The sequence below is a fragment of the Xenopus laevis genome, chromosome 9_10L, assembly GCF_017654675.1.
Source record: "Xenopus laevis strain J_2021 chromosome 9_10L, Xenopus_laevis_v10.1, whole genome shotgun sequence".
NCBI classification, from domain to species: domain Eukaryota; kingdom Metazoa; phylum Chordata; class Amphibia; order Anura; family Pipidae; genus Xenopus; species Xenopus laevis.
In genome coordinates, this window is record NC_054387.1 from 40,642,764 (window position 1) to 40,714,852 (window position 72,089).

The 72,089-nt window shown below is 42.7% G+C and overlaps 1 protein-coding gene across 1 annotated transcript; it reads left to right on the plus strand.

Annotated features, from left to right (window-relative positions):
• The first annotated feature begins 26,136 nt into the window (after positions 1-26,136).
• On the plus strand, positions 26,137-57,877 carry LOC121397955. Its single transcript, XM_041576272.1, has 2 exons — positions 26,137-27,241; positions 57,738-57,877. Exons 1-2 carry the CDS (start codon positions 26,761-26,763, stop codon positions 57,875-57,877), a joined length of 621 nt encoding a protein of 206 aa, XP_041432206.1. The 5' UTR covers positions 26,137-26,760.
• The last annotated feature ends 14,212 nt before the right edge of the window (positions 57,878-72,089 follow it).

Genomic DNA, 72,089 nt, shown 5'->3' on the forward strand with positions numbered 1-72,089 from the left:
AGGAGCTGTCGCCAGCCAGTGGGCTTGTAGTGTCCTCAGGTTACCATTGCACTCACATACTGTCTGTACTGAGAGGGAGGTGAGAAATCAGTTTAGGCTCAATGTGGCATGATCTGTCTATTACACAGCTGTATGTATTCTTTATCCCTTCACCTGTTATGCACTTTAGGGGTTTGTAGACATTTTAGTGGCCATTTAAACGCCATACAGGTTAGTCTGACACAACACCCTATAGACGGCCCTCTGACACTATCCCTTATCTACTAAAAATGATGACATACAAAACCACTCCATTCGCCATTGCTTTTAGACATAAAGCAGTGGAGTACTTTGCACCGGGGGTCCCAAATCAATCCCAGCACTTTAAACTTTGCCTCCTGCCTGCTTATTTGCTGTAGATGGCAGGAAGGGATGGGACCTAAGTCACCTGACGGTTGGGACCAGCACCCCCCTAGATCTCTTGCATGATTCTGTGTTTCTTCAACATGTATATTACCCTTTAGCTGCCTTTGTTTTATCATCAAGAGTATTCTGATTTGCCTGTAAGTTGGATGCCAAGAATTGCAAAAGGATTAATATTGTAGGATTCCATTCTGTTACCTACCTCCAGCGCCACAGTGGCAATTTCATGTATAATATCCCCAGAACGTGAAGCAAGATGTAGGCAATGGCAATTTCAAGTATCAGGCAATAATTTTAGTGCCCCTTTTAACTTTTGGAATAATGTATTTTTTAATGCAGTGCAGTTGCACTCCCTCCACCCCTGGTAGTTAAGCCTTGTAAGGGGAGTCATATAAGGCGAATAAAAGGTGAGAATGTAAGAGGGAACCATATAAGGGAGAGGAATCAAATAAGAAGGGGAATCATATAAGGGAAATCCCGCTCCTTCTGCTCTTGCCTGATCAGTTGCTCGAAAATACATTATTCTATTACGGGAAAATTATTTTGCTGGTGTTCCCTTTAATTATGAACCAGTCTATGTCATATGGAGCTCAGTGGCCTGTGGCTGGGTGGAAATTCTGGCCCCTGAGAGAGAGAGAGAGAGAGAGAGAGAGAGAGAAAGCCGGCGACTGAAGGTTAAGCCTGCCAGAGCTCCATACACACAAGCACCAAGGACTCCTGCCTGAGAGAATGCACAAGCGCACACGGATCCATGCCCCCAGCAACTGTAACCTAAAGGCACGCCAGTGTCCGCTAAGCTGTACCATCTGCTTTGCTCACAAACAGACGCTGTGGCCACTGACAAGGACATGACAACCTCAAGCTCTACTAGGGCGCCCACCAACTTCCACTTTTGACCGCCTCAGTGCGGGAAAGTGCTGCTAATATGGTGAGCAATGAGCGCACTTACTTACCTCCCTAATGCGACCTCGGTCACACTAACCAAACTGTTGCAGTCAATGCCGTACCCCACAGCCACCATAGCAACCAACACTTGCAGCGGACACATCTTCCTGCTGATGCAATGAGCCTACTGATTGGTCTTTCTGTTAGGGGTCACCAGTCGATTACACCATATCCTGACATTCTTACACAGCAAACTACGGTCTGCGGTTTATTTTAAACACTTTGCCAACTACTCTCTCCTGGTACATTCAGTAAAGTAACTAGGATTTGCAATAGCGCGAACTGCCGGCAGACCCCGAGGGCGGGGTTGCGGGCCCCTGGTGTGGTTGCACTCACTGCACCCCCGGTGGTCCCGCCACTGGCTATGGTGAATTTTTATTTTTAAAGAAAATTAAAATTTGCAAAAAAAAAAACCCATGGACCCCTGACCACTATGGGCCCCTAGGCTATAGCTTAGGCTAGCCTATGCGTTAATCCGCCCCTGCCTGCTTCAGTTAAAGTACCCGGGGCATCTGTCTGCCATCCCTTTGAGTCTCGTTGGAAGAGATCCTGCAGGAGCACTGCTATGTTCTAGTGGATTACTTGGAAGGTAAGAGTTCTTTATTATTCAATTTTTGCACCTAGTAATCTACAGTAGAAGCAAATCACTTTTTTTTGACAGAGCTCGGAAAGTGGCGCTGCCCTAACTACTATGAAGAAAATGTGTATAAAATGCAGCTGCCGTTTTCCACCAAGCTGCTCGCTAGTGCCATTCCCTCCGAGGAGAAGCAGGAACGCACGCCGTCGGGAAGAGAAGTTGCAGCAAGACCAGGCTAGAGAGACTGCTGTATGTGCAGGTAACTGAGACAACAGGTACTGTATACTTTAAACTAAAGACACATCTTATAAAATACACAACTTTTTGAAATTGATGTCTATATTGCCCTCTCTGTCTGTGGCATGATGATCTGCACCACCTCTTGTTTATAAAACTTTCTCTTCTGCTCTTCTCATTCATTTCCTCTCCCTCCTGTGCTTGCTTTTTAGATTTTTTGGTTCTCCAAATTTTTTGACTGTTGAGATGTTTTTGTCAGTGTTTTTGTTTAATAACCCAAGCAAAATGGGGCATTCTTTCCCCATTAACTGAATTAGGAGATCCATTAGAGATGATAAAGGTTGCAAATTGTCAGACTATCACTGCCAGCATCATATTAACAGTTTGTTTAAAGGTCAATTACCCCTTTGTGCAAACATTGCACAGCAAAAAATTGTATTTCCCCTAAGAAACATCATTGACATTGATACATTTCTTATCTCTGGGTTTCATTACAGGCAGCTGTTAGAATTCATACAATAGTTACTAATAGAGATGCTGCCGAGAAATGTATCAACTAAATGTTGCCAAATTGTAACAGTTTAGAATCTGCACCTGAATTACTGAGCTGCCAGACTCAAACACCAGAGACAGGAGCTTTAAACTTAGATTTTGGAAAAAATGGTAAAATAAATAAATAATGGAAAATAATTTTAAAAAAGTCTTTATTTCTGGGGTACAGTCTGAAAACAATTGAACTGAAAAAAAGTGTTTGGAAAGGTGAACAACCCCTTTAAGCAGTTAGCAATACACACAGTCTATTCTGTGAAAGGGCCGTGTATTAAAAACTGCATTTATAGGCTTCCCTTCTGCACTTAACGACTGGGTATTCAGATCAGAGGAATCGTCTCACAATGCACAGGACTGATCACCATTAATGTCAAGTGCTGGTAATCCTTTAACTAGGATGGTGGGTAAGAAAAGAATTTCATTTGAATGGGTCCAGATCCTTCTTTCTAATCCCTTCATTCCTTGACAGGAGCTTCGGGAATATGGTCAGGTTGAGCAGTTCCACAAGTCTCTGGTGGAGTTGAACATGGACTCTGCAGAGGAGCTCCAGTCTTACATACACAAGCTAGGCATGGCCATTAAGCATGGAAAGCAGCGAGTACTGGGGGATGCATTGTACAGCAAACCTCAGGTTGGTGCATGTATCCTGGGATAAAGGGCAGGATGGAGAAAGAGCTGCTACAGATGAGACCATTTGGCGTGTTGACGCCAGCGCGCAAGGGCGCGAAATTCAAACCTATTTAAAGTGGCAGTTTCTATTTTTCAGTTCCCGTGATAGGATTTCTTCCTGGTGCTTGGCTGTTGCTATTTCTGATCCTGAAAACCTGTTTTGATTACCTGTTGTGACCCCTGCCTGTTCTTGACGATTCTACTTTCTGTATCCTGACCCCTTGCCTGATATCCGACGCCGATTCTGCCTTAACCCTCTGATTGACTTCCTGGTTTGACCCTTGCCTGCCTGACTATGTTTGTTCTCTGCCTGCCCCGACCCAGCCTGATCTGACTACTCTTTGCCTAACGATTTGTACCACGACCTTCGGCCTAAAGACTCTAGCTAACAGTCGTGCCCCTCTGCCTATCCAGAACCTCTAGCCATGCACCTTTCGTTTAAGTCCTGGTGGCATCCAAGTAGCTGAGGGCTCCTCCCGAGGCCAAAGGTGGTCACAGTACGGGTGAAGCACGAGCCGAGACCAGGGTGCTTGGCATTTGTTCTGGTGTTGGGTGCCGACCGTGACAACAGGGGCCAGAGAACATCTATAGGGAGCTCTATTAAAGGGGCAATTTTTAAAGATAATATACATTTTTAGCAACCCCATATATTAATTATAATTGCCTATAAAATTAGGGTTTTTTTCATTTATCTTCTATGTCTCCTTTAAAATATGCATATATTTTGCTCAAGGCTACTAAAACAGCCTGAAACCAGTTGTGGATGGCACGGCTGACCTTTGACTTTAATGTTGTGTGATTATTCCTATACGTGCACACACTTTTAAGAGGATTTATTTTTTTAAACCCTGATTTGTTTGGCCTTTAATAGTTTTTCAATTTTATTAACCACCTTTTCCAAACCCCTCTTGCTAGTGATTCGTAATGCGGCAAAAGCACTCCCCACCTCCCTCTTGGCAGCTGCTGGCACAGATATATATTTAGGGGCAATATGATGGATTTTTGGCTCCTGCTGGCAAAAGTTCATATTTGGGGTCAATATGATGGATTTTTTGGCTGCTGTTGGCATCGGTACAGATTGGGGTTAACAATATGATGGATGTTTTGGCTTATGCTGGCACAGGTACCGATTGGGGCTTGAGGGAAATCTGAGATATTGACAGCTGTTGGCACAGGTACAAATGGGGGCAATATGATGACTGCTGGCACAGGTACAGGGGGCAATATGAATGGTAAAGTAGTAAATGGTAATGCAGGATGGGGGGGCACTGATTGAAGCCCATGCCTAGGATGCCAAAATACCTTGACCCAGCCCTTATAGGCAGAACATATCTTGTTTAAAGTATAACTAAAGCGTAAGAAAGGCGTAGGCTAAAACTGCTATATGTTCTGTTTTAACCTTTTTTTTTCCTAACCGAGGTGACCACAGCCTTTTAGCAGTGAAGCTCTGGATGCCCCTAGTAGCTCCCATCTTCTTTTCTGCTGCAAATTCACATCACATGCGCTGGGCTGCTGATTTTAGGGGCCAACTTGCAATATACTGTATATAAATATCCCTTTAGCGGTAGCTTTTATTACATATTCTATCTGCCAACTCTAAGCTTAGCTTTCCGACAGCAGCCCAGAGCCCACTGAGCATGTGCAAATGTCACTGACACTCAAGATGGCCCAATAAAATCCAAGATGGCGAGCTGCTGTGGACAACTTGGAAGGCCTTCATTATTATTGTCACAGAACTGCTGCACCTTTTTGCTGGTACAGTGGTCTCACTATATAAAGTACAGCATTTCTTGCCATATTCATTTAGGGCTTTGTGCTTTCCTGCCTACCAGCACTGACCTAGGTCTTCATCAGTTTGGGACTGTCCATTGCAGTTATAATAAGAATAATGAAAGCAGGCAAATGGTTGTTATGGGTTACTAGAATAAATTTGCTCCTATACTACAAAACCTTTCCTTTAATTGTAGAATTTCTGACAGTTGACATGAAATGGAACGGGGCAGCTCAGCATCCGCTCCTTCCCTCCTCCTTTAAGGAGGAGCTTGTCCCACCTGAATATGGCGGCGCCCATGCCAGCTGTTCCAGACCCGGTTCACAGCCCAGTATCCCAAAGAGCGGCTATATTGCTTTTGGATAATGGATCTTTCGACTGCGGGCGGGTTGGACTCCAGCCGGCGTTACAGATTGGCTCGGTGGTGGCTCGGAGCCGTGGAGGTCCCCGCAGCTTAAGTCGGATAGGCAATGATATCCCTATAGCCTGGAGCCTCTCTGCTGCCTTCTGCGGACTCCGTTCGACCTTAACGTGCTGGTGAATTTAGAACTATAGGAGCTACTGTGTGATCACGTGTTCCAGAAGCTAGGCGTCAGCACAGAGGTATGACTGTATAGCAGGCAGTGCCGGGCGCCCAAGGGAACCGTGCGCAACCGAGGACGCGCGCGCGTAACCCTGCGCAACCGAGGACGCACGTGCGTAACCGTGCGCAACCGAGGACGCGCGTGCGTAACCGTGCGCAACCGAGGACGCAAGTGCGTAACCGTGCGCAACCGAGGGCGCGCGTGCGTAACTGTGCGCAACCGAGGGCGCACGTGCGTAACTGTGCGCAACCGAGGACGCGCGTGCGCAACTATGGACGCGCGCAACTTTGCACAGCCGAGGAAGCTTGCTTCATGAAAAACTAGGTGCTATAATTCCTTGTTTTCAACTAGTTTTTGCATTGTTGGGGCAAAAGAACAGATAACTATAGGGTGCATATCCAAAGTGGTTTATCAGAGAATAAAGGTGTATTTGTGTGTGTTACTAGCATATATGCAGGGACGTGTGGATTTTCCTATAGTTTTCACAGAGGCGCCATTCACTCCCCTTCACGTGAGGCAGTTGGTATCCGATGGTGTTACCTTGGGCCCAAACTGTGGCTTTTGGAATCGATGGCTTGTACAGTTTCTATCACAAGAACAAGGAGCTGTCGCCAGCCAGTGGGCTTGTAGTGTCCTCAGGTTACCATTGCACTCACATACTGTCTGTACTGAGAGGGAGGTGAGAAATCAGTTTAGGCTCAATGTGGCATGATCTGTCTATTACACAGCTGTATGTATTCTTTATCCCTTCACCTGTTATGCACTTTAGGGGTTTGTAGACATTTTAGTGGCCATTTAAACGCCATACAGGTTAGTCTGACACAACACCCTATAGACGGCCCTCTGACACTATCCCTTATCTACTAAAAATGATGACATACAAAACCACTCCATTCGCCATTGCTTTTAGACATAAAGCAGTGGAGTACTTTGCACGGGGGGTCCCAAATCAATCCCAGCACTTTAAACTTTGCCTCCTGCCTGCTTATTTGCTGTAGATGGCAGGAAGGGATGGGACCTAAGTCACCTGACGGTTGGGACCAGCACCCCCCTAGATCTCTTGCATGATTCTGTGTTTCTTCAACATGTATATTACCCTTTAGCTGCCTTTGTTTTATCATCAAGAGTATTCTGATTTGCCTGTAAGTTGGATGCCAAGAATTGCAAAAGGATTAATATTGTAGGATTCCATTCTGTTACCTACCTCCAGCGCCACAGTGGCAATTTCATGTATAATATCCCCAGAACGTGAAGCAAGATGTAGGCAATGGCAATTTCAAGTATCAGGCAATAATTTTAGTGCCCCTTTTAACTTTTGGAATAATGTATTTTTTAATGCAGTGCAGTTGCACTCCCTCCACCCCTGGTAGTTAAGCCTTGTAAGGGGAGTCATATAAGGCGAATAAAAGGTGAGAATGTAAGAGGGAACCATATAAGGGAGAGGAATCAAATAAGAAGGGGAATCATATAAGGGAAATCCCGCTCCTTCTGCTCTTGCCTGATCAGTTGCTCGAAAATACATTATTCTATTATGGGAAAATTATTTTGCTGGTGTTCCCTTTAATTATGAACCAGTCTATGTCATATGGAGCTCAGTGGCCTGTGGCTGGGTGGAAATTCTGGCCCCTGAGAGAGAGAGAGAGAGAGAGAGAGAGAGAGAGAGAGAGAGAGAGAGAGAAAGCCGGCGACTGAAGGTTAAGCCTGCCAGAGCTCCATACACACAAGCACCAAGGACTCCTGCCTGAGAGAATGCACAAGCGCACACGGATCCATGCCCCCAGCAACTGTAACCTAAAGGCACGCCAGTGTCCGCTAAGCTGTACCATCTGCTTTGCTCACAAACAGACGCTGTGGCCACTGACAAGGACATGACAACCTCAAGCTCTACTAGGGCGCCCACCAACTTCCACTTTTGACCGCCTCAGTGCGGGAAAGTGCTGCTAATATGGTGAGCAATGAGCGCACTTACTTACCTCCCTAATGCGACCTCGGTCACACTAACCAAACTGTTGCAGTCAATGCCGTACCCCACAGCCACCATAGCAACCAACACTTGCAGCGGACACATCTTCCTGCTGATGCAATGAGCCTACTGATTGGTCTTTCTGTTAGGGGTCACCAGTCGATTACACCATATCCTGACATTCTTACACAGCAAACTACGGTCTGCGGTTTATTTTAAACACTTTGCCAACTACTCTCTCCTGGTACATTCAGTAAAGTAACTAGGATTTGCAATAGCGCGAACTGCCGGCAGACCCCGAGGGCGGGGTTGCGGGCCCCTGGTGTGGTTGCACTCACTGCACCCCCGGTGGTCCCGCCACTGGCTATGGTGAATTTTTATTTTTAAAGAAAATTAAAATTTGCACAAAAAAAAACCCATGGACCCCTGACCACTATGGGCCCCTAGGCTATAGCTTAGGCTAGCCTATGCGTTAATCCGCCCCTGCCTGCTTCAGTTAAAGTACCCGGGGCATCTGTCTGCCATCCCTTTGAGTCTCGTTGGAAGAGATCCTGCAGGAGCACTGCTATGTTCTAGTGGATTACTTGGAAGGTAAGAGTTCTTTATTATTCAATTTTTGCACCTAGTAATCTACAGTAGAAGCAAATCACTTTTTTTTGACAGAGCTCGGAAAGTGGCGCTGCCCTAACTACTATGAAGAAAATGTGTATAAAATGCAGCTGCCGTTTTCCACCAAGCTGCTCGCTAGTGCCATTCCCTCCGAGGAGAAGCAGGAACGCACGCCGTCGGGAAGAGAAGTTGCAGCAAGACCAGGCTAGAGAGACTGCTGTATGTGCAGGTAACTGAGACAACAGGTACTGTATACTTTAAACTAAAGACACATCTTATAAAATACACAACTTTTTGAAATTGATGTCTATATTGCCCTCTCTGTCTGTGGCATGATGATCTGCACCACCTCTTGTTCATAAAACTTTCTCTTCTGCTCTTCTCATTCATTTCCTCTCCCTCCTGTGCTTGCTTTTTAGATTTTTTGGTTCTCCAAATTTTTTGACTTTTGACTGTTGAGATGTTTTTGTCAGTGTTTTTGTTTAATAACCCAAGCAAAATGGGGCATTCTTTCCCCATTAACTGAATTAGGAGATCCATTAGAGATGATAAAGGTTGCAAATTGTCAGACTATCACTGCCAGCATCATATTAACAGTTTGTTTAAAGGTCAATTACCCCTTTGTGCAAACATTGCACAGCAAAAAATTGTATTTCCCCTAAGAAACATCATTGACATTGATACATTTCTTATCTCTGGGTTTCATTACAGGCAGCTGTTAGAATTCATACAATAGTTACTAATAGAGATGCTGCCGAGAAATGTATCAACTAAATGTTGCCAAATTGTAACAGTTTAGAATCTGCACCTGAATTACTGAGCTGCCAGACTCAAACACCAGAGACAGGAGCTTTAAACTTAGATTTTGGAAAAAATGGTAAAATAAATAAATAATGGAAAATAATTTTAAAAAAGTCTTTATTTCTGGGGTACAGTCTGAAAACAATTGAACTGAAAAAAAGTGTTTGGAAAGGTGAACAACCCCTTTAAGCAGTTAGCAATACACACAGTCTATTCTGTGAAAGGGCCGTGTATTAAAAACTGCATTTATAGGCTTCCCTTCTTCACTTAACGACTGGGTATTCAGATCAGAGGAATCGTCTCACAATGCACAGGACTGATCACCATTAATGTCAAGTGCTGGTAATCCTTTAACTAGGATGGTGGGTAAGAAAAGAATTTCATTTGAATGGGTCCAGATCCTTCTTTCTAATCCCTTCATTCCTTGACAGGAGCTTCGGGAATATGGTCAGGTTGAGCAGTTCCACAAGTCTCTGGTGGAGTTGAACATGGACTCTGCAGAGGAGCTCCAGTCTTACATACACAAGCTAGGCATGGCCATTAAGCATGGAAAGCAGCGAGTACTGGGGGATGCATTGTACAGCAAACCTCAGGTTGGTGCATGTATCCTGGGATAAAGGGCAGGATGGAGAAAGAGCTGCTACAGATGAGACCATTTGGCGTGTTGACGCCAGCGCGCAAGGGCGCGAAATTCAAACCTATTTAAAGTGGCAGTTTCTATTTTTCAGTTCCCGTGATAGGATTTCTTCCTGGTGCTTGGCTGTTGCTATTTCTGATCCTGAAAACCTGTTTTGATTACCTGTTGTGACCCCTGCCTGTTCTTGACGATTCTACTTTCTGTATCCTGACCCCTTGCCTGATATCCGACGCCGATTCTGCCTTAACCCTCTGATTGACTTCCTGGTTTGACCCTTGCCTGCCTGACTATGTTTGTTCTCTGCCTGCCCCGACCCAGCCTGATCTGACTACTCTTTGCCTAACGATTTGTACCACGACCTTCGGCCTAAAGACTCTAGCTAACAGTCGTGCCCCTCTGCCTATCCAGAACCTCTAGCCATGCACCTTTCGTTTAAGTCCTGGTGGCATCCAAGTAGCTGAGGGCTCCTCCCGAGGCCAAAGGTGGTCACAGTACGGGTGAAGCACGAGCCGAGACCAGGGTGCTTGGCATTTGTTCTGGTGTTGGGTGCCGACCGTGACAACAGGGGCCAGAGAACATCTATAGGGAGCTCTATTAAAGGGGCAATTTTAAAAGATAATATACATTTTTAGCAACCCCATATATTAATTATAATTGCCTATAAAATTAGGGTTTTTTTCATTTATCTTCTGTCTCCTTTAAAATATGCATATATTTTGCTCAAGGCTACTAAAACAGCCTGAAACCAGTTGTGGATGGCACGGCTGACCTTTGACTTTAATGTTGTGTGATTATTCCTATACGTGCACACACTTTTAAGAGGATTTATTTTTTTAAACCCTGATTTGTTTGGCCTTTAATAGTTTTTCAATTTTATTAACCACCTTTTCCAAACCCCTCTTGCTAGTGATTCGTAATGCGGCAAAAGCACTCCCCACCTCCCTCTTGGCAGCTGCTGGCACAGATATATATTTAGGGGCAATATGATGGATTTTTGGCTCCTGCTGGCAAAAGTTCATATTTGGGGTCAATATGATGGATTTTTTGGCTGCTGTTGGCATCGGTACAGATTGGGGTTAACAATATGATGGATGTTTTGGCTTATGCTGGCACAGGTACAGATTGGGGCTTGAGGGAAATCTGAGATATTGACAGCTGTTGGCACAGGTACAAATGGGGGCAATATGATGACTGCTGGCACAGGTACAGGGGGCAATATGAATGGTAAAGTAGTAAATGGTAATGCAGGATGGGGGGGCACTGATTGAAGCCCATGCCTAGGATGCCAAATACCTTGACCCAGCCCTTATAGGCAGAACATATCTTGTTTAAAGTATAACTAAAGCGTAAGAAAGACGTAGGCTAAAACTGCTATATGTTCTGTTTTAACCTTTTTTTTCCTAACCGAGGTGACCACAGCCTTTTAGCAGTGAAGCTCTGGGTGCCCCTAGTAGCTCCCATCTTCTTTTCTGCTGCAAATTCACATCACATGCGCTGGGCTGCTGAGTTTAGGGGCCAACTTGCAATATACTGTATATAAATATCCCTTTAGCGGTAGCTTTTATTACATATTCTATCTGCCAACTCTAAGCTTAGCTTTCCGACAGCAGCCCAGAGCCCACTGAGCATGTGCAAATGTCACTGACACTCAAGATGGCCCAATAAAATCCAAGATGGCGAGCTGCTGTGGACAACTTGGAAGGCCTTCATTATTATTGTCACAGAACTGCTGCACCTTTTTGCTGGTACAGTGGTCTCACTATATAAAGTACAGCATTTCTTGCCATATTCATTTAGGGCTTTGTGCTTTCCTGCTTACCAGCACTGACCTAGGTCTTCATCAGTTTGGGACTGTCCATTGCAGTTATAATAAGAATAATGAAAGCAGGCAAATGGTTGTTATGGGTTACTAGAATAAATTTGCTCCTATACTACAAAACCTTTCCTTTAATTGTAGAATTTCTGACAGTTGACATGAAATGGAACGGGGCAGCTCAGCATCCGCTCCTTCCCTCCTCCTTTAAGGAGGAGCTTGTCCCACCTGAATATGGCGGCGCCCATGCCAGCTGTTCCAGACCCGGTTCACAGCCCAGTATCCCAAAGAGCGGCTATATTGCTTTTGGATAATGGATCTTTCGACTGCGGGCGGGTTGGACTCGGGCCGGCGTTACAGATTGGCTCGGTGGTGGCTCGGAGCCGTGGAGGTCCCCGCAGCTTAAGTCGGATAGGCAATGATATCCCTATAGCCTGGAAACTCTCTGCTGCCTTCTGCGGACTCCATTCGACCTTAACGTGCTGGTGAATTTAGAACTATAGGAGCTACTGTGTGATCACGTGTTCCAGAAGCTAGGCGTCAGCACAGAGGTATGACTGTATAGCAGGCAGTGCCGGGCGCCCAAGGGAACCGTGCGCAACCGAGGACGCGTGTGCGCAACCGAGGACGCACGTGCGTTACTGTGCGCAACCGAGGGCGCACGTGCGCAACTATGGACGCGCGCAACTTTGCACAGCCGAGGAAGTTTGCTTCATGAAAAACTAGGTGCTATAATTCCTTGTTTTCAACTAGTTTTTGCATTGTTGGGGCAAAAGAACAGATAACTATATGGGTGCATATCCAAAGTGGTTTATCAGAGAATAAAGGTGTATTTGTGTGTGTTACTAGCATATATGCAGTGACGTGTGGATTTTCCTATAGTTTTCACAGAGGCGCCATTCACTCCCTTCACGTGAGGCAGTTGGTATCCGATGGTGTTACCTTGGGCCCAAACTGTGTCTTTTGGAATCGATGGCTTGTACAGTTTCTATCACAAGAACAAGGAGCTGTCGCCAGCCAGTGGGCTTGTAGTGTCCTCAGGTTACCATTGCACTCACATACTGTCTGTACTGAGAGGGAGGTGAGAAATCAGTTTAGGCTCAATGTGGCATGATCTGTCTATTACACAGCTGTATGTATTCTTTATCCCTTCACCTGTTATGCACTTTAGGGGTTTGTAGACATTTTAGTGGCCATTTAAACGCCATACAGGTTAGTCTGACACAACACCCTATAGACGGCCCTCTGACACTATCCCTTATCTACTAAAAATGATGACATACAAAACCACTCCATTCGCCATTGCTTTTAGACATAAAGCAGTGGAGTACTTTGCACCAGGGGGGGTCCCAAATCAATCCCAGCACTTTACACTTTGCCTCCTGCCTGCTTATTTGCAGTAGATGGCAGGAAGGGATGGGACCTAAGTCACCTGACGGTTGGGACCAGCACCCCCCTAGATCTCTTGCATGATTCTGTGTTTCTTCAACATGTATATTACCCTTTAGCTGCCTTTGTTTTATCATCAAGAGTATTCTGATTTGCCTGTAAGTTGGATGCCAAGAATTGCAAAAGGATTAATATTGTAGGATTTCATTCTGTTACCTACCTCCAGCGCCACAGTGGCAATTTCATGTATAATATCCCCAGAACGTGAAGCAAGATGTAGGCAATGGCAATTTCAAGTATCAGGCAATAATTTTAGTGCCCCTTTTAACTTTTGGAATAATGTATTTTTTAATGCAGTGCAGTTGCACTCCCTCCACCCCTGGTAGTTAAGCCTTGTAAGGGGAGTCATGTAAGGCGAATAAAAGGTGAGAATGTAAGGGGGAACCATATAAGGGAGAGGAATCAAATAAGAAGGGGAATCATATAAGGGAAATCCCGCTCCTTCTGCTCTTGCCTGATCAGTTGCTCAAAATACATTATTCTATTACGGGAAAATTATTTTGCTGGTGTTCCCTTTAATTATGAACCAGTCTATGTCATATGGAGCTCAGTGGCCTGTGGCTGGGTGGAAATTCTGGCCCCTGAGAGACAGAGAGAGAGAGAAAGCCGGCGACTGAAGGTTAAGCCTGCCAAAGCTCCATACACACAAGCACCAAGGACTCCTGCCTGAGAGAATGCACAAGCGCACACGGATCCATGCCCCCAGCAACTGTAACCTAAAGGCACGCCAGTGTCCGCTAAGCTGTACCATCTGCTTTGCTCACAAACAGACGCTGTGGCCACTGACAAGGACATGACAACCTCAAGCTCTACTAGGGCGCCGACCAACTTCCACTTTTGACCGCCTCAGTGCGGGAAAGTGCTGCTAATGTGGTGAGCAATGCGCGCACTTATCTACCTCCCTAATGCGACCTCGGTCACACTAACCAAACTGTTGCAGTCAATGCCGTACCCCACAGCCACCATAGCAACCAACACTTGCAGCGGACACATCTTCCTGCTGATGCAATGAGCCTACTGATTGGTCTTTCTATTAGGGGTCACCAGCCGATTACACCATATCCTGACATTCTTACACAGCAAACTACGGTCTGCGGTTTATTGTTTTTTAAACACTTTGCCAACTACTCTCTCCTGGTACATTCAGTTAAGTAACTAGGATTTGCAATAGTGCGAACCGCCGGTAGGCCCCGAGGGCGGGGTTGCGGTCCCTGGTGTGGTTGCACTTTCTGCACCCCCGGTGGTCCCGCCATTGGCTACGTTGAATTTAAAAAAAACCCATGGGCCCCTGACCACTATGGGCCCCTAGGCTATAGCTTAGGCTAGCCTATGCATTAATCCGCCCCTGCCTGCTTCAGTTAAAGTACCCGGGGCATCTGTCTGCCATCCCTTTGAGTCTCGTTGGAGGAGATCCTGCACGAGCACTGCTATGTTCTAGAGGATTACTTGGAAGGTAAAAGTTCTTTATTATTCAATTTTATCATTTAGACTCCCAATAGATTTGTTAACCCAGAGATACAAATGAATATACCGTGGAACCTCAATTTTACATCCCATTGATTTTAAGTTTTCCCTTATTTTACATTGTTGTTTTGTGGTCCCTCCTATAGTAGTTAAAAAGAAGTCACAGGGCTTGCACCTAGTAATCTTCAGTTAAAGCAAATCACTTTTACTTGTCACCTACTTAAGAGCAAACATTTTATTGGTTACAAAACCTGGTACGAATTTTTATGACATAACCTTCTAAGTCTCAGCAATAGAAATCCAGCAGCCATCTGTAACTTTGTGCCTACATTTGACAGAGCTCGGGAAGTGGCGCTGCGCTAACTACTATGAAGAAAATGTGTATAAAATGCAGCTGCCGTTTTCCACCAAGCTGCTCGCTAGTGCCATTCTCTCCGAGGAGAAGCAGGAACGTACGCCATCGGGAAGAGAAGTTGCAGCAAGACCAGGCTAGAGAGACTGCTGTATGTGCAGGTAACTGAGACAACAGGTACTGTATACTTTAAACTAAAGACACATCTTATAAAATACACAACTTTTTGAAATTGATGTCTATATTGCCCTCTCTGTCTGTGGCATGATGATCTGCACCACCTCTTGTTTATAAAACTTTCTCTTCTGCTCTTCTCATTCATTTCCTCTCCCTCCTGTGCTTGCTCTCTAAAATGTTTTTTTTTCACTCAGCTTCTTTTCAGATGCTAATGCAGCTAATCAACCTTTTTATGCCAACCCCACAACTACAGGGCACTGCTATCATATGAACTTAGCACTAAATGTCATGAGCTCCCACCCCAGTAGGATTAAGCTGTGCTGTGCTTGGTTAGGTTGGCAAATTTTCAATTGTGAATCTCCCACCTATTAGCTCGTCTGAACACTACCATGTTGAAGTGATGGATGTTGTGACTTTAAGTCCCTGTTTTTTTTGTTTGTTTGTTTTTTAAAAAAAATCTATCACTTCAACATGGAGCAAGGTGGTGGAGGACTTGAATGACTCTGCCAGCCTTAGGGATGAGGTGCTTTTTGCAAGTCAAATGCAGCTATATGTATATAAATATATTTTTTGTCTGGTGAGATGTTCAGTGTTTTGGTTTAATGACCCAAGCAAAATGGGGTATTTTTCTCTTCAACTGAATTAGGAGAGCCATTTGAGATGATAAAGATTGCCAGTGTAGTTGTTTCCCTTTTTGGAAAAAAGAAATTAACACAAATTAATTAAAAATTTAGCCTTTTCTTTCTAGGCCTGGTTGCTAGAAAATGTAATCCTAGGAACCTTCTGAAATTAGAGACAGATGCTACACAAAAAGATAAATCATTCAAAAACCACAAAAAGCTAAACATTGAAGTCCAGTTGCAAATTGTCAGAGTATCACTGCCAGCATCATATTAACAGTTAGTTTAAAGGTCAACTACCCCTTTAAGCAAACATTGCACAGTGGGAAATTGTATTTCCTCTAAGAAACATCAGACTGTTTTACATTGACAGTTCAATTCAAAGGGGTTGTTCACGTTCAAACATGTAATTGTTTTCAAATAGTTCACCTGAAATACCAGCCTTTTGCAATTACTTTCTATTTTCTATGTGTGATGCTTTTTTTAATATTGAAGTGTAAACTGTCATTTTTCACCTTCTAAAGTAGCTTTGGGAGGGGGGGTCGCCGACCCTGTAAACTGTTATAAATTGAAACATTAAGTTGAGACATTTCTTATCTTTGTCCCTGCTGAGCAGAATCGCTGGGTTTCATTACAGGCAGCTGTTACAATTGATACAATAGTTGCTATAAATGTATTAACTGAATGTTAAAAAATTGTAACAGTTTAGAATTTGCACCTGAATTACTGAGCTGCCAGACTCAAACACCAGAGACAGGAAACTTTGATTAAAAAAAAAAACGGTAAAAAATAATAAACGGAAAGTAGTTTCAAAAAGTCTTTTTTTGGGAATATGGTCAGGTTGAGCAGTTCCACAAGTCTCTGATGGAGTTGAACATGGACTCTGCAGAGGAGCTCCAGTCTTACATACACAAGCTAGGCATGGCCATTAAGCAGGGAAAGCAGCAAGTACTGGGGGAAGCGTTGGACAGCAAACCTCAGTTTGGTGCATGCTCAGGAGCATTTGGTGTGAAATGGAATTCTTCAGTGCCAGTTGATGGGATTATGGGTATCTTGGAAGGGAACAAAGTCAAAGTAAACTTTATTGTCATCTCAGCAATATACGAATACACAGTGACGCGAGACAACGTGGCTCCAGCTAGTACATATCAGAAAAAGGCACTTAAAATACACAATAAATATGTAAACATTTGAAATGTGCAATATATTGGCAGAAATTGGATATATACATGTGTAAACCTTTAGAATTGTGCAAATAAATTAACAGTTCACAAAGTTAAATTCACAGTTCAGGTGTGTCTGGAATGTAGTGGGAGGGCAAGCAGTGAGTTGAGGAGTCTAATCGCTTGTGGAAAAAAGCTTTCGCGCAGCCTGGTTGTTCGGGCTTTAATGCTGCGAAAGCGTCTGCCGAATGGGAGCAGCGTGAACAGTCCGTGTGAGGGGTGTGTGGAGTCCAGTGCAATGCAGGAGGCCTTTCTTGCACAGCGCTTGTGGAAGATGTCCTGCAGTGATGGAAGAGCCGCTCCACAATGGAGGGGATCTCCGAGCTGGAAACTGCCTATAATGAGGACCAGGTGGAGACAGAGAAAGCAGCTTCTGCTGTCCAGGTACAATATCTTTGTGTTTTGGTAGTGAGTAATCTGCCATTCTCCAGCTGGCTTCCTGTAACTCCGTTTATCCAGGGACTGCTTATTATTATTTACAGTGGTCAGGAGTAGAGTACATACATGGATGGATACCATGTGGTGCAAGGGCCTGAATGTGTGTCTCGCCTTTTTCTATAACAGATGTTTCTTTCTCTGCCAGAATATGTTTAACGTGGCAGAATACCACCAGATGTATTTGGGCACAGAGAGAATCCATGTCCCAGAAATCCTGTTTCAGCTTTACTGATAGGAGAAGACCAGGCTGGCCTGGCTGAAACGATGCAGTATATATTGGATCGGTACGTGTTGCTTCCTTGTAAGATGAGGTGCTAGAGCGGCAAGAGGAAAATCACTTTCTAATCACAAAATCTCACCTAAAATTAGGTGCAGTGTCTAGTACCAGTGACCAATATCCAATGCACCTTTCTATCAGACCAGTCAGGGAAAGGCAACGTCTGTGTGTGTGGGCTGCTTTTTACTCCCAGTCTGGCTTTGGTTCCTGAAAGGGGGTAATGTTATGTATCCTGGGATAAAGGGCAAGATGGAGAAAGAGTTGCTGCAAATGAGACCATTTGGCTCCAGTTTTCAGGTACAATAGTCAGATTTCATTGATGTCTAGGAGTAAGAATGGTACTGTTGCATGCACAAAATATGGATTTATGAAATTTGGGGTGACTGCATGTTGCTGCCCTGGAGCTTTAGCAGGGTGATTGAGTGATCAATATCTGTAACCTTGATATTAGCTCAGGGCAGCTGTAGGGGTCACTTCTATTTACCATATTCCCAGATGGTACTCACAGCAATACAATGTGCACAAAAAAATATATATATGTATAAACTGGGTTTATTATAAACCCAGTAAATGGTTCAGGGGCCTTCTTTAAGTGCTCTTATCAAACCAGATAGTTATTTAAAGGGGAGATTATCTCAAACACTCCCACTAAAGCATGTAACCAGTAAACCAAATATATAAATATAGGGTGACCCTGAATCCAAGGGGTCTGGAAACCATTGCCTTACATTAATTATAGGATAGAATAGGCATAGCTAAAGATATAGTTTTTCATCACTTTCATGCCGGGCCTTTAGTCGTTGCTCCAAACTCACTAAAGGGCTAAAACCACCACATTTAAATAGAAAAATACGGAGTATAGTGCTTTGTCCTCACAAGCAATGTACTTGTACTGTAGTATTTCCAGTAACCATTGTACAGTCTTGAAATGGTTCTTCCCAATAACCGTTGTTTTTTGGTCTCCAGGTTTCCCTGGCTTCTCATCCTGTTCTGGGCACCTGGCATGGTGCATCAGGTTGGGCCTTGCAGAATGTGAACTGTGAGGAGGGATGGGTCAGCCGCAAGGAATATGAGGAGATGGGGGGAGAGTACTTGAAGGAGCACTTGGCTTCCAACAGCTTTTGTGCAATTCAGCTGCCCAAGGCTGCTTCCATGAGCGCACCTCCCCTTAACCAAGAGACAGAGATCAATCTACTCGCCACTGCAGGCCCTGTGCAGTCTTGAAATTGTGTACTATGTCATATCCAGGTCCACTGCTAGCTCTAGAGAGGTCAGCAGATAGGATGGGGCTGGCCCAGGTACTGCTGAGGGTTATGTGCCTTGAAACCACAGGCACTATATCTGGTGAGTGACCTCAAAGAGGCTAGTGGTAAATATTCAGATAGGTCTATTTGGCCTTGTGAGATAGGGTTCACTTCATAAATCTATAGAGGTTCTCATCATGACTTTGCATGTAGTGACTAGCACAGATCGAACTAGCCTATAAGCTGTCCTGGACTAGCCAGTTCTGCTAAGGGGACCTGTTTAGTATGAGTATCCGAACATCTGTTTGTATTTTGCAGAGACTTAACTAGAGGGGGTCGGGCCCTGGCGTGGGACGTGCAGCCGGGCCCCGCCCCCTCTGTACGGCCAGAAATGGCTGCATTTCCCTAAGGAGAGAGAGGCGTGTGAGCTGCCGGGGGCCCTGAGGGGGTGCGGGTCCTGGCCCAATCGCACCCCCTGCTCCCCCGGTAGTTACGCTGGTATTTTGTATCCCAGAGTGGCTGGGATGATCCCCCAGTTGTACCTCCTGTAATACTTCTAAATGAAGATCTATTTTACTTTGTATCTTTTGTATTTTTGTTAATAAACAAAGACCATATATCTTCTCCTTTGTGTGTAAATAGGAAACTATCAATTCCAAGGCATCTATAAAAAATCTACAAATATTCACAGTGGTGAAACTTCTGTTAGGTTGCTGGGGTTAGTGTCTAATAGCAAAAATATTTATTGACCGCAGCTACATATTTTATTGTCTATGTTTTCTAGATTGACAGTTAAACCGCTGCTGCCTCATTTCTAAGACCGACCAATTGCAAATTGCCTTAACACTGTCTGTGTCCTGCCAAGAGTTTAATTTTCCCTTTAACAGGAAATAATGATTGTTTAATCCCATTCTTAAGATGGATATACAGTAGTTTCCCTTTAAATGTGCCATGCCATTTTACAGGAAGCTGGACTCCAAAAACTTTCGGTTCAGGATAGAGAGATTCTTGATGCCCCTGTCACGGAAGAGGAAATTTCGAGAACTATCAAACATTTGAAAAATAACAAAACACCGGGACCAGATGGTCTCTCTGCGGAGTATTATAAATTACTAGTCGCTGAACTCTCTCCTATTTTAACTGATCTCTATAATAAAGTCTTGCAAGGCTCACCATTATGGCACGAGGCCAATGTTGCCAGAATAATATTAATTCCAAAAGAAGGTAGAGATCCAACTGACTGTACCTCCTACCGTCCAATATCACTATTGAACCAAGATATTAAAATCCTGACCAAAATAATGGCGGACAGATTACAGCTCATTCTTCCCAATATACTCACCGAACACCAGGTAGGCTTCCTCAAACATAGGCAATCGGTACAGGCTATCCGCAAGATTCTGACAGCATTATATCACTGCAATTCGGAGAAAAGGAAACAGGGAATATTGTTAAGCTTAGATGCTGATAAAGCTTTCGACAGGATTTCACATATACATATTAGACGACTGCTAAAATATCAACATATTGGTATCCAAATGTTTAATCTCTTCAAGACTTTATATTCTACTCCTAGCACATTTATCACAGTGAACAGCCAGAACTCAGAACAATTTATGATCGGAAGGGGAACGAGACAAGGTTGTCCACTCTCTCCGTTACTATTTAACTTAGCCATAGACCCCTTACTTCGACACTTCTTGAAAAACCCCAACTTTTCAGGTATCCCAATTGACCAAACGCGGCTGAAAGTCACGGCATTTGCTGATGACATATTGCTTTTTGTACAAAACCCCCAAACAGAAATCCCAACCATTTTGTCAATCATAAGTAGATTCGGACTGATTGCTGGCTTCCAAATTAATGCAGGAAAATCTGAGGCGTTACACCTTCATGATACCACGCCACAAAATTGTTCCACCAATTTTCCTTTCAAGAAAGCCCACCATCATATAACATATTTAGGCATAAAAATACCAAAACATCACAAAGATCTCTATGGTTTGAATGTTCGCTCAATTATTGATAGGATTCAACAGGAAACACAACAATGGAAACACCTCAATTTAACTTTTTTAGGCAGAATCCACTTTATAAAAATTATCCTTTTTCCGAAACTGATATACCCAATACAAATGCTGCCATATCGTATTAAACCTACTGACCTTAAACGAATAAATCATATATTTCGTACCTTTATTTGGCAGAACAAACGCCCCCGACTCGGTACTTACAAATTGCAACAGCCAAGGCACTAAGGCGGTGTTAACCTGCCTAATGTTAAGGAGTACAATGAAGCGGCATTACTCAGATACGCTGGTGACTGGCTAACAAATAGAAACTGGTTTGCTAACACTGACTTAGATCAATCTTACCTGGACGGCCTTACTTTAAATTATTTTCTACACTCCCCGCTTTCGGCGATCCCTCGAAAGCTGAAAGAAAACCCGTTATTTTCGGACACACATAAAATCTGGCAATTGCTTAGACTGAAACATCACCTACCTCAACATCACTCCCCGTATCTAACATGGTTAGGTAATACAAACTTTCCCATAGGACTGTCGAAACCGATCTTGTATAACTGGCGGGAAGGTGGAATAGCCACAATTCATAACCTTATCAAACGAAATCGAGACTTGCTTTCTTTACAGGAATTGAAAGAGAAGTTCCCCTTCACTCGTCTACACATATTTCTCAGCATGCAGATACTTCATTTCGCGAGAACCGCAATCCATAATATGAAACACACAGACAGTGATAATCCGATAGATAACTTATGGAAAGACAAATCGACCGTGCGCTCTACTGCACAAATATATCATATCATTCGAACGACCATAAACCTAGATACCAGGGACTCCCATTTATTTAAGTGGACCACTATCACACCACATATCCCCATTGTGGACATTTTAAAAGCATATACACGTACTACTCAGATGTTACCGACCAGCAGATACCAGGAAATGACCCTACAACTTCTCCACAACTCATACCTAACACCTGACAAACGCTTTAAGATGGGAACGCTTCCCTCAGATAGATGCACTCGATGCTCAGCCCCTAAAGCGGATCTTCTCCACATGCTCTGGTCATGCCCTCAAGTTCAAACCTTCTGGCTGGAAGTAATCTCCTATTGGAGGCAAATGACAAACAAAGTGATTCAACCAACGTTGGAATGGGCTCTATTTAGTATTACTCAACATTACCCGACTTTGAATAAGGGGGAGAAACATTTGGCGGCTAGGCTGGCAGCAGCGTTTTGGAAAACAATTCTACACCAATGGCTATCGATAGAAATCCCATCGACCACACTCATGAAACAGAAATTACACCATATCTTTCATATGGACTGGCTGGAGGCCACACTGAGGAAAGACTTACAAGCAGAACAATTTTTCTCCATCTGGACCACATACATAAATAGCCTTCCTTTACCACTCAGATATTTAACCACTTACACCTTTATAAACACTACATGGTATGACATGGAAATCTTAAAGGGTAACTCCTTACTACAAGAAGCTAACGACTACATTCAAAACTCACTTCAGGGCGCCAGACCATCCACAAGTTCACCCCCCAGGAGTCACCGTACTAATAGGCTTTTGTCATCGAATTTAAGGTAAATAAGCCTGACCTGTTTACTTGAATCTGGATATTTATGCTCGTTCTCAGAAACTTGATAGTCGAATGTTGCAAAATAACAGGACTGTAATATTATGCTAGCTTTGTTTATGTTTATGTTTATTCTTCCTTCTCTTTCACTTTACTTTATTAAATAGCATGCATTCTTCGTTTACAATGATGATCACCAACTAGATACTTATGATCCAATATTTGTAAGACATGCTTAAAAACTCTTAATAAAAACATGTTTAAAAAAAAAAAAAAAAAAAAAAATGTGCCATGCCAGGGGTATGAATAATCCGGATTTTCACTATACTGCACTCGTTTTTTCACCTATAATGCAATAACCAGAGCTGCCCAGCAGAGGAAGCATCTTGCTCACTAATAAGAACGTACATATAGAAGAATTGTGCTTAAAAAAAGTAGTGTTTCAGACTGTTTTATTGAATATTTATGCAGAAAAAACTAATTATCTCTCCCTTTCACTTCCCTTCCACTTCCTGCTCCCTGAATTCCCAGGCTGTGCAGGGGAGCCGACAGCTCTCAGCTCACTGTACTGTAGGACAGAAACAATTTTTTCTTCTATGTCCCTCCATGTCAGTACACATGGTGCATTGCTCCTCCCAGACCTGGGGGTAGGACCTATAACATACCAATCAAAATTAATCATGACCTATAAGACCACATGACTTCCTCCTCAGCACATTTATTTTTTTTTGGTCCTACTGGACAGGGAGGTAGGATCTCCCTCCTCACTCTTTTTTTATTTTTGGTGAATTTTGAGAGAAATCAAACACAGTTTTTGTTTTTTCTTTTGTATTTTTTGTTTATTTTTTACCTCTATGTGGACACAGAGGGATGATTCCCAGGTAATGGAGAAGATTTTACCTGATGCCTCAAGACACATAATCTGTAAATTATCACTTATTGGGAAGAAGTGCAGGTGTGGGCATATCCATGGTCCTAGCCCTGTGCTAAAATAGCCCCCCTGCTATATGCCCAGCGAGGCACAAGATTCAATCTAGTGCTTTTTGGGAACAGACATAGGTGTGGGCTTCCCACATGGTTACCTGTGAGCTTTTGGGGCTCCCCTTTTCTTTTGAGTTACATGAGGCTTTACAGAACTTCTGCAAAAGGGCAATGGGTCTGCATAGGGGCTAGTTATAACAGCCTGAAGCTGGTGAGTATGATTCTCCACTGAGTTTTAAAATGTTCAGTGCACTGGGAAGTCTGCATGCTAATTAGCTAATTATGTCCCTCAGCTGAGAGCTATCAGGGCTTTGGTTGGAATTTCCATCCAGCTAATTCGTCACTATATGGTAAGGTGCAGGTGAGCCTTTTGGCCCCATTGCTATTGCTGTTTAATATTTTAAGCTTTGTATGGGTGAACCTGCATCTTCTGTGCAGACACAGAAGTTATATTGGCTCATGTTATTAAAGCACCTCCAGGATTGGCTAGAGGTTGCACTGCTCAAGCAGTATGGCACCTCCTTCCTTTCTTATGACTCTGCTCTTAACAGGCATTGGGCCTCTTGCCAGGGAACTGGGTTTGTGTGGCCTCTGGCTTTCATTATGGCCTTGGCTTGGGTTAGAGCCCTTGTTTTGGTCCATGGCTAATGGGTCTGCTGGCCTTTTTCCATGGCCCTCGGCTCATGGTTCTGATGGCCTTTTACAAGGGCCCTTGTTCTGCTGGCCTGTTGCATAAGCCTTTGGCTCATGTGGTCTTTTACCCTTGGCACATTTGTTAGGTTGGCCTTTTACCAGGGTTATTGTGGCTGCGGGCCTGTTTCCATGGCCCTTAACTTAGGTGCTTGCTTTCCTTTTACCAGGGTTCTTGGGCTGTTGGCCTTTTTCCGTGGCCCTTGGCTAAGGTGGCCGCTAGTTTTTATTATAGTCCTTGGGGGCTTTTGGCTGCCAGCCTTTGCTGTGACCTACAGCTAGGCGGCGGCGGCTGATCTTGCTGTGGCCCTTGGTGGGCATGTGTGTTTGCCTTGGCAGGACAACAGCCATTGGTTTTGTCTTGTTTACAATCCTTGCAGGCATGGTTCTGGTTACACCAGCAGTAGGCATGATTGGTTATTTGGTTGGATCTATCATGGGTTGTACCATCAGCTGGTGTTTGCTCTGAGTTTCATAGCCCATAGCTAATTTTGTTGCTGATTGGTATTCAGCAGCTGCGGTTGGTCATATGTTGTCGTCTTATAACTAATCTTTGCTTCTGCCTTACATGCATTGTTTTTGGTCTGGTATGCCAATGCTTATTATCAATAAGGCTGGCTTGTGGACCAGGGTTTTGCAAGTTCAACAACTGGCCAGTGGTGTAACTACCGGGGGAGCAGGAGGTGCAATTGCACCAGGGTCCGCTCCCCCTCAGGGCCCACCAGAGATCATCCCACAACGCGGCGGTAAGGAGACCTCGTGTCTAGAGGGGGGGGGCCTTGCACAGTACACCTGTATACACCTGCACAGTCCTGCATATACTGTCCTCTCTGAATATACTGTTTTTATATTATATAAACATTATTATTTATATTTAGCCCTCAGTGAAAAAACAGCGTTCAATGGACATTGATTACAGGTAATGCTAAATGCACATAAAAAATAAAACAAGTTAGGGACCGCCATTCGGGGTTTACCTTGACGTGGTATAGTGGCTTATCAATTTTATGATCATAACTTTGTAACAAAATAACCCCTATTTGGGTACATATGCAATAGCATTTATTATACTTATATATATACTTTAAAGCCTTTAGAGTGCTCCCACAACCCCCCTGTTTTGATATTGTGTATATATATATATATATATATATATATATATATATATATATATATATATATATACATACACACACACACACACACACACACACACACACACACACACACACACACACACACACACACTAATATACGCACAGATATTTTGTTCCTGGTATAGATGACTGCTTTTCAAGGGATACAGGGGATACTTTACTCAAGGGCCCCAAGAGTCATAAGTCAAGAGTCCTTCTATTAGTTTTGGAGTATTTATACATGGATATGCCACCGCACCATACTTCTGAGTTTTTTGGGGGGGCCCATTTGCAAATTGTCGCACCAGGGCCCCTAGGTGTCTAGTTACGCCACTGCAACTGGCTTGTGCTCCGTTGTTGCATGTGTGGAAATTGACTTTTGTGTCAGGTACCAGTGCAGTTGGTGACCTTGTCTCCAAGGGTGGCATTCACAATAGCTGGTTTAGGTACTATTGCTTGTGTATTAGAGTTCCACTCTAGTATTGTGCAGTATTGTGCAGCTTTTGTGGGTGTTTTCTAGAACTGTAATTGGCTTGGGTCCCAATTTTCTGATCTGATCTAATTGATCCTGGTGGTTTCTAGGGTGTTTTAGTTCTGAGATGGCCGTTGCCATCATTCTGGTTATGTCCTAGGGAACCTTTTGTTTTAACAGTTGCAGGATTTTTGTTCATCCCCAGGTGGGGTTTTATGTCCAATATTGCCATTCCCATATTGCAGGTTACCCCTCTAATCACTGAGGGAACTTTTTTAAGCAGAATATGGCTATTCTTAATCTGCGATGCTTGATCCTCAAGTGCCGGTCTCTGTAATTTAGTGGTTGATTTTGTAGCTCTTGTTGTCAATCGCTTACCATGTCCTAGGACATGTTGTTCATGTTCTTGCCTTTTATCTACCTTTTTCAGGAGATATACATTTTATCCGCTCCCCTGTTGGATGGATGTGATGCTGGCCTTATTTCACAAACCAGCCTAAAGGAGAATCTTCAGACAGTTATGATTATGCAACACCTTCTCACTATTGCAATCATCCACCTTCCTATCCTAGTACCAACCAGGACACAATGGACTTTGCCAAGTTCTTTGCAACGTGTGAGCTAGTCACTAAAGGACACTATCAAATACTTAGACCTTTCACTGTAGTGAGGAGATAGAACTCCTAATCAAATATCTTTGAACAAAGTCTGCAGAGCACACCAAAAGGATCAGGGTGATCAACATAAACCACCCAGAGATCTGGCACAGACTTAATGAGTGGAGTGGCTCAGCAGAGAAAATGCACTTTTTATAAGAATCAATGACATTCCTAAAATATCTCATAAAGGTTACCAACAACTTAGGGAAATAAGTGACCTGTTAATGGTACTACAAATAGCCAAAGCAGAAGGGGACCTACCAGGTCTTGCATTCCTTGAGATAGCCAGAGGTGTTAACTCATCATGCAAAAGCTGCCTTACAACTTTAAAGAGCGGTGGATGACACGGGTCTAATTCAAAGAGGTACATAATGTCCTATTTCCTCCCTTCGACGTGATTATGGATCTTGTATACCAACAAGCCAAGATAAGGAATGGCCCCAGTTTTGATCTCACTTGGCCACATGCAACCCCTTCAGTACCTAATACTCGCAAAGTAGCAGTAACCATACACAAAACTAATGCTTCCTCTTTAGATTCTTTTCACAGATCTGCAGAACCTTCTCATGAAAAGACAAAGAACAAAGACTCTGGAAAGAAGTGTCCCCTATGCGGAAAGGCTCATCCTCTTCTGAAATGCAGTGCCTTCAGAGAAAAGTCCATAGAGGCCTGCAAAGCATTCCTAAAGGAAAACATCTGCTACAAGTGCTGTTCATCGACATCTCACCTTGCCAAGGACTGTAAGGTCTGTGTAAAATGCACAGAATGTGACCGTACACAGCACAGCACACCCTGGGTTACTTGCGTGGGTTTTGCCTCACACCAAGAACGCCAGCAAGCATGGAGAGGAGGAAAGGGACACTGCTACAGCTACATCAAAGGTAAGTTCTCAATGCACAGAAATCTGCAAAGGTGCTATAGGCAGCAGGTCCTGCTCCAAAATCTGCCTAGTCAGAGTATACTCAACAGGCCAGTTATACCCAACAGGCCAAAGGGATAAAGTCATTAAGCTTTTTGCAATGCTGGATGATCAGAGCAACAGATATTTAGCCTGCCCAGCATTCTTTGATGCATTTAATGTCAATGGCCCAAGCACTCCTTAAATGCATAATATACTTGACTCCAGAACTTGACCCTAAGGCTAAAATAATGCTACTCCTTGGAAGTAGGGATGTAGCGAACGTCGGAAAAAAAGTTCGCGAACATATTCGCGAACTTGCGCAAAAACGCGAGCGGTTCGCGAACGGTTCGCGAACCCCATAGACTTCAATGGGAAGGCGAACTTTAACATCTAGAAAAGACATTTCTGGCCAGAAAAATGATTTTAAAGTTGTTTAAAGGGTGCAACGACCTGGACAGTGGCATGCCAGAGGGGGATCAAGGGCAAAAATGTATCTGAAAAATCTGCCTGTGTGTGCTTGGAAGAGATAGTGTAGGGGGAGAGCTGTTAGTGATTTCAGGGACAGATGATAGTAAGTTTGCTGGCTAGTAATCTGCTTGATACTGCTCTGTATTGGAGGGACAGAAGTCTGCAGGGATTTGAGGGACATTTTAGCTTAGGTAGCTTTGCTGGCTAGTAATCTACTGTTCTCTTTAAACAACTGCCATACGTTGACCTTGTAGGCATTGTTTGCCCAGTTTTTTTGGACGCAGCCACTGAAGCACAGTTGCCAGAAAAAATATGCCATATAAATGCTGAAAATAGTCATTTTTCGCCATACGTTGACCTTGTAGACATTGTTTGCCCAGTTTTTTTGGACGCAGCCACTGAAGCACAGTTGCCAGAAAAATTATGCCATATAAATGCTGAAAATATAAATTTTTTTGGTTGCAGCCACTGAAGCACAGAGGCCAGAAAAATTATGCCATATAAATGCAGAAAATATGCATTTTTTTGGTCGCAGCCACTGAAGCACAGTTGACAGAAAAATTATGCCATATAAATGCTGAAAATATAAACTTTTTTGGTTGCAGCCACTGAAGCACAGAGGCCAGAAAAATTATGCCATATAAATGCAGAAAACATGCATTTTTTTGGTCGCAGCCACTGAAGCACAGTTGACAGAAAAATTATGCCATATAAATGCTGAAAATATAAATTTTTTTGGTTGCAGCCACTGAAGCACAGAGGCCAGAAAAATTATGCCATATAAATGCAGAAAATATGCATTTTTTTGGTCGCAGCCACTGAAGCACAGTTGCCAGAAAAAATATGCCATATAAATGCTGAAAATAGTCATTTTTTGCCATATACGTTGAGTCAACGTATGGCAAAAAATGACTATTTTCAGCATTTATATGGCATATTTTTTCTGGCCTCTGTGCTTCAGTGGCTGCGGCCAAAAAAACTGGGCAAACAATGCCTACAAGGTCAACGTCGTTGACCTTGTAGGCATTGTTTGCCCAGTTTTTTTGGCCGCAGCCACTGAAGCACAGAGGCCAGAAAAAATATGCCATATAAATGCTGAAAATAGTCATTTTTTTGGTCGCAGCCACTGAAGCACAGTTGCCAGAAAAATTATGCCATATAAATGCTGAAAATATAAATTTTTTTGGTTGCAGCCACTGAAGCACAGAGGCCAGAAAAATTATGCCATATAAATGCAGAAAATATGCATTTTTTTGGTTGCAGCCACTGAAGCACAGAGGCCAGAAAAATTATGCCATATAAATGCAGAAAATATGCATTTTTTTGGATGCAGCCACTGAAGCACAGTTGCCAGAAAAAATATGCCATATAAATGCTGAAAATAGTCATTTTTTGCCATACGTTGACCTTGTAGACATTGTTTGCCCAGTTTTTTTGGTTGCAGCCACTGAAGCACAGAGGCCAGAAAAAATTAAACCAGTAGGGTTTGCACCCTAGTTTGTAACGGTGGCGGAGGGAGGAGGAGGACGCTAAAGGACAGCTGTGTGTGGAGTCATGAGGCTTGAAGAGAAGGACAGCTGCATAGAAGTCAGAACAAGTCTTCCGGCGTGCAGTAACCCTCCGAGATCCACCCCTCATTCATTTTAATAAAGGTCAGGTAATCGACACTTTTGTGACCTAGGCGAGTTCTCTTCTCAGTTACAATCCCTCCTGCTGCACTGAAGGTCCTTTCTGAGAGCACACTTGAGGCTGGGCAAGACAAGAGGTTCATGGCAAATTGTGACAGCTCTGGCCACAGATCAAGCCTGCGCACCCAGTAGTCCAGGGGTTCATCGCTCCTCAGAGTGTCGATATCTGCAGTTAATGCCAGGTAGTCCGCTACCTGCCGGTCGAGGCGTTCTTTGAGGGTGGATCCAGAAGGGTTGTGGCGCTGCCTTGGACAGAAAAACATTTGCATGTCTGACGTTACAGACTGGCCAAAGGGCTTTGTCCTTGCAGGTGTGCTCGTGGCAGGATTACTGGCACCTCTGCCCCTGGAATGTTGATGAGTTCCTGAAGTGACATCACCCTTAAAAGCATTGTACAACATGTTTTGCAGGCTGGTTTGTAAATGCCGCATCTTTTCGGACTTGTGGTATGTTGGTAACATTTCTGACACTTTATGCTTGTACCGAGGGTCTAGTAGCGTTGCGACCCAGTACAGGTCCTTCTCCTTAAGCCTCTTGATACGGGGGTCCTTCAACAGGCATGACAGCATGAAAGACCCCATTCTCACAAGGTTGGATGCAGAGCTATCCATCTCCGCTTCCTCATTATCAAGGACTGCATCATCCACGGTCTCCTCCCCCCAGCCACGTACAAGACCAGGGGTCCCCAAAAGGTCACCACTAGCCCCCTGGGAAGCCTGCTCCTGTTGGTCCTCCTCCTCCTCCTCCACAAAGCCACCTTCCTCCTCTGACTCCACTTCTGGCACCTCTCCCTGCGTTGCAGCAGGTGCCTGGGTTCGTTCTGGTGATTCCGACCAGAAATCGTGCGCTTCCAGCTCCTCGTCACGCTGGTCTACAGCCTCATCTGTCACTCGTCGCACGGCACGCTCCAGGAAGAAAGCGAAGGGTATTAGGTCGCTGATGGTGCCTTCGGTGCGACTGACCATATTTGTCACCTCTTCAAAAGGTCGCATGAGCCTGCAGGCATCGCGCATAAGCACCCAGTAACGGGGGAAAAAAATCCCCAGCTGTGCAGATCCAGTCCTACCACCCAGTTCAAAAAGGTACTCGTTGACGGCCCTTTGTTGTTGCAGCAGACGTTCCAACATAAGGAGCGTTGAATTCCAGCGAGTCTGGCTGTCAGAAATCAAACGCCTGACTGGCATGTTGTAGCGCTGCTGAATGTCAGCAAGGCGTGCCATGGCTGTGTAGGAACGTCTGAAATGGGCCGACACCTTTCTGGACTGGGTGAGAACGTCCTGGAATCCTGGGTACTTGGAGACAAAACGTTGGACTATTAAATTTAACACATGTGCCATGCAGGGCACATGTGTTAAATTGCCTAGTCTCAACGCTGCCAACAGATTGCTTCCATTGTCACACACCACTTTTCCGATCTGCAGTTGGTGTGGGGTCAGCCACCGATCGGCCTGTGACTGCAGAGATGACAGGAGTACAGATCCGGTATGGTTTTTGCTTTCCAGGCACGTCATCCCCAAGACAGCGTGACAACGGCGTACCTGGCACGTCGAATAGCCTAGGGGGAGCTGGGGGTGCACAGGTGTGGAGGAGGAGAAGGAGGACCCAGCAGCAGAGTAAGAAGAAGAAGACGAGGTAGAGAGCGATGGAGGAGTAGAGGTGGTGGCAGAACCGCGTGCAATCCGTGGCGGTGACACCAACTCCACTGTTGTTGTTGAGCTACCCATTCCCTGCTTCCCAGCCATTACCAAGTTCACCCAGTGGGCAGTGTAGGTGACATACCTGCCCTGACCATGCTTGGAGGACCATGCGTCAGTAGTCATATGGACCTTTGGCCCAACACTAAGTGACAGAGATGCGGTAACTTGGCTCTGCACATGTTGGTACAGGTGTGGTATTCCCTTTTTAGAAAAAAAATTGCGGCTGGGTACCTTCCACTGCGGTGTCCCAATTGCTACAAATTTGCGGAAGGCCTCAGAGTCCACCAGCTGGTATGGTAAAAGCTGGCGGGCTAAGAGTGCAGACAAGCCAGCTGTCAGACGCCGGGCAAGGGGGTGACAGTCAGACATTGGCTTCTTACGCTCAAACATGGCCTTCACAGAAACTTGGCTGGTGGCAGATGACTGGGAATGGGAACAGGTGGTCAAGGTGGAAGGCGGAGTGGAGGGTGGTTCAGACGGGTCAAGGAGAGCAGAGGTAGAGCAGTAAGATGCTGGACCAGAAGGAGTGTGGCTTTTAGTTTGCCTGTTGCCTTTGAGGTGTTGCTCCCAAAGTGCTTTGTGCTTGCCGCTCATGTGCCTTCGCATAGAAGTTGTACCTATGTGGCTGTTGGGCTTACCAAGGCTCAGTTTCTGACTGCACTCATTGCAAATTACAATGCTTTTGTCAGAGGCACACACATTAAAAAAATCCCACACTGCTGACTTTTTGGAAGTGTGCGATCTGGCGGTAACAGTAGAAGTTGGCGGAGTTGGCGGTATTGGCGGCAATGGCGGGTGCGTTGGCCGGCTGAACACAGGTGCCGATACATGTTGTTGCCCTGCTGATCCCTGCGGGCTGTCCTCCCTGCTTCTTCTAAGTCTTATTCTCCTACTGCCTCTCTGACTCTCCGTCTCTCCATCTGAACTACCCTCCTCTTGCTCTCTTCTACTAGGCACCCACAAAACATCAATCTCCTCATCATCATTCTCCTCAGATGCATCAATTTCTTCTGACACATCACAGAAGGAAGCAGCAGCGGGGACCTCCTCCTCATCACTCATTATGTCCATCTCTATCGTGTTCTCTGCCAGAATTAAATCTGGTGTAAGGTCCTCATCTCCTTCATCTTCTTCTGGCAATAATGGTTGCGCATTACTCAGTTCAAGAAACTCATTGGAAAATAACTCCTCTGACCCCAGTGAAGAAGGGGCACCGGTGGTGGAGGAAGTGTTACGTGGGGTGGCCATAGCAGTGGAGGATGAGGAGGATGTTGTGGTAAAGTTAGAAACGGTAGAGGATGGGGTGTGCTGTGTAAGCCAGTCAACTACCTCTTCAGCATTTTGGGAGTTCAGGGTCATTGGCTTTTTAAAACTGGGCAATTTGCTAGGGCCACAGGATTGCATAGCAGCACGGCCCCTAGCACGGCCTCTGCGTGGCGGCCTGCCTTTGCCTGGCATTATTTTTAAAAAAACAACAACAACAACAAAAACTCAGTTGGTTTTTCTGGAAACGATAATACACACAGCTAGATGGCGGGTTGAAGAAAACACTGTGCAAATAATGCCTACAAGGCCAACGTATACACTACTACAGCGGTGGATACGGATTACGTAAAATATATGAATGCTGCTTGAAAAAAGTGACTCCGGTGTTTTTTCTGGAGACGGTAATATTATGGATATTTAGACAGAATGGGAACAAGGTCACACAGCTCGATGGCGGGTTGAAGAAAACAGTGTGCAAATAATGCCTACAAGGCCAACGTATACACTACTACAGCGGTGGATACGGATTACGTAAAATATATGAATGCTGCTTGAAAAAAGTGACTCCGGTGTTTTTTCTGGAGACGGTAATATTATGGATATTTAGACAGAATGGGAACAAGGTCACACAGCTCGATGGCGGGTTGAAGAAAACAGTGTGCAAATAATGCCTACAAGGCCAACGTATACACTACTACAGCGGTGGATACGGATTACGTAAAATATATGAATGCTGCTTGAAAAAAGTGACTCCGGTGTTTTTTCTGGAGACGGTAATATTATGGATATTTAGACAGAATGGGAACAAGGTCACACAGCTCGATGGCGGGTTGAAGAAAACAGTGTGCAAATAATGCCTACAAGGTCAACGTATACACTACTACAGCGGTGGATACGGATTACGTAAAATATATGAATGCTGCTTGAAAAAAAGTAACTCAAGTGGTTTTTCTAGAGACGATAATATTATCAATATTTAGACAAAATGTGAACAAGGTCACACAGCTCGATGGCGGGTTGAAGAAAACAGTGTGCAAATAATGCCTACAAGGTCAACGTATACACTACTACAGCGGTGGATACGGATTACGTAAAATATATGAATGCTGCTTGAAAAAAAGTAACTCAAGTGGTTTTTCTAGAGACGATAATATTATCAATATTTAGACAAAATGTGAACAAGCTCACACAGCTCGATGGCGGGTTGAAGAAAACACTGTGCAAATAATGCCTACAAGGCCAACGTATACACTACTACAGCGGTGGATACGGATTACGTAAAATATATGAATGCTGCTTGAAAAAAGTGACTCCGGTGTTTTTTCTGGAGACGGTAATATTATGGATATTTAGACAGAATGGGAACAAGGTCACACAGCTCGATGGCGGGTTGAAGAAAACAGTGTGCAAATAATGCCTACAAGGCCAACGTATACACTACTACAGCGGTGGATACGGATTACGTAAAATATATTATGGCTGCTTGAAAAAAGTGACTCCGGTGTTTTTTCTGGAGACGGTAATATTATGGATATTTAGACAGAATGTGAACAAGGTCACACAGCTCGATGGCGGGTTGAAGAAAACAGTGTGCAAATAATGCCTACAGGGCAAATAATGCCTAAAAGGTCAACTTATACACTACTACAGCGGTAGTAAAATAAAAAAAAGTAAAATAAAAAAAAATGAATATTAAAAAAAAAAATTAAAGTTGGTGCTGCTGAACTACTAGGAGCAGCAGATTAGCACACCAGTCCCACTCCCCAACACTGCTAGACTAATAGCACTGGGCTCTTATAGTAGTAGTAGTAGTAGTAGTAGTAAAACAACAAAAAAATAAATAAAAGCAGTCCTTACAAGGACTACTGTTATTGCAGCAGTCAGCAGATGAGATCAGAAGCAGGACAGCTGCCCACTGCAGCTACATACAGAGCACTGCAGTAGAAGGTAGATTACTAGCCAGCAAAGCTACCTAAGCTTAAATGTCCCTCAAACCCCTGCAGACTTCTGTCCCTCCAATAACAGAGCAGTATCAAAACGATTACTAGCCAGCAAACTTTCAACTGTCCCTGAAATCACTAACAGGCAGCAGCTCTCTCCCTACACTATCTCTTCAGCACACACAGGCAGAGTGAAAAAACGCTGCAGGGCTTCGGTTTTTATAGGGAAGGGGAGTGGTCCAGGGGAGAGCTTCCTGATTGGCTGCCATGTACCTGCTGGTCTGGGGTGAGAGGGCAAAAAAAAGCGCCAACAATGGCGAACCCAAAATGGCGAACGTCGCGCGACGTTCGCGAACTTCCGGCGAGCGCGAACACCCGATGTTCGCGCGAACAAGTTCGCCGGCGAACAGTTCGCGACATCTCTACTTGGAAGGGATATCCTATGGGTCGACAAAGCAAGGGACCAAATAAATGGCCCTCACAACCCACCCTATGCCCAGAAACTAGACCTCGGATGGCTCATAGTAGGAGATGCTTGACTTGGAAGTATACATAAACCAGCCTGTGTAAACAGCATACTAACAGGAATGGGCGAATTTGACACGTTTTGTTTTGCCAAAAATTCGCTGCTGGCGAAATGTTACAGATGCCCATTAGTCTATGGGCATCAAAAAAAGTTTGACGAGCGTCTTTTTTTTTTTGCCCGCATGACGCAATACAAGTCTATGGGCATCATTTCTGCAGCAAAACAAGGCGAAAAAATTCGCCCATCCCTAGTCTTCTAATGTGTGTATGAGTCCTATAATATGTGTATGTGTCCTAGAGGGTAATTATGTTTCTTATAATGTGTGTATGTATCATAGAAGGTGTGTATGTGTCCTATAATGTGTGTTATGTGTCCCTTAATGTGTGTATGTGTCCTATAATGTGTGTATATGCTCTATAATGTGTGTGTCCAAGTAGGTGTATATGCATCCTATAATGTCTATATGTGTCGACCTAGAGGGTGTGTGTGTGTCTCTTAATGTGTGTATGTGTCTCTTAATGTGTGTATTTGTCATATAACGTGTGTATGTGTCATATAACATGTGTATGCACCCTATAATATGTGTGTGTCCTTTAAATGAGAAACAAACCTGTAACATAAACACCTACGCCTCTAACCCTTATAGACCCCCCCAGCCTAGGTGGTACCCGGGGCAAATGCTCCTAACTTTTTACTTACCCCTCGGTGAATATTCTGTCCTCTGCTGTTCATGGCAGCCATCTTCTTTACTTTGTAAACTTCGGAAGCCGACATTTGTTTTCGGCACATGCGCAGTTGGAGTGATTTTCCGGTCCAGAACAACTGTGCATGCACCGAAAGTCTGGTAAATTTCCCGGAAAATTACTCCAACTGTGCATGTGCCGAAAGCGAAGGTCGGCTACCAAATTTTAGAGAGGAAAAGAAGATGGCTGCCGTGAACTGCGGGGGACAGAAACTGCACCATGGAGTAGGTAAAAATTTAAGAGCATTTGCCCTGGGTACCACCTAAGCTAGGAGGGAGGGGGGTCTACAAAGAGTAGGGGCATAGGGTTTTTTTTTATATTACAGGTTTGTTTCTCCTTTAATGTGTATGTCCTATAAGGTGTATATGTGTCCTAGAGGGTGTGTATATGTCCTATGTGTCAATGTGTCCTATAATGTGTGTGTGTCCTATAAAGTGTGTATGTGTCCTAGAGGGTGTGTATATGTCCAATGTGTGAATGTGTCCTAGAAGGTGTGTATGTGTCCTATAATGTGTGTATGTGTCCTATAATGTGTGTATGTATCCTATAATGTGTGTATGTGTCCTATAAAGTGTGTATGTGTCCTATAAAGTGTGTATGTGTCCTATAATGTGTGTATGTGTCCGAAAATGTGTGTATGTGTCCTATAATGTGTGTGTCCTAGAGGTTGTGTATGGGTCCTATAATGACTGTATGTGTCCTAGACAGTGTGTATCCTTTAATGTGTGTCTCCTATAATGTGTGTATGTGTCTTATAATGTGTGTATGTGTCTGATAATGTGTATGTGTCCTAGAGGTTGTGTATGGGTCCTATAATGACTGTATGTGTCCTAGACAGTGTGTATCCTTTAATGTGTGTCTCCTATAATGTGTGTATGTGTCTGATAATGTGTGTATGTGTCTAATAATGTGTGTATGTGTCTGATAATGTGTGTATGGATCTGAGGGTGTGTATGGGTCCTTTCATGTGTGTATGTCCTAGAGGGTGAATATGTGTCCTATATTGTGTGCATGTGTCCTAGAGGGTATGTATGTGTCCTATATTATGTGTGTCCTAGATGGTATGTGTGTCCTATATTATGTGTATGTGTCCTAGAGGTTATGTATGGGTCCTATAATGTCTGTATGTGTCCTAGACAGTGTGTATCCTTTAATGTGTGTATGTGTCTGATAATGTGTGTATGTGTCTGATAATGTGTGTATGTGTCCGATAATATGTGTATGTGTCCGAGGGTGTGTATGGGTCCTTTCATGTGTGTATGTGTCCTAGAGCGTGTGTCCCCCAGAGTGTGTGTCCCAGAGTGTGTGTATGTGTCCTATAACGTGTGTGTGTCCTTTAATGAGTTTATGTATCTTAGATGGTGTGCATGTGTCCTTTAATGTATATGTGTCCTATATTGTGTGCATGTGTCCTAGAGGGTATGTATGTGTCCTATATTATGTGTGTCCTAGACGGTATGTTTGTCCTATATTATGTGTATGTGTTCTAGAGGGTATGTATGGGTCCTATATTATGTGTGTCCTAGATGGTATGTGTGTCCTATATTATGTGTATGTGTTCTAGAGGGTATGTATGGGTCCTATAGTGATTATGTGCCCTATAGTGTGAAAGTAATCTAGAGGGTGTGTATGTATCCTATAATGTGAGTATGTATCCTAGAGGGTGTGTATGTCCTATAATGTTTCTTTGTGACCTATAATGTGTGTTCTAATGTGTTCTATAATGTGTGTATGCGTCCTATAATGTGTTTCTGTCCTATCATTTGTGTATAGGTCCTTTAATGTTTGTATGTGTCCCAGAGGGCGTCAATGGGTCCTATTATGTGTCTATTTTTCCTAGAGGGTGTGCGTGGACTATAATTTGTGTGTGTCCTAGAGGGTGTGTATGCATCATATGTGTGTGTGTCCTATGTGTGTATGTGTCCTATAATGTGTCCTATAAAACACATACATATATTATAGGACACATACACACACTCTCTAGGACACGTTCACACCCTCTAGGACACGTTCACACCCTCTAGGACACATACACACATTAGAGAACACATACTCACATTATAGGACACACACACATATTATAGGACACACACATTATAGGACACACATAGGTGGGGGCAGGCCCTGGTGCGGGCCGTGCAGCCGGCCCCGCCCCCACCATCGTCGGTGCGACTGCAGCAGAATCCAGTGGGCGCGTGACTGCCGGGGGGCCCTGGCCCAATTGCACCCCCTGCTCCCCCGGTAGTTACGCCACTGGACACACACACATTATAGGACACACACACACATTTTAGGACACACATACATTATAAGACACATATACACCCATTATGAGACACATATACAAATTATGAGACACATACACCCATTATAGGACACATACCCACATTATAGGACAAACACACAGCCTCTAGGACACACACACACCCTCTAGGACACAGACACTCCCTCTAGGACACACACACACCCCCTCTAGGACACATACACACCCTCTAGGACACACAAACACACAACCCCTCTAGGACACGTACACACATTATAGGACAATTACCCTCTTGGACACAAACACTATTTCTAGGACACATACACACATGATAGGGCACATAAACACATGATGTGGCACATACCCACATGAGGGGGCACATACCCACATGAGGGGGCACATACCCACATGAGGGGGCACATACCCACATGAGGGGGCACATACCCACATGAGGGGGCACATACCCACATGAGGGGGCACATACCCACATGAGGGGGCACATACCCACATGAGGGGGCACATACCCACATGAGGGGGCACATACCCACATGAGGGGGCACATACCCACATGAGGGGGCACATACCCACATGAGGGGGCACATACCCACATGAGGGGGCACATACCCACATGAGGGGGCACATACCCACATGAGGGGGCACATACCCACATGAGGGGGCACATACCCACATGAGGGGGCACATACCCACATGAGGGGGCACATACCCACATGAGGGGGCACATACCCACATGAGGGGGCACATACCCACATGATGGGACACATACCCACATGATGGGACACATACCCACATGATGGGACACATACCCACATGATGGGACACATACCCACATTGTAGGACTCATGCAGACATTATAGGACACATACATGCCCTCTAGGACACATACACGCCCTCTAGGACACATACACACCCTCTAGGATACATACCCACATTATAGGACACATACCCACATTATAGGACACATACCCACATTATAGGACACATACCCACATTATAGGACACATACCCACATTATAGGACACATACACACCCTCTAGGACACACAAACACACAACCACTCTAGGACACATACACACATTATAGGACAATTACCCTCTCAGACACAAACACTATTTCTAGGACACATACACACATTATAGGGCACATAAACACATTATGGGACACATACACACATTATGGGACACATACACACATTATGGGACACATACACACATGATTTTAACCTATACACTAATTTATTAACCCTTTGCCTGCCAAGCATGTATGGCGTACATGCTGGCAGGCAAATGCTCAGGCTGCCAAGAACGTACATGGTACGTTCTTTAGCAGCTGAGCTCTCTCTCTACTTCGGCGGCTTTTGCCTCCTCCGCAGAGAGTGGGGAGAGAAGACAACCCCCTAGGCAATGAGGCTGGGGGGCTGTCAAGTCGGATCTGTGACTCAATTGTTGCAGATCCGACTTCAAAGTAGCAGACGCATCGCATGGAGCTTCTGCTACTACACTCACCTTCCTGCCTGCCTGCAGAGCCACCCACGTACTTCCTGCTGCGCAACAACTCTGCAGACACTCTGCCAGGACATCTCCAGCGATGACAGCGATCCTCCTGCTCCAAAAACGGTAAGTGCACTTTTTTTTACACTTTTACCTGCACCTACACATACTTACAGTACATTTATACACTTACACACACATTTTTAGTAAAGATTGGTATTTTTTATTTTAGCGCACTTGGTCCCTTTTGTACAGTTATTTACACTTATTTACATGTATTTGCAAACTCAGACAACTTTTTTTTTTGTATCAATAATTTTTATTGAGGAAATCGTGCATAGCAACAAAGTCAGTAGCATTGTTACAGTTACTTCACAAATACAGATAGTGTTGAAAACGTTTCTGTAGCAAACATCAAAGCGATTAAGTCCAATGATAACAACAAGCATAGTATATGACATGAAAACTGAACATGTGTCAAGGCTAAATAATACTAAAAGTAGACAGTACACTTTTCCCTTTTTTACATAGAATTCAAGAGAAAAAAAGGAAAACTACAAAGGACAGGACAGAAGAAAGAAAAGAAAAAGAGAGAGAGAAAAAAAAAAAAAAAAAAAGGGGGGGGGGAAGGAGGGGGGGTTTAAGGTCCACTGCCTTATCAACCTAGGCAATATAAACAAGGACTAATTAGTCAGTATCCGCCCACCCAGAGTCTTTGCAACCTATTCTCAATAGACTAGTGCTGATCGATTAAACCCAGTCGGATAGCGGTAGGTGATCCAGGGGTCCCAAACCTTCGCAAATTGGTCCTGCTTGTCTAATACTATACACGTTAACTTTTCCATAATAAATACTCCATCTATCCTAGTTTTCACATCAGAAAAAGCCAAGGTCGGCGTCAGCCAAGCTTTTGCTATCACCTGCTTCGTTGCAGACAACTTTTATTAGTGCACAAGTATGTAAACACAAACAGGTGTTTTTTTTTATTTTTTACGTATTCATTGTACTGTTATCTTTTGTTTTGTTTTTTTGCCTAAAAACATGTTATTTTGGCAGTGTGACTATTGGATAATCGATTTTGGCCACTAATTACGCTGTCAGAACAATTATTTTGTTATTGCATTGATTTACGCTATTTTTGTGGTTTTATTGCAATTTTTGTCCCTGCATTATTGTTCCTTATGTATATTTAGGTATAGTTTTGCTGTTTGGTGCTTTGGTATAGAAAGCTAGATTTTACTTAGTTTGATCCGCCAAAATATGTGCTTTCCAAAAATATATGGGTTTCTGGGGGTCTTTTTACAGTTTGGGGGGTCTTATGGCACATAACGCACAGTTAGGGTTCTCTTTTCTGCAGCTTAGTTGGCTAGCGTGAAAATTCATAGGCATGTTTTTCATTTGGGGTCCATACACAACACATACTTTGTTAAATCTATGCATATTGGGCATCAAACTATTCATTAGACCTCTGACATCCATATTTAGAGAGATTTTTCTTTGTACGTAAAACATTGTATGTGATAAATGCGGCAAACTGCAACATTTTTAGGCTATTTTCAGAAATGTTGTAAAAACCTATATGTTTAGAAAAGCTTTGCAATTTGGTAGTTTCGTGTAGAAAGACGTCGTTATCTTTGTTGGAATCGGCAGAATGTGTACTTTCCAAAAATATATGGTTTTCTGGGGTGAACGTACTTTTTTCTACCTTTGCTGCCCCCAAAACAATGTAAATGTGTTGATTTTGCAGCACCTGAAATGACAGACCATATGGGGGTCTTCCTTTTGGGGCCCCTATATGCCACGTGCTTGGGTACACCTATACATACGATGCGGCAGGGTGGACATTTTGAGGTGATTTTTGAAAATGTCCCTAAAATTGCCAAATTTAGGAACCTTTTGCAGCTTGGTGCTTTGGAGTACAAAGACATGCATACCCAATTTGGATTCGGGGGAATGTGTACTTTCCAAAAAGATATGGTTTTCTGGGGTGAACATACTTTTTTCTACCTTTGCCGCCCCCCAAAACGATGTAAATGTGTTGATTTTGCAGCACGTGAAATGACAGACCATATGGGGGTCTTCCTTTTGGGGCCCCTATATGCAACGTGCTTGGGTACACCTATACATATTGGGCATCAAACTGTTCAGAGGACCCTAAGCTTTCATATTTGGGGGGATTTCTCTTGATACCTAAAAGTATGTGGGTAATACGATGCTGCAGGGTGGAAAATTTGAGGTGATTTTTGAAAATGTCCCTAAAATTGCCAAACTTAGGAAAGTTTTGCAGCTTGGTGCTTTAAAGTAGAAAGACATACATACCCAATTTGGATTCGGGGGAATGTGTACTTTCCAAAAATATATGGTTTTCTGGGGTGAATGTACTTTTTTCTAACTTTGCCCCCCCCCATCTATGCAAATGTGTTGATTTTGCAGTATCTGGAATTACAGAACTGATAGCTCAAATGGGGTGTCTACATTTTAGGGCCCCTATATACCACATGTTTAGGTAAACCGATACATATTGGGCATCAAACTGTTCAGTGGACCCCAGGCTTTCATATTTGGTGTGTTTAACATTGATACCTAATGATGTGTGGGAGATATGATGCTGTAGAGTGGAAGCTTTGAGGTAATTTTTAGGACACATGCACACCCTCTAGGACACATGCACACCCTCTAGGACACATGCACACCCTCTAGGACACATGCACACCCTCTAGGACACATGCACACCCTCTAGGATACATGCACACCTTCTAGGACACATGCACGCCCTCTAGGACACATACACGCCCTCTAGGACACATACACGCCCTCTAGGACACATACACGCCCTCTAGGACACATACACGCCCTCTAGGACACATACACGCCCTCTAGGACACATACACGCCCTCTAGGACACATACACGCCCTCTAGGACACATACACGCCCTTTAGGACAACATACACGCCCTCTAGGACACATACACGCCCTCTAGGACACATACACGCCCTCTAGGACACATACACGCCCTCTAGGACACATACACGCCCTCTAGGACACATACACGCCCTCTAGGACACATACACGCCCTCTAGGATACATACCCTCATTAAAGGACACATACCCACATTTAGGACACATACACACCCTCTAGGACACACAAACACACAACCCCTCTAGGACACAGAAACATACAACCCCTCTAGGACACATACACACCCTGTAGGATAAATACACACATTATAGGACACATTTCCACATTAAAAGACACATATCTACATTAAAAGACACATATCTACATTAAAGGATGCATACCCACATTATAGGACACATACACATATTAAAAGCTACATACACACCTTATAGGACACATACACACATTAAACGACACATTATAGGACACATACATACATTATAGGACAAACGCACACCCTCTAGGACATACACTCCATCTAGGACACATACCCACATTATAGGTCTCATACACACATTATAGGACACATACACACATTATAGTACAAACACACACCCTCTAAGACACCCCCCTCTCTAGGACACATATGGGACACCTACCCACATGATGGGACACCTACCCACATGATGGGACACCTACCCACATGATGGGACACCTACCCACATGATGGGACACCTACCCACATGATGGGACACCTACCCACATGATGGGACACCTACCCACATTATGGAACACATACATTATAGGACACACCCTCTTGGACACATACACACCCTCTAGGACACACAAACACACAACCCCTCTAGGATACATACACACATTATAGGACACATGCACACTCTCTGACACATACACACCTTCTAGGATACATACGCACCCTCTAGGACACATACCCAGATTATAGGACACAAACACACTAGGACAACGACACACACCCTCTAGGACAAACGCACATCTTCCTGAACACACACACCCTCTAGGACACATACACACATTATAGAACACATACACACCCTCTAGGACACACACACACCCTCTAGGACATATACACACATTATAGGACACACTCATTATTTCTAGGACACATACACACATGATAGAACACATACACACATGATAGAACACATACACACACACGATAGGACACATACACACACACTATAGGACACGTATACACACATTATAGGACACATATACACACGTTATAGGACACAGGAACACATTATAGGACACATGCACACCCTCTCAGACACATGCACACGCTCTAGGACACACAACCCCACATACACACATTATAGGATAATTACCCTCTCGGACACAAACACTATTTCTAGGACACATACACACATTATGGGGCACATACACACATGATGGGGCACATACACACCCTCTAGGACACATACACACATTATAGGACACACTCATTATTTCTAGGACACAAACACACATGATAGAACACATACACACATGATAGAACACATACACACACACGATAGGACACACACACACACTATAGGACACGTATACACACATTATAGGACACATATACACACATTATAGGACACAGGAACACATTATAGGACACATGCACACCCTCTCAGACACATGCACACCCTCTCAGACACATGCACACGCTCTAGGACACACAACCCCTCTAGGACACACACACACATACACAGAACACATACACACATTATACATACACATATTATAGGTAAATTACCCTCTCGGACACAAACACTATTTCTAGGACACATACACACATTATGGGGCACATACACACATTATGGGGCACATACACACATGATGGGGCACATACACACATGATGGGGCACATACACACATGATGGGGCACATACACACATGATGGGGCACATACACACATGATGGGGCACATACACACATGATGGGGCACATACACACCCTCTGGGGCACATACACACCCTCTGGGGCACATACACACCCTCTAGGACACATACACATATTATAGAACATATTATAGAACACATACACACCCTCTAGGACACATGTACACCCTCTAGGATACATACACACATTATAAGACACATACACATGATAGGGCACATACACACATTATAAGACACATACACATGATAGGGCACATACACACATGATAGGACACATACACACATGATAGGACACATACACACTTGAACTGGATAATGGGCATATCTATCAATTGGTATAATTGAATTAATTAATTAAAGGGATCTGACTTGCGTCAGAAGGATATCAATGTTGATAAGGGTAGAGAGATCTCCCCTTAATTAATTATACCATGTTCTAAAGGATAAATCAATTGAGCTAAAACATTCCACTTCTTTTTTTAAAAAAACCCGGAGAAATACATCTACTGTTTAACAACAAGGTGATGCGTTTTTAGAATCAAGAAATTAATTTTCAAAAAAGTGCTTAATAACTCAAAACCTTAAAGGTTATAAAGTGCTAGTGCAATAAATTGATTTTAATATTCAGGCTCTTACACAATTTAAAGTGACTTGTGCTCAATTACTGAATTAAGTTTTTTCAGGCGGTCTCCCTAATAAAAGGTCACCTTTTTTAAGATATTAGAGAGCCTGAATTTTTTTTTTTAATTCACACCCTCTAGGACACGCACACACACATTATAGAACACGTATACACATTATAGGACACATACACACATTATAGGACACATATACACATTATAAGACACATACGCACACTAAAGGACACACAAGCACATAAATGGACACACGCGCACATTATAGGACACACACCCATTTTAGGACACACACATACACACATTTTAGGACACACACCTTCTGGGACACATGCACACATTATTGGATGCATACACACCCTCTAGGACACATATACATCCTGTAGGACATATACACACCCTCTACAATACATACACACACTGTAGGACACATACACACCCACTAGGACACATACACTTATTATAGGTCACATACATACATTATAGGACACATACACACCCTCTATGACAAATACACACATTGTATGACAAATACACACCCTCTAGCGCACATACACACCCTCTAGGACACACACATTTTAGGACACATACACACCCTCTAGAACAAATACACATTATAAGACACACAAACACATTTTTGGACACATACCAGTTTTAATTAGGGATGGATTTATCTTTATAATGAAAAGATAACAATGTGGTCAACATGTTCCCTGGCCCTGTGGTACACTAATATTTCTCTTGTCTAGCGTTTCGGCTGCTCCGCCATCTTAGTTTTGGGGATCGGCTCTTGAGATGCACGATCGCCATCTTGGTTATGGGCGTATACACAAGTCCCTGCTAGTTTCTATTGAGGAGAGGTCAGGGGAAGAAGGCCAGCTACTTTCAGGGGAAGATTCTGACCAGGAACAAGACCCCTCTAGATCTCAAAGAGAAGTTGAGTCTTATTCAGACTGTGCTTCAGACCTTCCATTTAGAAGACACCATGGCTACTCCTGAGCCAAACAAGAATATATTCAAGAGGCAGAAAAAGACTTCCTCAGTCTTTGCAGCCTATGAACAGCTGGAAGACATTATCAAGGCACAGTAAAAGACTCCGGACCGTAAGGTTCAACTTTCAAAGTGATTCACTCAGACTTACCCCTTTCCACAAGAATGTACAGACCTTTGGTCCTCACCTCCTAAAGTTGACCCACCATTGTCACGTTTATCTAAGACCACAACCATACCTGTGGCAGATGCGGCATCCTTCAAGGACAACATAGACAGATGCCTAGAGGGGTTCTGTAAGGCTATTTTCTCAGCAGCAGGAGGGGCTCTACAACCCATCTTCTCCACAGCCTGGGTTTCAAGGGCTATGGAGGTCTGGATAGAACAAGTAGCACAGCTCATTGGTTCTGAGGATCCCTCTACAGATATTTTTCTGTCCCAGATTGCAGACGCAAATACCTACATCTGTGATGCAGCATTAGACGCAGCCAAACTTATTGCTAGAGCCTCGGCTCAATCCATTGCAGCCAGGCGCTTTCTATGGCTCAAGACACGGTCAGCAAACATAACATCTAAGAGATCGCTCGTCAGTCTCCCATTCGGAGGAAAACAGCTTTTTGAGGCAGAGCTTGAAAAGATTATCTCCCAGGCAACTGGGGGCAAGAGCACCTTGCTACCACAGAATCGGCCCAAACGTCCAGTGTTTAAGAGGAGGCCATTTCTCCGGCCCTTTCGTCAGGGTCAAGGCCAGAGGCAGAGGCCACAGATGGAAAAACATCAGTCAGCCAAGCAAAACACAGATCCGTCTAAGCAGGGCTCCAGTTGGTCTTGAAGAAGAAATAACAACAAACCCTCTCAGGACAAGTCTACCTGCACATGAAATGGTGCCCACCGCCGAGGGCATCCTCTTAGGCGGCCGCCTAAGGAACTTTCGTGAGGTGTGGGAACAGAAAGTCCAGGACCCCTGGGTACTGAACATAGTGTCACAGGGTTACCTCATCGAATTTACACAAATCCCACCACAGAGATTCTTTGTGTCACGCCTACCATCAAAGGAGCCAAAGTGCTCCGCATATCACAGAATTCTTCACGATCTCTCAACATCAGGAGTCATAAAGCAGGATTTTATTCCAACCTGTTCATTGTACCCATGAAGAATGGCTCTTACCGTCCAGTGCTAGACCTAAAAGCAGTAAATAAGTATGTTCAAAAGCAACATTTCAAGATGGAATCCATACAATCGGTACTATTATAACTAGAAAAAGGGAAAAGTTCATGGCAGTGATAGACATCAAGGAGGCATACCTTCACGTACCAATACATCCCCACCACTACAGATTCCTTTGCTTTTTTTCCGCAGGAGGTCATTGGCAGTTTGTGGTGCTTCCGTTCGGGCTCTCCTTCACTCCACAAGTATTCACAAAGGTGATTCTTTTTATGAGAATGTAAGTAGAGACCTCGATTCTGGGATGGCAGTGGATGTGATTTACTTAGACTTTGCTAAAGCATTTGATACAGTGCCACACAAAAGGTTACTGGTTAAATTAAGGAATGTTGGCCTGGAACATAGTATTTGTACCTGGATAGAGAACTGGCTAAAAGATAGACTACAAAGAGTGGCGGTAAATGGAACATTTTCTAATTGGACCAGTGTTGTTAGTGGAGTACCGCAGGTCTCTGTACTAGGTCCCTTGCTTTTCAACTTGTTTATTAATGACCTGGAGGTGGGCATTGAAAGTACTGTTTCTATTTTTGCAGATGATACTAAATTGTGCAGAACTATAGATTCCATGCAGGATGCTGCCACTTTGCAGAGTGATTTGTCTAAACTGGAAAACTGGGCAGCAAACTGGAAAATGAGGTTCAATATTGATAAATGCAGGTTATGCACTTTGGCAAAAATAATATAAATGCAAGTTATACACTAAATGGCAGTGTGTTGGGAGTTTCCTTAAATGAGAAGGATCTAGGGGTCTTTGTAGATAACTAGTTGTCTAATTCTGGGCAGTGTCATTCTGTGGCTACTAAAGCAAAAAAAGTTCTGTCTTGCATAAAAAAGGGCATTAACTCAAGGGATGAAAACATAATTATGCCTCTTTATAGGTCCCTGGTAAGGCCTCATCTGGAGTATGCAGTTCAGTTTTGGACTCCAGTCCTTAAGAGGGATATAAATGAGCTGGAAAGAGTGCAGAGACGTGCAACTAAATTGGTTATAGGGACGGAAGACTTAAATTATGAGGGTAGACTGTCAAGGTTGGGGTTGTTTTCTCTGGAAAAAAGGCGCTTGCGAGGGGACATGATTACACTTTACAAGTTCATTAGAGGACATTATAGACAAATGGCAGGGGATCTTTTACCCATAAAGTGGATCACCGTACCAGAGGCCACCCCTTTAGACTAGAAGAAAAGAACTTTCATTTGAAGCAACGTAGAGGGATCTTCACAATCAGGACAGTGAGGTTGTGGAATGCACTGCCGGGTGATGATGTGATGGCTGATTCAGTTAATGCCTTTAAGAATGGTTTGGATGATTTTCTGGATAGACATAATATCAAAGGCTATTCTGATACTAAGCTCTATAGTTAGTACAGGGTATATAGAATTTAATTAAAAGTAGGGATGGGTGTATGTATGGATGCTGGGTTTTCATTTGGAGGGGTTGAACTTGATGGACTTTGTCTTTTTTCAACCCAATTTAACTATGTAACTATATGGCAGCAGCCCTGACAGACCTGAGACTCAGGGGTGTGGGGGTCATACCATACTTAGACGACCTCCTAGACAAGACTCCGTCTCATTCACTAACCACAACCCACCTTTACGTGGTGATAGAGACGCAAAGTCTCTTCCCATCAACATCCTAGAACTAAGGGTGATTTGGCTCTCCCTGTCCCACTGGACAAACAACCTGAGGGGATTGCCAGTAAGAGTAAAGTCGGACAACATGACGGCAGTAACCTACAGTAGCCTTTGCAAAAGTGCAAAGGATCATTCTATGGGCAGAGAGGAATGTACCGGCCATCTCAGCGGTACACATCCAAGGAGTAGACAACTGGGTAGCAGACTTCCTCAGTTGAGAGACAGTAGATCAGGGAGAATGGAGCTTGCATCCAGAAGTATTTCAGGAAATAGATCCACCTCCGGTATGCCCCATCGTGCCACTGATGGCATCATGCTTAGTGATGGGTGAATTTATTCGCCAGGCGCGAATTCGCGGTGAATTTGCCGCCAGCGAATAAATTCGCAGAAAAAATTCGGAAAAAACGGACGCCAGCGTCAAAAACGAGACGCCGGTGCCGTTTCGCAAATTTATTGCCGTTTCGCAAATTTCGCGCGCAAATTCGCCCATCACTAATCACGCTACAACAACAAGCTGCCAAGCTTTATGGCAAGAAACCGAGGACCCATTCGCAGTAGCAGTAAATGCGCTAGTAGCCGCCGTTGGCCATTTCACAGAGTTTGTGTTTCCACCTCTGGCCTTACTTCCAAGGGTCATCAGAAGAATAAAAGAATAGGGAGTAGAGGCAATTCTGATGGCTCCATTCTGGCTGTGCAGGCCCTGGTTCACAGAACTCATGAGGCTAGCAGCAGACATTCAATTCCCACTCCCACTCAGAGGAAATCTGTTATCACAGGGACCGGTATTCCACCTGAATTCTCTACGGCTGAATTTAACGGCATGGCTCTTGAGGCCCTGATACTTTCCAGATCTGGAGTTCCCACGGAGGCTATGCCTACCCTAATGAAAGCCAGGAAGCCAGTATCAGCGCGTATTTACCACAGAGTCCGGAAAACATTCATATCATGGTGTGAGAACAACACCAGAGATCCACAGGTCCTATACAAAGGAAACCTACTGCTTTTTCTACAGGAAGGGCTGAACAAGGGCCTGGCCCTTGGTTCTTCAAAGGTTTAGGTGTTGGCCCTCTCCATCCTTTTTCAACAGCAGCTGGCAGTACAACCTAACATCAAGACATTCCTATAGGGCACCTTAGACAGGCGCCTCCATACCATCATCCAGTTTCTCCATGGGATTTTAATCTGATGCTATCCGCAATACAAGATCAGCCATTTGAGCCTCTTGAAGAGATTCCATTACAAACCTTAACAGTCAAGGTAGCTTTTCTCTTAGCTATCACATCAGCTTGACGAGTTTCAGAACTGGCAGCATTGTCATGTAAACCCCCATTCACAATATTCTGTGAGGTTGAGGTGGTACTACGACCAACGCCGGATTTCCTTCTTAAAGTGGTATCGGAATTCCACCTCAATCAGGATATGCCCACATCCTAAGACATCAGCAGAGAGAACGCTTCACACTCTGGATTTTGTTCGCACTCTGCACTGCAGGCACACATATCTGCGACTAAGAGCATAAGGAGAGTGGATAACCTGTTCATCATACCTGAGGGACCTATAAAGGGCCTCAAGGCATCAAAGGCTACAATCTCAAGATGGATAAGGACAGCCATCATCAGGGCCACACGCAGCTAAGAGTAGACCTCCACCATCTGGAATCCGAGCTCACTCAACTAGATCCCTCAGCACTTCTTGGGTGGTACGCCACCAAGCTTCCACTGAACAGGTTTGCAGGGCAGCAGTGTGGTCCTCGGTACACACTTTCTCCAAATTCTACAAGGTACATAATCTTTGCATCAGCAGAAGCAAGCTTTGGGAGAAAGGTGCTTCAGGCAGTTGTTGACTGAGCACAAGGGGTCTTAAGTCCCGCCCTCATGGGTAGCTTTGGGATGTCCCCATGGTGCCTGTGTCAATCTAGGCAAGAGAAAAATAGATTTTTATACTTACCGTTAAATCCTTTTCTCTTGTCCTACATTGGGGGACACAGGCCTTCCCTCCCTGTAAATTCAAGTTGTTAAGTTTTTATAGTTGTTAAAGCTAATTATAAATAGTTCAAGGGGGTGAGGGTCTCCTCGTTTTGCAAGTTGTTTCTAGTAGGGTGGTCCTTTCTTCCGTCTTCGGTCCCAAAACTGAGGGTTCAGGAAGTAGGCAGGGGATAGAGCCCAGTGCAGGAAGAGGATTATTGACTTTGAAAAGTCATAATTATGACTTTAAATCTCATAATTATGACTTTAAAAAGTCGAAATTATGACTTTTAAATCTCATAATTATGACTTTAAAAAGTCGAAATTATGACTTTAAATCTCATAATTATGACTTTAAAAAGTCGAAATTATGACTTTAAATCTCATAATTATGACTTTTAACAGTATAACTACGGAAGAGTCATAACTATGAGATTTAAAGTCATAATTATGAGATAGAAAAGTCATAATTATGAGATTAAAAATCATAATTTCGACTTTTTAAAGTCATAATTATGAGATTTAAAGTCATAATTATGAGATTTAAAAGTAATAATTATGAGATTTAAAGTCATAATTTCGACTTTTTAAATTCATAATTATGAGATTTAAAGTCATAATTGAGATTTAAAAAGTCATAATTATGAGATTAAAAATCATAATTATGAGATTAAAAATCATAATTATGAGATTAAAAGTCATAATTATGAGATTAAAAGTCATAATTTTGACTTCTTAAAGTCATAATTATGAGATTAAAAGTCATAATTTCGACTTCTTAAAGTCATAATTATGAGATTTAAAAGTCATAATTATGAGATTAAAAGTCATAATTTCGACTTTTTAAAGTCATAATTTCGACTTTTTAAAGTCATAATTATGAGATTTAAAAGTTATAATTATGAGATTTAAAGTCATAATTTCAACTTTTTAAAGTCATAATTTCGTCTTTTTAAAGTCATAATTATGAGAATAAAAGTCATAATTATGAGATTAAAAATCATAATTTCATCTTTTTAAAGTCATAATTATGAGTTTAAAAGTCATAATTATGAGATTTAAAGTCATAATTGAATTTTAAAAGTCATAATTCACCATCATTTTTTTTTTTTTTGCTGGCCCCAGTGCTCTTCCGTACAATGGGAATCTGGGGGTATTATATATGGAATTTCCACTTTATCATTTTGCTGTGCACTTCTGGGGTATTATACATGAACTGCCATGTTGTCATTTTCATATGAGTTCTGGGGTAGTGTACATGAAATAGATATGATGGAGCCGGTATGGGCCGAAAGAGGGCATGCCTGTAAGGTAAAAGGGGGGAGAGAAAGGCAGGAAGTACAGTTTAGGAAGAGGTAATGGGAAAGTACAGGCTAGTGGGCTGGGGGTTATATTTATATAGAAAATGTGGGAGAGGGTACTTTGTTTTCCTAACTAGAGGCAGCACAAAGGAGAAGCAAGCCCACCCTACCCTCCCATGTTTTTCAAGGCTACACAAAGGTTTATGGTAAGTATGCAAGGAGTAGTTTATGGGGGAGACATTTAAAGTAGAATGGGGAACAGAAGGGTGTAGTTTATTATCACAGCATTTGGCGGTGGTCCTGGGAGAAAACAGAGTTAAAGGAGGAACTCTTATGAGTTACGGAAAAAAGGGGAATACTGGATAACTGGTCAGCTCGGGCATGGGGTCCCTTGGTGGCAATAGTTCAATAGTTCCTCCTTTAACTCTGTTTTCTCCCAGGACCACTGCCAAATGCTGTGATAATAAACTACAGCCTTGGACGGTAGCACCTGGGTCACTCATGTGGAGTAGTGGAGTGCTGAACTATTTGGAATATATATATATATATATATATATATATATATATATATATATATATATATATATATATATATATATATATATATATATATATCTCAAACAGAATGAATGCACAACCATTAGTACAGAAACCTGGGTGCTAGTCTGAGAAGTATGTAGACAAGATGCAGGGATTGACAGCACTCCAAGGAAATACATCAAGTCAATAATTCAAATGAAAGTGGAGATTTATTGGTGATCCAACGTTTCGGCTCCGCACAGAAGCCTTCGTCAGGGAAAGAAAAAAAAGAAAAAAAAAAAAATATATATATATATATATATATATATAATATATATATATATATATATATATATATATATATATATATATATATATATATATATATAATCAAACAGAATGGAATGCACAACCATTAGTACAGAAACCTGGGTGCTAGTCTGAGAAGTATGTAGACAAGATGCAGGGATTGACAGCACTCCAAGGAAATACATCAAGTCAATAATTCAAATGAAAGTGGAGATTTATTGGTGATCCAACGTTTCGGCTCCGCACAGAAGCCTTCGTCAGGGAAAGAAAAAAAAAATATATATATATATATATCTCTCAATAGTTTCCAAACCAGCACTCCCTTTTGGTGAAAACATACAATCTTTTATTGTAGTACAAAGCACCCCTACTTACTTGAGGGATACTCCACATCTGTTAGAAAGTTTAAGATCTTTAAAAATTCCGAAGGAACAAAAATGCTTGTTGGCCAGTTTGGACGTAGTCGGTCTGTATACATGTATCCCAGATGATGTTGGGGTTGAGGCAGTCAAACGCTCACTGGAAGCGTTTGATTCGTATGGAGGACCCCCGATTGCATTTATATTGGAACTTCTAACACTGTCTTTAACAATGAATTATTTTCGTTTTGAAAAAAATTATTTTCTACAGGTTGCAGGGACGGCGATGGGGGCAGCCATGGCACCTTCATACGCTAACCTGTTTATGCACCAGTTTGAACAGACCGCAATTATGCCTCAGTATGGCAGTAAGATACTCTTCTTCCGTCGCTACATCGACAATATCATTATCGTTTGGTGTGGGACGGAGGAAGAGTTCCACTTGATGGTCAGTGATTTGAATACACTTGAGAGCCCTGTTAAATTTAATTATGAAATTCACACTGAATGCATACATTTTTTGGATGTGGAACTTTTGAAGAAAGATGAACATATTGATTTCACTTTGTACCGTAAAAAGACGGACAAAAATGTTCTTCTTCACTATAATAGTTGCCATCCGAAGTCTAGGATTAAATCACTACCCATTTCACAGTTCTGTAGAGTTTTAAGGAACAACTCAAATGAATCAGTGGCAGAGAATCAGCTACTTGAGATGTGGGATAGATTTAAGGAACGAGGCTATCCGGACTATGTGCTTGAAAGGGCATTAGAGTCAGCTAGACATCGGGTGACAGTTCCCTATTGTGACATTAAAAAGTCCCATTTTGTCTATAGCACTAAATTTACCTCAGGGTCCAATTTGACGAATAGGACTATTAGAAACCACTGGGCTATTATCCAGGCTGATGATTCTCTTAGTAAGGTGGTTCCAAAGAACCTTATGAACTGTTATCAGAGAGGCACAAACCTGAGACCTTCTTGTCAAAAGTGATCCAGTAAAATGTTATCAAACACGCCAAGATACATGGTTGAGTAACAACAAACCAGGTTGTTTTAAGTGCCCCTGCTGTACTTCATGTAGATTTATGACACCAGGCAGCAGCTTCCTACATCCGCAAACAGGTAAACGATTTGCAATAAGACATCACATTACATGTACCACAACCCATGTAATCTATATGATTACGTGCCCGTGTGGGTTATCATATGTGGGCAAAACCGATCAAACCTTACGCCTGCGAATGGACGGACATCGTTCTGCAATAAGTACAGCATTTCGTGATGGCCATACTAATAAACCGGTGGCTAATCATTTTCTTGAGGTTGGTCATAGGTTACCTACTTTTAGATATATTGCGATTGATCATATCCCCCCTCCTAGCAGAGGGGGCGATAGATCTAAAATGCTGCTACAACGTGAAGTATTTTGGATCAAGAAATTGAACACTTTAGCACCAGCAGGGCTTAATGAGTATTGCTCTCTTAGGGGTTACACTGTTACACTCTTTTGTTACAGGTGCAATATATTCTGTGTGAGAGTAAAAATTCTGCGATTTAGCTATTATGTATATAATGACAATTTTGTATTGATCTTGTTTCTTTCTTTTTATGTGGTTCAGGTGGTGACAGGTTTAACCCCTGAGAGGGGGCAGAACTACACATCACATGTCCCAAGGGGCGATACGGGGTTGGGTGAGTGCTAATTGGTTTACTTATTTATGGACAATATGTTTTATGGCGTGTTAATGGTCTTGATAAAGGTCTCAGGAACAGACCGAAACGTTGACCTATTTTTTAACTTATATTTAATAAAATGAACTTTTTAAACTAAACAAAAGTTCCCAGTGTGCACCTCACTTTTTTTGGATTTTATATATATATATATATATATATATATATATATATATAGATAGATAGATATATAGTGAATAAAGTACCCCCTCTTGTAAAATATAAGGATATTATAAGTTACCGAGGAGTTTCATGACCATATAAAAACACGAGGCCGAAGGCCGAGTGTTTTATACAGGTCATGGAACTCAGAGGTAACTTCTAATATCCTCATATTTTGCAACTGGGGGTACTTTATTTATTATAATACACAAATTTTCATGAGTCATGTGACAGAAATTACATCAGAACTCACCGTTTATAACTGATGACATCAGAACTCACCGTTTATAAGGATATAATTTACAGGATATTCATGGCTTTTGTGTATTATATAGATATAGCCCACTAGCCTGTACTTTCCCATTACCTCTTCCTAAACTGTACTTCCTGCCTTTCTTTCCCCCCTTTACCTTGCAGGCATGCCCTCTTTCGGCCCATACCGGCTCCATCGTATCTATTTCATGTACACTACCCCCAGAACTCATATGAAAATGACAACATGGCAGTTTCATGTATAATACCCCAGAAGTGCATAGCAAAATGATAAAGTGGAAATTCCATGTAAAATACCCCCAGATTCCCATTGTGATGCACATTTGACTGAGTAAAATATTTTTACAGAAATTTACTGGGGAAGCAGCAGGTCAATAAGAAGCTAGCGTTCCTTGCTGCTGTCAGCTCCATTCCTTTTCTCTGCCGTAGCTGCGTGTTCTGTAAAGGAGGGGGATCGGACTTTCCAAAAACCCAAAAGTAAAATAAGCATCTGTTTAAGCCTTACAGGAGAACATACCAAATTCCCTCCACAGGCCTCACATTCCCCTCTAGAACTGCACCATCGGGAACTCCCCAAACAGTTATAACTTCATCTGGCTAGAGAATGCGGAGTCAATACACTTTGGTTTGGTGCAAACTTTAAACACTTCCTTGACGACGCTACCTTTGGTCACGTGACTCAACGTGAGAGATAACCAAAAATGGAGAAAAAAGAACATGCGCTCATCCAATTCGATGCGGTGTACCCAAAATATCTCCAATATTTTATTGGTGCAGAGTACAAAGATCAAACGTTTCAGAGGCCTGTACTTCACTGACAACCCCTCTTTGAAATAATATGCCAGTGTTCTAGAATTATATGAACATTCTAAATCTGAATTCCAGCACAGAATGAACCTGTCCTGGTAACCTGCAACCTTCAGATTACTCTGTAGTCTATATACTGTATACTCTATATCAATGTTGCAACCATTTACACTGAGTTGTGGATGTTCCTTCGCTGTTGTTTTTTAGTTATTAAAATGCCAATAAAAAATGATTGAAAAATGATGTTCCTCTAGGCAAGAAATGTCAACTTGAGAGCAGTCAATGATGATTCAGAAGAATGTCCACAGATCTGCACTACTGTCATTCATCGCACGTGGGGCTCGTGTAACATTGTTGAAAATGCTACCACTGGCTAAACTATAGGGAGTGTAGAGATTTATAAGCATGGTTCTACTGTACCTTGTATATAGTCTTATTCACCTGACACACCAAACTCTCATTGGACAGAAATTAATATTTTATGCAGGTTAAGCCTAAACCCTAGTCTGCTGCAGTCACATTTCTGATTGCTGTGCCAGGCTGTGCTTTGGATTATCACTTGATACCTTTAATATGGTTAGCAGGTAAGTAGTTAGCTTTTACCAACTTGATGCATTAAAGGAGAAATAAAGTTAAAATCACATCAAATATTAGGCACCCCCTGCACGGTCAGACTGGGCTGGCCTGACACCTGGAAAAGATCGGGCTGGCCCAGACTTGCTGCCCCAAAAAGACCTGTGGCATTTGCACATGTGTGCGGTGCTTCTTTCACATATGTGCATGTTGGGGATGGGAATTGGAGGTCAGGAGGGGGCCCCAGGTACTGCCAGCAGGGCCCTTCCTTTTGCAGCCCCGGTGGGCCTCCAAGTTTCCAGTCCCACTCTGACCCCTACTGCTTCTAAAAGCTTACCTGATATCCCGGCCACGTCACAAAGGTTATGCATAAAGTTACATCAAAACTTTTGCAATTAGTATAACTTTCCCATTTGCCTAGAAACTTAAGTAAATTGTGTATGAAGCAAAAGACAATGCATAGACACTTAACAGGTGCAGGCACTGAACTCTGGAATATTTACGGTAAATTCCAGTGCCCCCAATGACCCTGGCTGACTTATTTGCACATTATTTCAACTGTTTATATGAACCCCCAATGTAACAACTGAATTAGCAAATCAATTAGTTTACTATTTAAATGAACTAATACTGACCAGTTAGATGGCATCAAAGACAGATTATTATAACAGCACATAACTTCCATAAGAAGCAATGACCAAACATGGGCAGGAAGGAGTGTAGGGTTGAATTAAGGGCAATTTCCACAAACCCCTAATGAACTGACTGACTAAGTAGCTCATTACTTAAACGGTTTACTTATTCCAGAGTAACACCAGCTTTATATATTGGAATCTATTTACTCCTACATGATCTTTTCAGCAGGATAATGACTGGATATTGGGCTCCTCAGCAACATCTTTGGGCCTCAACATTTGCAATTTAGGTAACGCATGGAAAAACTTTTATTTGTATAGATATGTAACATATGTAGGTTTTGGCCCATCTGTTGCTGTGTCAGACTGGGAAAAAGTAGGGAGGGATAAGTAAATCCTGCTTCACCTCTTCCTCTCTTGTTTCCTCAGGACTTCCACCTAGAGCCAAAGGGAAGGAAAATGCTGCACTTCATAGGCCACTCCTGCAAATACTCATCCTACAGGTTCCAGGGACACTTACCTCTCTACTTACAGACATCCACATACCTGCTTCTCCCTCCACTGAATAGAGATATTGGTAGCAGCTGCCTCCTTTCCTTATGCAAAATAGGCAGTTTATTTACTAACTGGGTCACATGTATTGGTACCGCACCGGCAGAGGCGCTTCACCAATGAGGCAACTTGAGACTGTGGCCTCAGGCGGCAGCACCCCACTAGGTACCAGGGGAGGCAAAAATGCTGCTCCTGGTACTTTAAGAGCCAAATTTTCAAACCGGAAATTCGGCTCTTCTAGCGCAGAGAGCACAGTTAGGCTCTCTCCGCTAGTGCACTGGCCCTCTCTGCTGCCCTGAAAGGTTAGCGCACGGGGGAGGGGGGCCGGCAGCAACTGCTGCTGCCTCAGGCGGCGGAGGGGCCAGGATCACCCTGCGCAACGGACCCTTGAGGTTATATCAACAGCAAGAGATTGCATTTGCAACATATTTTTCCTGTATAGCGGGGGTGCATCTGCTTTGCTGGACTACGAGACCAGAAGAAGGGCAAACAAGGCGCATACTTTGGGTGCAGTTGATTTGGGGAGGGGGGTGCATTGACGGGAAAGGGAGTGAGCGAATGGATGAGATGGGAGATCAAGAAGGCTGTGGCAGTGCAGACTGAGTGCTGGTGAATACAGTTATATTTTTCATAGTTTTCCATCTTCCAGTGTAACATGAATTTCTATAAGGACCCTTTCCCCATACACTGTTGTTTTTGACTCACAGGTGTGGCATTTGATATGTTATTTGTATGTTCAGTGTATATACCCATCTATCGTACATATACAATAATAATAATAATAATGTGTTACTCCACAATAGATCCTAGTGAACGAGAGGGTATCCATTCAGCTTTTATCCATTAAACAGACCCTCCACAGATTTGTACAACTCACCCTGGGAGTAGTAAAGCCCCCTCTCTCCTATGGATTACTTCAGATTCTCAAAAGGCTCCAGTGCCTTACAGCCCCCAGAATCAACCAAAATAAAAGATGTTCTTACAATATTTACAATATAAATACTAGAGGCGAATTTGTTTTTGAAAAACAAGATCCAAGCTCTTTGTTTAAAGAATGACACTTTCTTTTCCCGGTCACCCTCCATTTGAACTGATAGTCACATCTTTCTCTTCCAAGTCCCTGAGTCCCCTCTCTATTTCCCCTGCCCAAACCCCTATTCGTCACATATATATTCAGCTCCATATATTGATTTTCTATCTCTGCTCCTCCATCTATTGTAATTCTACATTTTCATCTCTAGCCACCTTGTGATGCATTTCTTCCAGCAACAAACCAATATCTGCCATTCAGTCCCTTCCCTGTTTCCTGCACTATTTTCTCTTGCTGCCAGCAAGTGCTTTCCTTCTCCTTAGTCAATTGGTTCTGCTCCAAACTTACAAACATTGTATGGTGCAGCACAATGGGGGGTGGTATGGGGGGGGGCTGTCAACAAAACAGTCATGCAAACTGTTGATGGATTCCATTCTGAGCACAATTCTCCTCCATTCTATTCTACTCCACAAGTTTGGGGATAAAGGTAACAAGAAGAGGCGGAGCTTTGGACAGTCTGGCAGTTAGAAAAAGTTGGCAAGTTTAGAGCAGAAAGCACACTGTTTGCTCCCCAACAATGCTGCTTTCCCTCCTCCTACCCCAAGTGTAAGAGAGGGATAAGGACAGAAGTTTGGAGAGTGTGGGGCAGTGAGTATAGGGAATGTAGTCTGTGCTAGGGACAGGACAGGCATTCAAGAGACAGTGTGTAACTATTGTAGATTAGAAACTTGGGAAAGGACAGAACATGTAAACAATTTATATATACAGTATTAGTGATGTGTGGGTCGAGAAAAACCTCAACCCGCACCCAACCCTAATCCGCTGCTCCTCCACCCACACCCAACCTTACCCTGGCGTGAGTCTGACTTTATAAATCTGTGCCCTGCTGTGATGTCACTGAAGGGGGCCGGGTCAAGCAGGTGAAATTCTATAAAAGGCACACACTAGTGTCAAAAGCCAGAACAGGAAGGTCTTGAGTGGGGTGTCGGGTCACTATAGGTGTCATGTCTGCCCGTCCATCACTAATATATATATATATATATATATATATATATATATATATATATATATATAGAATTTATAGAGTAAGCCAATGGCTTTATAAATATTGCTGTCTTGGGTGAGTCTGATTCCAATCTCCATCATACACAAAGGATAAGTGATCTAGCCACTGCATTAAAGCAGTAAATGTATACAGTATAATAAGGCAATGGGTCACTAGTAAGTGCTGCTATCGTGCAGGTCTTGAGTTTGATGCCCGTTCTTTAAGGTCTGTGTAAGCATGTTACTACTTTATAAATATGCGTAGAATGTTCAACAGAGGTTTGCAATGGCTTGCTGTTTTCCTTGCACTGTACAAACAGTTAAGAGTTATCTCTTTTAAAGTTGGAGTTAGTATTTTAGCACTATTTGCATGGGGTTCCCTGCACACATATATAACTCTTTCTATATAGATATGTAATATTAATCTCTTTGATTAATCTGAGGGGTAATTCACTCCTTGCATCCAACTGGAGTCAGTATTGAATTTGCGCCCTTGGCAATGCAAGGCAGCAGCCCTAACAATCACGCCATTGTGTCTCTGCCTGTGCTTTGCTTATTTTATACAGACATCTAGTGTTAACTTGCTTAAACAGAGCCTGAAAAAGATTATGCAGCTCAGAATCAAATTTGACATCAGAATCAAATTCAGGACATTCAATGACAATTACCTCTACACCATTACATTCCTCCATCTTCTGTCATTATTTTTATATATATATATATATATATATATATATATATATATATATATATATATATATATATATATATATATATATATAAATATATATATATATATATATATATATATATATATATATATATATATATATACACACACACACACACATATACACACACAGTATATATATTAGATAAAATAATGTTAACATAGTGCTGAGGAGAGAATCGAACTCTGGACACAAAAGCTGAACAGCAGGAGTGCTAACCACCAAGCCATCAGTCTCACTTCCATCTCTGTTACCTCAGCAGCTCCCCTTTCTATCAGGCAGCTGGTGAACTTGTTGCTGTATTCATTCTGAAAACCAGTCAGTACAGGCTAGGAGGGAGGCTTGAGTTCTGTGGTGGATCAGGGCTTAGAGCACCAGTGTTAGAATGCTGGGGTCTGGAGTTCAATTCCTGTGTTGGCATGGTTTGAATGCATGTTTTATGTTCTAAATGAACTCGTTGATACTCTATAGATAAAGGATTACACCTAAAACCTGCGCAGCTGGGTGGCGCATTGGATAGCGCTGCTGCGTAGTAGTCATTGAGTCCTGAGTTCAATTCCAGTCTGAGCACTATCTGCAAGTTGCTTAAAGTTGTGCGGTCCATGGGTTGGCAGTGATTGTTCCAAAAACAATAACAGCTGGATGCTGTGTAATGCGGTGCCTCAATCAGGTAGCAGGGCTTGGATTCCGCTCTGAGCCCTCTACCTGCCAGGAGTTTGCATGTTCTCCGTGTGTGTGTGGGTGGGCTCCGGCCCACCCTCCAAAAACATGCTTTCTAATTGGCCCCGCCCCCCTCATTTGAGAAAAAAAACCATTGCAGATCATGCTCAGGTTAGAATTGAACTCAGGACCCAGTGCTGCAGTTAGGGCCTTATACACCTGGCCCTGACATGAGCATGGGCAATACTAAAGACAACAAACCCTGACATGAGCATGGGCAATACTAAAGGCAACAAACCCTGACATGAGCATGGGCAATACTAAAGGCAACAAACCCTGACATGAGCATGGGCAATACTAAAGGCAACAAACCCTGACATGAGCATGGGCAATACGAAAGACAACAAACCCTGGCATGGGCAAAAAAAAAAAGACAACAAACCCTGACATGAACTTGGGCAATCCTAAAGGCAACTGACCCCTAAGAAGAAAGAAAAAAAATTATTATTTTTTTTTTTTTAAGAAATTTTTTTTCGAAAGATTCTTAAGAATCTTTTTTAAGAAAGAAAGATTCTTAAGAATCTTTTTTAAGAAAGAAAGATTCTTAAGAAAGAAAGATTCTTAAGAATCTTTCTTTCTTAAGAAAGAAAGATTCTTAAGAATCTTTCTTAAGAAAGAAAGATTCTTAAGAATCTTTTTTCTAGATTCTTTCAAAGAAAGAATCTAGAAAAAGATTCTTTAAGATTCTTTCAAAGAAAGAATCTAGAAAAGATTCTTAAGAATCTTTTTTCTAGATTCTTTCAAAGAAAGAATCTAGAAAAGATTCTTAAAGAATCTTTCAAAGAAAGAATCTAGAAAAAAGATTCTTAAAGAATCTTTCAAAAGATTCTTAAGAATCTTTCTTTCTTAAGAAAGATTCTTGAGAATCTTTCGAAAAAAAAAATTCTTAAAAAAAAAATTTCTTTCTTTCTTCTTAGGGGTCAGTTGCCTTTAGGATTGCCCAAGTTCATGTCAGGGTCTGTTGTCTTTCGTATTGCCCATGCTCATGTCAGGGTCTGTTGTATTGCCCAAGCTCATGTCAGGGTTAGTTGCCTTTAGTATTGCCCAAGCTCATGTCAGGGTTAGTTGCCTTTAGTATTGCCCATGCTCATGTCAGGGTTTGTTGTCTTTAGTATTGCCCATGCTTATGTCAGGGCCAGGTGTATAAGGCCCTAACTGCAGCACTGGGTCCTGAGTTCAATTCTAACCTGAGCATGATCTGCAATGGTTTTTTTTCTCAAATGAGGGGGGCGGGGCCAATTAGAAAGCATGTTTTTGGAGGGTGGGCCGGAGCCCACCCACACACACACGGAGAACATGCAAACTCCTGGCAGGTAGAGGGCTCAGATCGGAAACCAAGCCCTGCTACCTGATTAAGGCACCGCATCACACAGCAACCAGCTGTTATTTGGTTTGTGGAATGAACTCAAGCCTAACCCATGTATCGCACAACTCGCAGATAGTGCTCAGACTGGAATTGAACTCAGGACTCAATGACTACTACGCAGCAGCGCTATCCAATGCGCCACCCAGCTGCGCAGACTTTAGTTGTAATCCTTTATCTATAGAGTATCACGAGTTCATTTAGAACATAAAACATGCATTCAAACTATGCCAACACGGGAATTGAACTCCAGACCCCAGCATTCTAACACAGACGCTCTAAGCCCTGATCCACCACAGAACTCAAGCCTCCCTCTTAGCCTGTACTGACTGGTTTTCAGAATGAATACAGCAACAAGTTCACCAGCTGCTGGATACAAAGGGAAGCTGCTGAGGTAACAGAGATGGAAGTGAGAGTGATGGCTTGGTGGTTAGCACTCCTGCCTTTCAGCTTTTCAGCTTCTGTGTCCAGAGTTTGATTCCCTTCTCAGCATGTTAACATTATTTGATCTAATATATATATATATATATAGATAATAATGACAGAAGATGGAGTAATGTAATGGTGTAGAGGTAAATGTCATTGTATTACAACCCCTGTGTCCTGAATTTTTTCTGATGTCAAAAAGCTGCTTATTTTATACAGACATCTAGAGTTAATTTGCTTAAATAGAGCTTGAAAAAGATTACGCAAAGCACAGGCAGCGACACAATGGTGTGATTGTTAGGGCTGCTGCCTTGCATTGCCAAAGTCCAAAGTTCAATACTAACCTCCGTTGGATGCCAGAAGTGAACTACCCCACAGATTAAGTAAAAAAAGCTTTACTATAGATATGTAATATATATAATGTTAGAGTTATCTAATTGAAGGGATTAAGCGTTATACACGTGTGCAGAGTATCCACATACAAATAATGCTAAAATCCTCACTCCAATGAGTGCTGAGGTTGGAATTACACCAAGGATCAAAAACAGCAAGCCATTGTGTCACTCTACCTTTGATGAACATTCAAAACACATTTATATACAGGGGTCCCCAACCTTTTTTACTTGTGAGCCACATTCAAGTATAAAATAATGTCGGAGAGCAACAGAAGCATGCAAAAAGTTCCTGGGGCTTCCAAATAAAAGTTGTGCTTGGGTATTGGTAGCTCCTATGTGGACTAAAAGCCAACAGGAGGGTCTGTTTGGCAGTACACATGGTTTTTATCCAACCAAAACCTGCCTTTAAATCGGGAATTCAAAAATAAGCACCTGCTTACTGGGAGCAACATCCAAGGGGTCAGAGAGCAACATGTTGCTCAAGAGCCATTGGTTGGGGATCACTGATATAGAGAAAACATGGTTAGACAGACCTTTACACAATGGGAATAACATTCAGAAGCCAAGACCTGCAAGATAGCAGCACATACTAGTGACCCATTGCCTTATTATATACATTTACTGCTTTAATACAGTGTCCTAATATAGGCCATTTATGCTATGTATTTAGTGAAGATTGGAATCAATGACTCAGTAAGTGTTGCAGTCTTGGGCGAGTTATTTGAAATGTGTGTGTGTTTAACATACTGTATGATTACTCTATTTAGTATTGGTCCATACTTTGGGGAATACCGTGTGTTGCCGCAAGTCCACATTCCATACATCTTTACATTTGGTATATCAATCACTGTATACCAAATGTACACTATATAAATATTGTTTCTGATGTTTCTGTTGATGTGCTGTAGGTGTTGCACTCTGGTCTATTGTCAGAGTCATGAACTGGAGGTTATCTCCTTGCACCAGGCATCTGCTGCACGAGTGGTGCATTGTTTGCATCCAGACCCTTGATACTGTATGTTTACTATTTAGACTTTCAAATTAGCAGACAACTTTTCCAGTTCTAAACCCAGCTCTACCTAATCATGAGTAGGCACCTGTGGTCCCCCATTTATGTTATGTGTACACTATAATGCATCTGTGAACCTGGTGCAACCTGCCATTCCTTACCCATGCATTAACTGCCATTGTTTTAGCTAGCACCACATTTTGGTTTGCATGATATGCTATCTTAAGTTACACAACTCTGATGTGATAACTACATAGTAAAAACAGATTGAAGAAAGCCCAAAGTCCATCAAGTCCAAACCCCCCCCCTAAATGAAACCCAGCATCCAAACATACACACACTCCGACCCCACCACACATTAACATAAACCAAAATCTATATTAATTGTAGATTTTTTTGTATCACAATAGATTTTGATATTATGTCTGTCCAAGAAGAAATCACCCAAGCCATTCTTAAAGGCATTAACTGAATCAGCCATCACATCACCCGGCAGTTCATTCCACAACCTCACTGTCCTGACTGTGAAGAACCCTCTACGTTGCTTCAAATGAAAGTTCTTTTCTTCTAGTCTGAAGGGGAGGCCTCTGGTACGGTGATCCACTTTATGGGTAAAAAGGTCCCCTGCTATTTGTCTATAATGTCCTCTAATGTACATGTGAAGTGTAATCAGGTCCCCTTACAAGTTTTCCAGAAAAAACAACCCCAACCTTGGCAGGCTTTCCTCATAGATCAATTCTTCCATTGTTTGCAGCAGTTTGGTTGTATATCTCTGCTCTTTCTCCAGCTCATTAATAACCTTAAGGACTGGGGTCCAAAACTGCACCACATGCTCCAGGTGACAGGTGAGACCTTACCAGGGACCTATAAAAATGCAGAATTATGTTTTCATCTCTTGAGTTCATGACCTTTTTTTATTGAAGAAAGTACTTTATTTGCTTGAGTAGCCACAGAATAACACTGCCCGGCTTTAGATAACATCTACAAAACTCGAGACCCTTCTCAGTTAAGGCCACCCCCCCCAACACACTGCCATTTTGTGTATAACTGGCATGTATATTATTTTTGCCAAAGTGCATAACCTTGCATTTATCAACATTGAACCTTATTTTCCAGTTTGCTGCCCAGTTTTCCAATTTTGACCACTCTGCAAAGTGGCAGCATCCTGCATGGAACCTATAGTTCTGCAGAGCCCTGCGATATTCCACTAACACTGATCCAATTAGAAACTGTTCTATTTACCATAACTCTTTGTAATCTATCTTTTAGCCAGTTCTCTACCCAAGTACAAATAGAGTTATGGGCTCCATTATCCAGAAACCCAGTTATCCAGAAAGCCCCAAATTATGGGAAGGCCATCTCCCATATCTAGTATAAGTAAATCTAAAAACAACTGGTGAGTTGCTGAGTTTTTACATTTACTTATACTAGATATACCATGACCTGGATGAATGAAAATCTTCATAGTCATATTGCCATCTCCCAGTCTCCATTTTAAGCAAATATTTCAAATTGTTAATAATGATTTCCCTTTTCTCTGTAAAAATAAAACAGTACCTTGTACCTGGTATAAACTAAGATATAATTAATCCTTATTAGAAGCAATCCTACTGGGTTTATTTAAGGTTTACATGATTTTTAAGCAGATATGGTATGGAGATCCAAATTAAGGAAAGAGCCCCTGAACTGGAATACCCCATAGGCCCTGAGCATTCTGGATAACAGGTCCATACCTGTACTATGTTCCAGGCCAACATTCCTTAATTTAACCAATAAGCTTCTGTGTGGCACTATATCAATTGCTTTCGCAAAGTCTAAGTAGATCCTATCCACTGCCATCCCAGCATCAAGGTCTCTGCTCACCTTCTCATAAAAAAAAATTAAATTATTCTGGCAATATCTTTTATGCATAAAACCATGCTGGCATAAACTCATAGTATTATTAATATTTGTTTTTATCTCACGTTTTTTCACTTATGTATTGATTTTTGACACCATTTCACTGAAGGAAGGGTTAAGTTTGTGATCTCCTCATGGAGAAACCAACAGAATTGTGGATCAAACAATTTGATCGAAAAAATGGTCACACACCAACTTTTTGTCCTTATCCTTCTTATACTTGAGAAATTTGGCAAGTTTAGAGCAGAAAGCATACTAGTACACCTACCTCTCGCCTTAAAGGGGCGGTTCACCTTTAAGTTAACATGTATGTTGTTATAGAATGGCTACTACTAAGCAACCTTTCAATTAACCTTCATTTTTTCTTTTTTACAGTTTTTATTTAAATTATTTGCCTTCTTCTTCAGACACTTTTCAAGCTTTCAAATGCTCTGTAAGGCTTCAAAGGTACAGTTACTGCTACTTTTCATTACTTATTTTTTTTTTTACTTTTATTTCTGTTCAGGCCTCTCCTATTAATATTCCAGTCTCTTATTCAAATCAATGCATGGTTACTAGTAATTCTTTTTTTCCTAGCTAAACTCTTACATTTTTTCTTGAATTGTTTTCTTTTTATTTCTGCTAGATTGTTTATCTTTATTGTATCATCCTTGAGAGGCAATTTCAGGCAACTTCAGAAAGCGGAAGCAACGCAAGTGTTTTCCTTACTGCAATTCACAATATTGCTGGTGGGGAAGAATTCAGAGGAAACTAGTCACCGACAAAAGAGGAGATTTAGCATGAAGGACTTGTCTAGGATCCATTACCCTTTAAACTGCAGTGTTAGTATGAGAAAGAGAAAAACACGAGTGCAGTGGGGGCCCAGGTTTCCAGGGTTGGTTTGTTTTGGTCGTTTCTCTGTTCCTTTCTTCATGTGAGGTGTGAACCAGGATAGTAGCTGGGAATCCAAGTGTGGGTTTCATTGGCCATTTCATGTGTAAACTTTATCCTGCCAATCACAAAGAAGCAAAGGCCTATAAGAAAACACATTAACCCATTTCATATGAACTAGATCTGATTTCTTTTTCTAATCACATTTGTTTATCTAATTCCATCTTTAGATGAAGGACAGAGTTATCCTACACAGCAGGACAATATAGAATTTATAACTTATAACAGTATTAAAGTGGCAGAGCGTCAAGTATATATATATCTCAAGTATATCCAGTGATGAATATGTTCAGAATGGTGACATTCAATGTGCTGACTGAAGATGAATGCCCCTTTTACCAAATTGTTCATTTTTGTCACTCTAGTATCAGTAAATTTAGAGCGTGCTACATAAATACAAAAAACACAACAACAAATACATCAGAATTAAATGTACATACACAACAAATGTGGGGTTATAAGGGTTATAAGTTAAGTCCCAGGAGAAATCTTTCAGAAGAAATGGGATACCCCATTGATACCCCATAGGCTCTAAAGTATCCAATGTATAACCCCATTCAAAATCTCTCTGTTTAAAGGAGAAGGAAAGGAGTTCTTTACTTGGGGGTGCCAAAATTATTGTATATACTTACCTCACACCCTGGGCCTGCCGGGGGTTCTTCCAGAGAGCACCATGGAGCGATCGGCTTCCGGGCTTTCTTCGCACAGGTGTGCATGCGCAGTAGTGCCAAACTTTAGCAAAGAAGTCGGCCATTTTGTTCTACTGTGCCTGCCCCAGGAAATTTGAAGAAATTAGGCCAATTGCTTTGTGGGGCTCGCTAGAAGAACCCCTGGACTGGGGCAGTTTTCTCCTGATCTGTGCAGCGGCCCAGGGTGTGAGGTAGGTATATATAATCACATGGGGGTGCTTAACTTTTGGCACCCCAAGTTAAATATGCCTTTCCTTCTCATTTAAGGAGTAATTCTCTATCCCAACTGACCTAGGGGTCTTGCTTCTATCTATACCCACCAACCACAATTGTCTCTCAGTCAAAAAATGTTAATTCACCTGCCAAAAACTTTTTCAGTTTAGTGTTTTTTCAAAACTGTTTGAAGTTCCTGCCTCTGGTGTTTCAGTCTGGCAGCTCAATGATCAAGGAGCAGATTCTAAACTGTCATTTGTACATTAGTTGATACATTTCTCAGCAACATCTGTGGAATATTAGCAACTATTGTATCAATTCTAACAGCTGCCTGTAATGAAACTGTTCAGCAGGGACGAAGATAAGAAATGTATCAACTAATGTATAAACTGATATATCAGTTTAGAACAGTTTACAGAGTCAGTGACCCCACCCTCCTTCCAGAGCTGCTTTAGAAAGACATAAGAAGGTGAAAGATGAAACTTTAAAGGGCACCGGTTACCCTAATTCTTTTTCCCCACCAGAAGTGCAAATTAACAGATCCAATACTCCACTTGGGGGAAACCATAGGTTTTTTTTTTTTACTTTTTTGAAAAGAATTGCCCCCACCAGTGCAAGGCCATCCCCTCCAGGAGGGAGCTCCCAGTGTGGGTGGTCAGTGTGGGTGGACAGTTGTTGAGGATACATATGCAGATAATGTGCAAAGTTGTGGAAAGTTTGGGACTGCACTCTAAGTGCACACCTTGCAGTTTTTCATTCTAAGCACCTCCTTACCTGAGAAATACCCCACACAAACTATATATAAGTTCACACCTGCAGCTATTCAGCGGTGCCATCCTTGCTTTCCTACATGCAGAATTGGGGATGCAGTTCTCCATAGAAGTTTGCAATTTGCAGTTTGGCCTGAAATAAAGAAAGAAATAACATCCAAATTTATGTTCCTCACCAAAATTGTCCCAACAACTTAAAAATCCTACTAAATATCAATCAACAACTTCTCCCTAAACAAAACGATATCCCACATGAATGGGTGCACATAAAGACACGATCTCCTAACACCCCAAAACAGGGCCAATACATAAGGTCAATGTTAGCTGGGAAGTTTGGGGCTGTGCTCGAAGTGTACACCTTGCAGCTTTTCATTCTAAACACCCCCTTACCTGTAAAATACCCCACACAAACTATATATTCCTGCAGTTATTCAGCAGCACCATCCTTGCTTTCCCTACTTACAGAACTGGGGATGCAATTCCAGGGAAACCAAATATACTAGTAAAATATGAAATGTTGCCCAGAAATACAGCCTCAGCTACTGCACTAAAAGGGGAGCTTATGAGGTGTCTGTAAAAAAAAAAAAAAAAAAAAATATTGTGGCATCAGAGGTTGGACTGGGCCGGGAGGACACCAGGAAAAAACCCGGTGGGCCCCGGCTCTTTTCAGGCTTTTTGGGCAAATTGTTTGCCAAGTGTTGGTAGAAGCATTTCTATAAAGTGTTACCAATCAGTGGGGCCACATCATCACTAGCAGGTATCTCCAGAATCTCAGAGGCACCAAACAGCTGCAGGAGTATCTGCAGCTGATATTTATAATAGGACAATTTAGGGTCTGGTTCGGCTGCCTTATATACAACATATGAATTTCTAAGGGCCGTTTGAATTATATATATATATATAATATTAGAGTTGGTCAGTTCTATCAACACCACCCAGGTACTTATTCTACTCCTTGCTACAGGAGGTTTATTTTTAGGGGAACTCCCAGCTCTCTGTTCTGCAGTTGTTGACTTGTTGTGGATTGACATCAGTATGAATAAATATTTTGTGTTACAATATATTTCAGTCAGCACTCACCAGTTCCACAATTTTTTTCATTCAGTGCATCCACCAACAGGATTACAAACTTCTGTTATTAAACACAGCACGGGTGGAGAATATAGTTAAAAAGCCTTTATTTGAAAACACATGGCTTTTGATCTGTGACAAGTTCAACATTTCTGGCCTGTTTCCACCCCTTTATCAAGCTCGATAAGGGCCAGGAACAGGCCACAAATGTTGCACTTGTCGCACATCAAAAGCCATGTGTTTTCCAGGAGTGCTGTGTTGAATAACAGTACTTTTTTGTGTCACATATTTAAAGGCAAGGAGCTCATTATTTCTCTGAGCATAAGCATGACTCGATTTTTTGTTTATCAGATCCCTGTGAAATCCTTTTTGGACACAGTTTATGGTGCCACAGGCTGAGGTGCCCAATGAATATAGGACTCTAAAGAGGGGAATACTTATGCAAAAGTTATACACATATTAGTGGTAACCTCGGCCCAGAAGTGGAGAGATAAGCTCCCATACAATTTTTCCACTGACTAAAATCAATACAAAAAAATACTGTTTGAAAACACTACTTCCTGTGTACTGCAAAACGGCGATAAGGCAACTCACTCTGCTGCTCTGCATCTTCCCCCTAACCCGACTTCTGCCAAAACCAGAAGCTAAGCGCTACAACTGTGACAGCAGCCCATTCTATTACACAGCATACAAGCTGGATTTTGTGGGAAGTGGCAGCGATCCCCTTTTTTCCCCCAGCTTACCTCGTAGTGCAGGACTGTGGAACACTGAGCGCTGCCCCAGTGCTCTCTCCCATGCTAGCAGGCAGCTGATGACAAGCCTGAGGAAAATAAGAAGTCAGCACCTCGGCCCCGCACCCAAGCCCAGAGTCCGCAGCAACTCTGACCCCAGCTCCAACAAGAGTCCTTAAAGCCCCCCGGCGAACCTAAAGTAGTGGAGGAACAGAAGACCCGGGATTGCTGGCAACAATCGGCTGCTGTTTACAGTTAGAGCCACAAAAAACAGAGCCTCACGCATCAGAAGAAAAAAGCAGGACCAGAGCCGGCCATTGCCGCACCGCACAACCGACACAACCTCGCAAAGCCAGCTCAGATGACACTTCAACATCGTCCAGAGAGAATGCAGCGACTCACAGCCACAATCCAGCCTCCATGTGCATTCTGCCTCCTTTTTACTGCCTGGTGAGTGACTTTGCTCTAGGCGGAAGATGCAGAGCGCAGAGCTGCAGAGTGAGTCGCCTTATCGCCATTTTGCAGTACACAGGAAGTAGTGTTTTCAAACAGTATTTTTTTAATAAAGTATTGATTTTAATAAACTTTATGCAGGGTAGACCTATTATTCATGGGGGGGAATGGATTTTTTAATACAACATTTTTAGTGTTACTGGTCCTTTAAAAAGAGAAGTGAATCATCTATACAAATGTTTTTGGAAGGGGTGTGCACTTCTCCAAAGGACTATGTAATATGCACCCTAAACTCACAATCAGTGACAAGAACAGCCAGAAAAAGCTGACAGCTATGCAAAGACAGACCACTGTAACACAAGCGAGGCAGAGGCAAGAGAAAAAATAAATGGAGATAAGCTAAACAAATCTAGCAAAGAAAAAAAATCCAACCCCCTGAATTCCCTTTCACCATTGGACTGTCTATGCACTAGTCAGAAGAGCTATCAATCTGACAGACAAAAGGAGCCTAAGGCCAGGGCCACATGGGGGGCAGAAAACTTTTCTGCACTGAATGGGCTCAGCGTAAACAGATTAGGTGGGGTTTGATGAACCGTCAGTCCAGTGGCGTAACTATAGCGCAGTGGTCCCCAACAAGTGGCTCATGGGCAACATGTTGCTCACCAACCCCTTAGATCTTGCTCCCAGTAGCCTCAATGCAGGTGCTTATTTATCAATTCCTGGCTTGGAAGCAAGTTTTGGCTGCATAAAAACAG

What these genes read in the sequence shown, in the direction of transcription:
- LOC121397955 (XM_041576272.1), top strand. Translation starts at nt 26,761, where the DNA reads ATGGATCTTGTATACCAACAAGCCAAGATAAGGAATGGCCCCAGTTTT. An exon ending in CTGCTACAGCTACATCAAAG is followed by an intron (nt 27,242 to 57,737) that starts GTAAGTTCTCAA and finishes TTGTTTCCTCAG; the next exon opens with GACTTCCACCTAGAGCCAAA.